At 40.0% G+C, this 72089-nt stretch overlaps 1 protein-coding gene across 3 annotated transcripts; it reads left to right on the top strand.

Moving 5' to 3' along the window:
- Positions 1-11991: 11991 nt before the first annotated feature.
- Positions 11992-67597, top strand: LOC113164920 (storkhead-box protein 2-like). Of its 3 annotated transcripts, none has more exons than XM_026365532.1 (5): positions 11992-12064; positions 12560-12931; positions 39770-39922; positions 60951-63324; positions 64032-67597. In XM_026365532.1, exons 2-5 carry the CDS (start codon positions 12583-12585, stop codon positions 64234-64236), a joined length of 3081 nt encoding a protein of 1026 aa, XP_026221317.1. In that variant the 5' UTR covers positions 11992-12064; positions 12560-12582; the 3' UTR covers positions 64237-67597. The 3 variants fall into 3 exon arrangements, with proteins under 3 accessions (XP_026221317.1, XP_026220488.1, XP_026222147.1); XM_026364703.1 differs by having other exon boundaries at positions 11992-12375; XM_026366362.1 differs by lacking the exons at positions 11992-12064; positions 12560-12931 and adding an exon at positions 35579-35730.
- Positions 67598-72089: the final 4492 nt, after the last annotated feature.

Raw genomic sequence — 72089 nt, 5'->3', positions numbered from 1 at the left:
CACTAAAAAGATAAGGCACAATTCTCTAATGCCATGTGCTGTTTTTTCCTTATAGCAAAGAGAAGAATGTATCAGTGGCTTCTATGGGACACTGTCCTTCACCCCACTAACTGAGGTGGAAAGTAAAACCACAAACACATGGCTGTGTAATAGGTACATCATATCCATTTTATTGACTTCTCAATAAAATTACAAGTTGCAATATGTCCCTGTTATTATTTAGTACTCACAACTCCAGTATACCCTAGCTTACACAAATGAGTAAATAAGTTAAAAAAAAACAATAGTTCAAAGTATTCAAATTGAATTTTCTTTTATTTAATTTTACCATTGGTTTGATTTATTCTGGTTTAGTTGTTTAGACTAGTTTTATTTTCATATTAGTTTATCTTAATTTAGTTGAAGATAAAAGTTGTCAAGGATCATTGTCGTGTAAAACATTTTAGTATTAAACTTTTTTTAAAATTAGTTTCAAACTGACAAAGCCAGATAAAAGACTTAATGCATAGAAGTCTTGTGGATCTTTCCTGGTTGTGGTTCCTTTTCTTTCTGTCTGTGTTGAGAATAATGGCAATAAGGAAAAACAATTTCCCTCTGGGATTAATAAAGTTTTTTGAATCTATATGACAGGGCATCATTAGCCCCTATCCTTTATTAGTAGGTATATACCGTGTTCCAAATTATTATGCAAAGTGTCATTAAATGTTTAGTTTTTAAATTAAACTCATGGATGGTCAAGTCAAGTCAAGTCAAGAAGCTTTATTGTCATTCCAGCCACATATAGCTGAAGCAGTACATAGTGAAATGAGACATAAGACAGTAACAAGACAGAACATGGAGCTGAGAACTGCTAAGCAGTCTTAGCCACATAAAGTGCATCCTGTGCAACCTAGTGCAAACAGTGCAAGAACACAAAGAGAAAGTACAGACAAACATCTGAAGACAAAACAGAACACAAAAACAGCAGCGACCAGTAGCTGAAATGTACAATGTACATCTGATGTACTGTAAAAACTATGGTGGAAATTATGTGGAAGAACAGCAAGATCAAATGATTTGTGCAAAATAAAGACATGTAAACATTATAACAGTTTGTGTGTGTGTTGAGGAGCCTGATGGCTTGGGGGAAGAAACTGTTCAAAAGTCAGGTTGTGAGGGCCCGAATGATCCGGAACCTCTTCCCTGATGGCAGAAGTGTGAAGATTGGGTGTGAGGGGTGCTCTCAATGGTTCCCCTGTAAAATGTAGTCAAAATGGGGGGCGGCAGATGGGCTTTCCTCAGCTTCCTCAGGAAGTAGAGACGCTGCTGGGCCTTTTTGCTGATGGTTCTCCTCCAGATGGACACCAAGAAATTTGGTGCTCTTGACGATCTCCACTGACGCTCCATCGGTGTTTAGTGGAGAGTGGTCACTCTTTGCTCTTCTAAAGTCAACAACCATCTTTTTAGTTTTCCCAACGTTCAGAGACAGGTTGTTGGCCTTGCACCAGGCTGAGAGCTGATGTACCTCCTCTCTGTACGCTGACTCGTCGTTCTTGCTGATGAGACCCACCACAGTCGTGTCATCAGCGAACTTGATGATCAGATTCGAGCTGTGCATCGCTACACAGTCGTGAGTCAGCAGAGTGAACAGCAGTGGACTGAGCACACAGCCCTGTGCTCAGCATGGTGGTGCTGGAGATGCTGTTCCCGATCCGGACTGACTGGGGTCTCCCAGTCTGACTGGGGTCTCCCAGTCAGGAAGTCCAGGATCCAGTTGCAGAGGGAGGTGGTCAGACCCAGTCGGCTCCGCTTCCCAATCAGCTGCTGGGGAATGATGGTGTTGAATGCTGAGCTGAAGTCTATGAACAGCATTCGAACATATGTGTCTTTGTTGTCCAGATGGCTGAGGGCCAGGTGGAGAGCAGTGATGATGGCATCGTCCGTGGAACGGTTTGGACATTATGCAAACTGCAGAGGGACCAGTGAGGGTGGAAGCTGGGACTTGATGTGCCTCATGACCAGCCTCTCGAAGCACTTCATGATGATGGGTGTGAGTGCAACAGGGCGGTAGTCGTTGAGGCAGGAGACAGTAGACGTCTTCGGCACCGACACGATGGTCGTTGACTTGAGGCATGTAGGAACAACGGCGCTGGTCAGGGAGATGTTGAAGATGTCAGTGAAGACATCCACGAGCTGATCTGCGCATTCCCTGAGGACCCTGCCAGGAACGTTGTCAGGACCAGCAGCCTTCCGTGGGTTGATTCTGCGTAGAGTCTTCCTCACGTCGGCTGTGGAGAGACAGAGTACCTGATCATTTGAGGGAAGGGTGGATTTCCTAGCTACCATGTTATTCTTTACCTGTACCTCAAATCGGGCGTAGAAGTCGTTCAGCACATCTGGGAGGGAGGCATTGCTATCACAGACGGGTGGAGTTGTCTTGTAGTTAGTGATCGCCTGGATGCCCTGCCACATGCACCGGTTGTCTCCGCTGTCCTCAAAGTGGCCGTGGATCCTCCTGGCGTGCGTGCGCTTCGCCTCTCTGATGGCTCGGGACAGTTCAGCCCTTGCTGTTCTTAAGGCCGTCATGTCTCCTGCTCTGAAGGCGGAGTCCCTCGACTTCAGCAGCGCACGCACCCTAGCAGTCATCCACGGTTTCTGGTTGGAACGTGATGTGTACTCCTCCAAGTTGACGTAATCACTGGTGTTGCAGCTTCCCTGACATGTCCCAGTCGGTGCACTCAAAGCAGTCCTGAAGAGCAAGATGGCTCCTGCTGGCCAGGTCTTTACCTGCTTCAGAACCGGTTGGGAGCGTCGGACAAGTGGTCTGTATGCTGGAATTAGCATAACAGAGATGTGGTCTGAGTATCCGAGGTGGGGGCGGGGCTCCGCTCGGTACGTGCCGGTGATGTTGGTGTAAACACGATCCAGCGTGTTCTCCCCCCTCGTTGCAAAGTCCACATGCTGATGGAGTTTAGGGAGCACTAACTTGAGATTTACATGGTTGAAATCTCCGGCAATGATGACCAGTCCGTCAGGTTGGACGTTCTGCACGTCGCTGATAGCCCCATGTAGTTCACCCAACGCCTCTTTGGCATTAACGCCAGGAGGGATGTAAACTCCAAAGATGAAAGCAGTGGTGAATTCCCTCAGTAAATAAAAAGGTCTGCACCGAACAGTCACAAACTCCACAAGTGGTGAACAGTAGCTGGAAACCAGTACAGAGTCCTTATACCAGTCCGTGTTAATAAAAACACACACACCACCGCCGCGACTCTTACCGCACAGAGCTGGGTTCCTGTCGGCTCGAAACGCAGTTAGGCCGTGTAGGTTGATGGCGGCGTCCGGGACTCTGTCGCTGAGCCACGTCTCTGTGAAGACATCACCTTGTGTTACATTACCTTATCCTAATCCAGACACACAAACAGTATACCCATTACATCTCCATTGCCATCCGCCTGCACCCACTCCCCGCTGGTAATGAATATGAGAGACAGCACACCAATCACATCCCCCACCCAGCCATCTGTCTGTTTCCAGCAGCCAGGTGAAGAAGCAGCTAGGCTGAACCAAAATTACTATAGGACCTGATGGAGTCAGCCCCAGAGTTCTGTAGGCCTGTGCTGATAAGCTCTATGAGATCCTACAGCACTTCTTCAACCTCAGCTTAGACAGGAGTGTGTGCTGAAGCTTTGGAAGACATGATTTCTCATGCCACCGCCGATATGTTCATCTCCAACTATTCTAAATGATTACAGCCAGTCACCATCCCCTCACGTCATGAAAGTTCTGGAGAGACTGGTACTGCCCATTTGAGGCCTCCGGTTGAAACATCTTTAGATCCACTACAGTTTGCCTGTCTCCCCCTGATTGGAGTTGTTGAAGAAATTTAACATTGTGACTGTTTAATGTTTTCTGCTGACTCAGCTGAACTCTAAAACATGTGTTTCTTTATCTATGCAGCTTGAGTGTTCAGAAAACTCATGATGCTCAGTGAACCCGGATAAGTGTTGACAGCATCACTTAAGAACAATACCCCATTGTCTTGTTAAGATCATATGATGATCTTTTCCTGATGAGGACAAACAGAATTTTCTCTCATCATTTCTTTTTTGGATGAGGATCAGCACGAATTTCTAAATTTCCTCCACAAACTTGGTGTCAGAAGTTGGATGTCGCGAGTGACCGCCTGGACAGAGTGACAAGAGGTGAATACCCTGAAGACCAGAGTCTTCAGCCTCCAACCGCCTTAGACATAGCGAAGGGGGGACTGTTTCACTCTGCCTGAGGTTGTCTACCGGCGACATCCAACGAACCCTGAAATACTGATCCGGTGAGAGAAAAATCGAAATTAAATTAAGACACAGACGAAGACATATAAAAAAAAAAAAAAGAAAATGAGGAACTGAAGAAGTAGTTTTGCTTAGGGTAAAACTTACTGGTAAAAGTTATGGAATTCAGTCTGCGAACTGAAGTAGTTTTGTAGTGTACAAAACTAGTGAAATCTATTCCAAATGTGGAATTTATTCTGAGAATTATATCTTCAAAGGTATAATTACTTTATTGTCAGCGAGCAATAAAGAGAGGCGGGGATACGTGCCTGAGACGGTCCCTGAGATAGAGACGTCTATTTCAGTAAATAAGTGTATATATACTAGGGGGGCCGCCACCGAAATGAGGTCAAGTTAGACAAAGGAAGATGTTACGCATAGTGAAATTGTGAAATGCATGAGAAGAAAATATGGTGTTGAATGTGTGGAATGTCTGAATGAATGGCATAAAGAATTTGGGTTTCCAAGTGGAGGTTCATTGAGCCTCAAGGAGTTGAACAAACTTAAAGAAGGATTAGAGAAAAGAGAAAAAAAAATTAACAAAGGAAAAGACAGTGAAAGTTAAAGATTTCCAAGTAGTGAAGAAACATGAGAAGTGTTTTGAATCATGGTGGACTGAAGCTCAGAATCGTGATAGAAAGCAACATCAGAGGGAAGTTGCAGGTAGAAAAGATGTCAGCGGGAAAGTAGCAGGCTTTCCTATGTGCAATAAATCTCCTAGGAAGAGACCTCATGTGTTTGTTGGGTGTAAGTATTATCAGCAAACCTGATGGCTTAAATGTAATTAACACTTCTGATTTGGATTAATTTACTGGTATGCACTTGAACTCTGTTCCCCTCATGTATGTATATGAGTGGTTAATCAATAGTGAGATGTTTACCACTGACCTTCTCACCTTTGCCCATCAGAAGTTAACAGACACATGTTCAGATTTCATGACATCAGGAGAGCTGCATTGCACAGCTCATGTGTCCTATGATGCAAATGAACAACATGAGAAACTATGGCTCCGCTTAGCTGATGAATGTATTACCTCTCAAACCCTGTACTGGGATGAGTACAGGTGCGCGCTTGCGATCTCCCTTAGCCCACAACAGCTTTGCTCTTATGATGTCCCTCCCTCCTCCCCACATGTGTCTTTGGCCAAACATAACATGGAGGAGTGGCAGGACCTAGGCTTGTTTGTTAAGCGCTGTCAAGCTGTAAGACAATGGCCACCCACTGCAGATCCCTCTGTGAGTTATTCTCCAACTCTGCAGTGTTTTTGTAAAACGTATCAGGCTAGCTTTAATGTTGTTCGTGTTGTTCATGTTGTTTGTACAGACCAGCTGGTTCCCACCCCTACATCATCCTTGTTGCATTTGTTTCAAGTAACATCAGAAGCGCCCTCCATTTTTGAACCTTTACTAGACTCAGTGCCATCCTCCCTTTGGGCTTCTCATAAATATGATGTTGGTCTAATAAAGGATTGTGAACCTGTAATTATTATTCCTAAATCTGATTATCGTCCATGTAAACCACAATATCCTTTAAAACAGGAAGCCATCAATGGTATCACACCGGTTTTTAACTCATTGCTCACAGCTGGAGTAATTGTCCCCTGTGCGCACTCCCTTGTTTCTTGTAAAGAAGATCAGAGACCATGGTCAACCCACAGAATGGAGGTTTGTCCAAGATCTTCAAGCAGTAAATGCTGCAGTTCAGCCTAGAGCTCCCACGGTACCGAATCCATACACCATCCTCTCACAAGTTCCACCATCAGCTAAGTTTTTCTCTGTTGTTGATTTAGCTAATTCTTATTTCAGTGTTCCTGTACACCCTGATAGCCAGTACTGGTTTTCATTTCAGTTTTATTGCAAGTCCTATACATTTACTAGGTTAGGACAGGGTTATGTTGAAAGTCCAACTATATATAATGCTGCACTGAAAGCTAGTCTTGACAAAGTGATTCTCTCCTCCCACTCTGCACTTCTGCAATATGTGGATGACCTTATGGTTTGCAGCGACACAGAAGAAGCTTGTGCACAAGATACTATTGCTCTTCTAAAACATCTCCAAGAAGAGGGCCACAAGGCTAGTTGTTTCAAATTGCAATTTGTTCGGAGGAAAGTTATCTTCCTGGGTGATGGCAAATCCATCTCACCCAAACGCATTGAGGCCATACAACAGCTCCCCCGTCCATGTACAAAGAAACAATCAGAATCAGAATCAGAAACATTTTATTGCCAGGTGCGATAAAGGGCATTTTACAGCACTAGGAATTTGTCCTGATGTTAGGTGCAGACATAGAATAGAATAGCAGGAAAAACAAACAAACGTAAATATGCATATTCACAGTTGGTTGGGAGCGGGGGATTTGTGCAGAGGTTATTTGGGGGGAATTGGGGAACTGTTCAGCAGGCTGACAGCAGCAGGGAAGAAACTGTTCTTGTGGCGTGAGGTCCTGGTCCTGATGGACTGGAGTCTCTTGCCAGAGGGGAGAGGTTGAAATAGTGCATGGCCAGGTTGAGAGGGATCAGCTGCAATCCTGGATGCACGTCTCTGGGTCCTGGAGACGTACAGGTCCCGGAGTGATGGAAGGCTGCTCACCTTCTCGGCAGAGCGTATGATTCTCTGCAGCCTGGCCTTGACCCTGGCAGTGGCTGCAGCAAACCAGACTGTGATGGAGGAGGTGAGGATGGATTCGATGATGGCAGTGTAGAAGTTGGTCAGCATCTGCTTTGGGAGGTTGTACTTCTTCAGCTGCCGCAAGAAGTACAGCCTCTGTTGAGCCTTCTTGGTGAGGGAGCTGATGTTCTGCTCCCACTTGAGCTCCAACTGATGTCCTTTTTAGGCATGTGTTCTTACTGCAGAAATTTCATTCCTAATTATGCACTATTGGACGTGCCGCTTGGAGCTTTCACTACTTCAGCTCACACACCCTCAACCACATTACAGTGGAACCCTGAAGCTGAACAATCGTTTTTTGACCTTAAAATAGCGCTCCAGTCTGCACCCACCTTAGGACTACCTGACCTGACTAAACCATTCACCCAGACTTTGGATGAAGAATAGAGATGCATGACTTTTGTTCTTTTACAGGCTCATGGAGACAAACTTCACCCCTTAGCACACACTCCTAACCGTGACTTTGTCTCTTTAGGCAACGCAGCTGCTGATGAGGCCGCCAAGGATGCAGCATGTAAACCTCTTCCTCTTTCCTCCCCTATTCTTCTCTCCCTCTCTCCTTCCCCATTCCCCCTACCTAAATGTCATGCAGTCTTGTCTCTGATCTTAGGAATTGGGTGACGTTTAAAAAGAATAGTAAATAGAAAAAGACAAAAAACACTAGATGGTTACAACACTCTGTTTAATCACGTTCTTACCCTAGATGACATAGCATTTGCCTCAAATAACACTGAGGAATCTCAGAGGTATCTTTGACCAGAATATCTCATTTACTTCAAACATAAGAGCTCACAGCAATCAGCTCAACATTGGACTCACCTGTGTTCCCTTCTCCCTACAAAACTCTCCTCAGCCCTTTCCCCTCTGTCAGATCGTCTTCGTGTTTCAACCCAGGCTGTTCCTAGCCTGTTCCTAGCCTGTTCCCAGCCTGTTCCTAGCCTGTTCCTAGCCTGTTCCTAGCCATCGTTCGCCAACCTGTTTCCAGCTTGTGTTGCATGCCTGATATCAACCCTACCTGTTTCTGAATCTGCCTGCTCAACCCTTCCTGCCTCTGCTCCTCCTTCCCAGTCCTGTCTACTTCCCCCTGTATTCTCTGGACGTTGTTCCCCCCTCTGAACTCTGGACATTGTTACCTGTTTCTCAGTGAGTTGTTTTCCTGCCATTGAGCAGCGGCTTTCTTTGACACTTTGGAGTTTTGTTTTGTTACTTTGTTCCCAGTCTCACTGATGGTTTTCTGTTGTTACTTTGTCCTGGTGTTTCTGCCTGTTTTTGTAGTTTTCTCAAATAAATCCTGTTTCAGTTCCAACCTGCCTTGTTCCCCCTCCCTAATTCGTGACAGTACGATCTGACCAACCACAGCCATGGATCCCTATGATCTCCTAAATGGCCAAACCAGACTTCCCCCGTGTCCCTGTTTCAAGTGTTATGGTCCTTTTTCCAAAGCATTGCAGGAGGAGTACCTAGACCTGCTTGACACAGCGGAGTATCTGTTGAAATGCCTGGACACAGTAGATAGCACAGGCGACATACAATCAATCACCGAATTGGCTATCGACACTCTCGCGGACAAACACTTCCTGATGAAATACGCAGAGTTCCGAACTCTCAAGGACGCTCACATTGGAGACTCAGAGCTTCCCCGGTCCCCAGCTCTTAAACCCCCCCTGTTCCTGCTCCAGTCACAGTCACGGCCACTCCAGTCATCACGACCACCGCAGCTGCTCCGGTTCCGGCTCCAGTTCCAGTCACCGCTCCTGTTCCGGTCACCACAGCTCCGGTCACAGTCACGGCTCCTGTTCCGGTCTCCGTCACGGCTCCTGTTCCGGTCTGTCTGCGGCTCTCCTGGCGCCTCCGGGCCGTCCACCCGAGGCTCTCCTGTCTGCGGCTCTCCTGTCCTCCTGTCCTCCTGTCTGCGGCTGTCCTGTCCTCCTGTCTGGCGCCTCCGGGCTGTCCGCCCAGAGCTCTCCTGTCCTGTAAGCCACCTCCCGCCCGAGGCTCTGCTTTCTGGTTCGTCGTCTCTCCAGTCCTGTTTGCCGCCTCCTGCACCCGGCCCCTCCTCCGGGCCTCCCTCTGCTCGCCCGGTCTGGTGTTTCCGGGCCCTCCTCCTGGCCTCCCTCCGCCGGCCTGGTGCTTACGTGGACTACGTGCCACAGGCTTTCAAGGTCACTGTAGTCAAACCTCATGTTACAAACTAACAAACAAGGTGAGAGGTTGACAAACAAAAGGATTTAATTTCAACCCGGTCCAAAAACAGGGGACTCGTAGAACCAACAAGACGAGGGGATCAAACATGCACTACAACACAAACTCAAGGTGAATACAAAGTGACAACAAAAAGAGACCCAAAACGGTAATGAACAAATGGTCTGCACTTATATAGTGCTTTTCTACCTGGCTGGTACTCAAAGCGCTTTACACTGCATCTTATTCACCCATTCGCACACACAAGCACAATAGCAGAGCTGCTATGACTCACCGGGGGCAACTTGTATCTTGTCTAAGGACACTTTGGCATGTGTGGGAATCAAACCACCTATCCTGTGATTGGCAGACAACTGCTCTACCTATTGAGCCACAGCCACCCCGTTAACAAAGCATGACTAAGAATACAAAGTACCAACAGAAACAAGTGTTGTGATGCAGACACAAAAGAACTTAACACACACTGACTGTACATACAAAGTAACAACAAAAATCAAAGTACCAATACAAACAACACCATTACCCAGACATACAAAGTAACAACTGAAAACACTGCAGTAAAGCAGGCAAAAATACAAACTACCATGTAAACTAGACATACAAAATACCAAACAAAAATCAAAGCTCTAATGCAGACAAAAACACAAACCAACAAGCTAACCCAAAATACAAGTGCCGTAACAAAAATCAATGCACAAATGCAAACCGAACACAAACAAACTCACAAATTAGAAATATAAAGTAACAAACACATTTGTGTCAATCCCCTTCACAAATGGGGGGAAAGAAAAGTCCAACGAATGAATTTCAAAACAATCCAAGCAAATAACAAACAGAGATGTAGTGCAATCTAGGATTGCAATTTTCAGACAAGGCAGAAGTTAGTCTATTTGGTCCTAAATAACTCGAGACGTGTGTAATTATAATTTTATTATACTAATTATATTGTTACACTAGATGAGATAGAATTGGCCTCAGGTAATACTGTAAGGAATGCCAGAGTTATCTTAGAACAGGTTATTTCCAATACCTCATACAGTAAAACATCTGCCTTCTTTCACCTGAGAAATAGTGGTAACCCTATAATTACCACTACACTATCCAGTTTATACTTAGACCTGGCTCAGGTGACTCTAAACCATCTATTAGTTATGCTGCTGTAGACTTAGTCTGTTGGGGGACCTCCACTGATACACTGAGCTCCTCTCCTCTCTCAACTTATATGCCACCATTGCTTGTCTGTAACTTTGTGTCCTCTCTCTGTTGTAGTTGTGCCTTCTGCCCTTTCTGTCTCCCTCTCTGTACTTTTCTACAGGTATTCCTGACATTGGAGTTCTGTGTCTCCATTTGTATAGTTACTGTCCCCCCAACCTGCACAGTGTTTTTGCAGCTTCTTGTAGTTGTTCTTTTGTTGCCTGCTGTTCTTTTCTCTCTCCTCTTTCCACTCACACCAAACTGCAAGCCATTAATGATTCACCTTGAGCTGTGATTGATGTCATATAAGATCTAAAACAGCATTAAAAATGTAAACGTTGTCCTAAGTTTGTATCTTGTCCACTCTTAATTTGTACATATATTTAAGATTCAATTCAAGATTCAAAATTAACGGGGGGAATTGGTTTGCCTAGTTAAAGTTCTCAACACAGACGGAAAAAAAGGGAACCACAACCAGAAAGGATCCACACCAATAGAAATACAGAATAACAACAACACAGAAAACTCTGTATATATGCAGAATATGTAAGATGGATAAAAATAGGTAAATGAAAATGGGTCAATAATTATAGTCCAGAGTAAAATGACAACAAATAAAAGGCAAATAATCGTTGAAAGACCTGAGTCTCCTCAGAAACTACATCTGGCTCTAAGCCTTTTTGTACAGTGCGGATGAGTTCTTTGTCCAGTCCAGTTTGTTAAAAAGATATATATATATATATATATATATATATATATATATAAATTTATATAATTAATATGTATTAAAATATAAAACAAACTTGTATTAAATAGCATTGTATTCAGTTATTTATATTCTAGTTATTTTTTATTATTTTTCAGATTTCAAGACCAGTACAATTCATTTCATTTTCAAATTGTTTGCTTTTCATTTACATTTTTGTTTTGTTACAAATTGATAAAACATATGGCCCCAGATTTAGCTCCATAATTACAGAGCTTATTTAAATTGTAGTGAAGTAAAATACTTGAAAAAAAAAAAGTAAAAGAAAATGTAGTGTTAGTGTTTTTTAAATACTCCAAATAGTACAAATTCACAAAAATCTACCTTTGGTACAGTGTGAGTAAACATATTTATTACTTCCATACTGGTATGTCATGTTGGATGACATGTCAATTTAAACCATTATGATGGGGTTTTGTATAAAAGCAGCTTGAGGGTGAATACTGACTTTACAGGTGGGTAAAATATAAACAAAGGGCAGAACTGTGACACTCTCCTTTGCCATGCTAAACCAGTTCTTCACTGCCAGTAAGCCTTTTTTCATTACAGTTGTTTCAGAGCCAGTGTTTCTTTTTCTGTATTTTAACCATTATTTATTCAGGGTCGTTTTAAAAAGAGCAACCAGTCTTTTGTAGGACAATTCTGATCACATTCACACAATAACACACTTTAACGCCTGGAAACTGCCCTGTACAACCACAGCCTGGAGCAGTTTGGATTAAGTGCAAAGAAAGCACAGTATGAAATGTTTATCTGAAAATGATTAAATAATAGCCTGTCAATTTAGATAGAGCTGCATGTTTTAATTTGAAAGTTTGCCCGGATGCAAGTTTTGTCCTTGCGGATACCGCAGTTATCACTGTACCTGAATGAGCACATCTTGCATCGTACCGCAACGTATGAGGCTAAAGTCTTCCACGGCTGCAGGTAGTTTGCCCCCTCAATAATAGCGAAGGGCGGCAAGAACATCATTTTCCCACGAGACTAGGCTGCTGCCATGCGACGAATAGGGCTGACCGCATCAGTTGCCTTGATGAATGTATTATGACGTTAGCATCCAGCTAGCTGGCTAGGTTTTATTCCCAGAAATCTAACGTAACATGTTACCATCGAAAATCGCGAATGTAAGCTCTTACTTGAGGTGAACAACGCTCCACATGATGCTGTAGCAAATATCCGGTGCGGTAACCGGGTGATACATCACGTTGGACCTTAAAAGGTTTAGGAATGTGTTTCAGGTAAGGCTCAGGAGGTAACAGAACTAGCGGACTAGCTTCATGGAAACACAGTAGTAACCTGTGCAGCTACTGCAACGCGTAGCTTGTAGCTACACATCTTGCTAGCTAACATGTACAGTTGATTTCAAATAACCCTAACGGTGTCACAGATCGGTAAATACAATGCCAACACTGCATTTCACAGACAGCTAGAGGCCCAACGCGACAATGGAGTCTTTTCTACAAATAGCTCCTCATTCCTTGGCTATAGTGCTAAGCAGGCATGGAGAGTCGGGGGCTGTCGCTGAGTCGGGGGCTGTCGCTGTGTCAGAGAGTGACGAGTTGCCGAGACATCACACCGGCTATGAGATTTTTGCAGATTTCAAAGCAGAAAATACACAACAACATGTGTGGAACCAACGGGTTACGGAGGCTGTGTCCGAGACATTCTTTCTGGGCTGGATAGACGAGCATGTTCTGCTGATACAGGGAAAGGAGGACCACCTGGAGGTACTGAGAGAAGGCTGGATGCGGAGGTCTCTCAATCCGCCTCGGGGATTCACCATCAAATATCTAGGTAAGCACTCTACACCCACCCGTCTGGATAGGCCTAGGCCCACTCGCTTTCCAGAGCTTACAAGTGCGTTTCCGTTGATAGTTTGAGATATTACTAGACTATCTCCATTCAGTACTGACACATACCTGACCATCATCATCATTGCAGATCTTGCAAATGTGTATTTGTTACATCTGTCATTTTTATGCCCATACATTTTCAGAGCTAGACTTTTAATATTAACTAATGCAAAACTTCAAATGAATTTCTCTTGTAAATCGCACTGAATACGAAGAATTCTATCTGAACACTTGGTGATCAAGGAGGTGAAAAAGACATAACAGAGGCTGCATTTTCATTTTAAGTACGTGTAATAGTATTACTAAGATTTAGATTTTACAAGGCTAAAAATCCAGCAAATGACCCAAACGGAGAAGAACAAAAGAACAACTGATGATAATGGGAATGGCTGCAAAAAGGAAAGTAAGAAAGTGTTCATGGTGGTGTAGTGGTTAGCAGTGTTGCCCTGCAGCAAGAGGAACAGGTGTTCAAATCCATGCGTCAGCCAGCTACCTTTCTGTGTGGAATTTCTTTCTCTGTGGGTTTTCTGGGTTTTCTCTGGGTCATCTTCTGACGTCCTCCCACCGTCTAAAGACGTAAAGTTAAGTTCACTAGCAACTCTAAATTGTCTATAGGTGTGAATTTGAATGTTTGTCTGTCTCTGTATGCCATGGTGTGCCCTGCCTCTTGCCCAGTAACACCTGAGGCTCCAGCACACCCATGACCCTTAACAGTCAAAGTGATTAGGATAATGGATGGATAGTGAACATATCTGCATGATCATGATTATTTCACATTTTTGTTAGGCCTACATTACACATTACGTCCTAAATGATAAAATTGTTTTATTTTATATACTTACTACTTTATTAATTAAAGATTTGACCGGAAGACATGATATGGCACATCCCGAATGGATGTCAATTAAACAAACTTCCACTGTGCTGTTAAAATGTGAAATTACATTGTCAAATTATTCAGCTTGGGAGCCAAAATGAGTGTGTGTGTGTGTGAATTGGCTACTTCTCAAGTATGCCTCTGTTTTCAAACTTGAGGTTAATTTTAAAGTTTATATCCACTACATAAAAAAAAATATTCATATGCCTTTTGACATTCTATGTTCATTAATACTTTTTTGATCAACCAATCAAACATTTTAAAAGAGCTTAGAGTTGCTCCTCTAAACGCCGGCATACAACAACTAATCATCATCAACATCAACAAATGATTATGAATGTGTTTTGGTTATGATGACTCGCCCGCCTTAGATGGGTCAGTGACAGTCTGGCTCAGTCAGGACAAGTTTTTGAAATAAAGATATTTTAAACAGGTTTAATATTTATGACTGGCCTTGGTGACTGATGATGTACGATTTAGCATAATATGGGCACTTTAAGTACTGTACTACAGTAAATGTACTTACAGTGGCAAGAAAAACTTTGTGCCCCTTTTGGAATTTCATGGTTTTCTGCATTCATTTGTCATAAAATGTGCTCTGATCTTCAACTAAGTCACAACAATAAAAAAAAACACAGTCTGCTTAAAATAATACTCTTACACTTCAGGTTCAGATACTTTTTCCACCCTGCACTGTGAATGTTTACATGTTATGTTCAAGAAAACATATAATGTTTGTGTAGTATTATTTTAAGCAGACTGTGTTTTGTTGTGACTTAGATGAAGATCAGAGCACATTTTATGACAAATTAATGCAGAAAACCATGAAATTCCAAAAGGGTCACAAAGTTTTTCTTGCCACTGTATATTATTATCATGGTATTTATAACCTCTGCATTTAAGTAAATCTAGTTCAATATTGTACGTCTGGTAAAAAGTGTATTTATTATACCAGATATGTTCAAGATTTAACAGAAAATAATGTTGATGGCCTTAACTACAATGTTGAAATCATTATTTTGAGAATGTAGCTAATACATCAGTCTGTTATGATGGGTTAAGAATTCAGCATTAGGTCGTCGTTAAAGCATCAAGAAAGCATTATGTGGTCATCAATAATTTTAATCAAATTATATTCTGAAATGGACAATTGTATAATATTAACTTACTAGAATGTGCATTTCCTAAAGAAAATGTGATTGCTGAAAGCAAGTTGTCACAGCTCCTTGCAGCTGAAAAATGTGTGTGTGAAAAGTTTAAAAATTCTTCCAAACTCTCCAGCAGGTGGCAGTATGGTCATACTTCAGTGTGGTTGGCACATACTCATTGTCAGTGAGTTGTTTCTATTACTTAAGCTTAACCATAAGTTTAATATTTACAGTTCCATAACTGCTGGCTACTGTAATATTTTAGTATGTTAAGCATATCTGCAGATGGTAGAAGTGTAGGAGATTTCACGCCTATGAAAATTACTGTAGCTCCCCCTATTGGCCAATCCGCATGAAACTCTACAGGTGTACATAGAGTAGTATTTTACAGTAGCGTGCAAAATTTGGTTTGCCTGGTAAATTGCATTTAGGAGCTACGCCATTGAATTTTTCAAGACCCCACCCAAACATTTTTAAGAGTTACAGGCCAACGGTAAGAACTGTTGCAGAATTGGTGGTCCAAATAAGGTGTTTACCAGATTTATACCCCTTTTGATAAAGTATGAGGAAAAGGATTCAAGACAGTGTTTTACAGATGATACAAAATGGTGAGGATTTTTGTCAGAAGGAAGTGGGCAGTCCTAATTAAAAAGATTTTCAGAAACATCTAAGGAACAAGAGGAAAAAAGATTTTACTTTTACTACTTATGGTTTAGGAGTTGAAGGAGTTAAAAACGTCAGATGCAAAAACTCTAATAACTGTCCACATGGTGGTGCTATAGATGCATGTTTACAGTATGTGAATCATTTCAGCATGGAGCAGCTCTCCAGAAAGTTTCATCACTGCTTTTGAGCACTCCCATAGACCTACCTCCCTTTCAAAATAAAAAATCTAAATAATATTAATATAAACTCAACAATATATATCAGCACTAAAAGTAATAGCACCTCTTTCCTCAGTAAGCTTGACATTTGAGCATTGGATAATAATCATAATAATAAATAGGTCTAGGTTTGTGTTATTTATGTTGCTAAGTGTATTTGGAAGAGTATGCTTTTGTAATTCATTTTTAAATTTAAATGCAGGACTCTGACTTGTTGCGGAGTATCTCTACAATTTGGTAATGACACTTTTACTGAAGTAGAGGATCTGGTACTTCTCTCACCACTGGTGTTTTGACAATTGAAACGTATTTTCTTAAAGCAGTAAAAACAAATAGACAAAACATGTAGTCTACTCTTTTCAATCGTAGCCTGTAGTGTTGAGATGGATTTTCATTGACAATGTGCAGATTTATTATTGTGAAACAGTATCTCAGTTCCAGAGTCATTGTCAGACACATCCTTGTAAATGAAATAGCAGCTTATAGTTTCAGTTATTGTCTTTGTTCAATACCACATTACCACTGTATGTGAGTAGTGAAATTCTAACTTATGCACCTCATGCTGGTGCTACATGTTTTCTACACTGCTGTTTGGGAGAATTTAATATACTTTCAGACTTTGGAGTTAGCTATTGTAAGCTGGTATGTTTACCCCAACCGCTGACTACTATAAGTTATTATGAATGTACAGACTGGACACTGGAATACAGAGAAGTAACACTTAACAAGTAACACAAGAAAACGTTTTTTACATAAATTCATGGCTAAGGCACTTCATATGGTACAGAAAACCAAATGACTGATCTGAAGCAGTGCTCTAAGTAAGAATAAAATAAAGTACTACTAAATGTTGTGTAGTTCTAATCCTGCACAAACCCCGGGCACCTATGGATTCGGAGGTACAGTGGTTCTACTGCCCTCAGTTTGTTCGGCATAGCTGCTCCACCATTATTCATGGCAAAGATATGCAGAAAACCTTTTTAATCAGAGTACACTACTTCTGAAATATTCATCTGGTCAGTCAAGTAACACAGTGGGGTTAATCACTTTCAGCTGCTTTGGTGTTAATGAAATTAACAACAGGTATACTAGAGGGACAACAATGAGACTATCCCAAAAACAGACATAGTTTTATAGGTGGACACCATTGACTTTTTTCCTCCTCATCTTTTCTGACTTTTCTGATCTTTTCTTTTGGCTTGGGTCAGTGCCACTACTGGTAGCATTAGGCAATACCTGGACCCTAAGGAGGTTGCACAGACACTCTAACTTCTCCAAGAAGGCACATTAATACATATGTACATACAGGTTTGCTGTGTCTCCCAGCAAAGTCTCATGAGTATAGACGATTTCAGGAGTTAGACAATTACTAGAGCTGGACAGGGGCCTTAGAAGGTCCCTAACCCATCAGCAGGACCGGTATTTGCTCCTTTGTGCAGGGAGGAACTGGTTGAGTTCTGCAAGAACCCTACAAAAAGAACTGCAGCATGCCATTGGTTTGAATGTATTATTATTATATAGAAAATATAGAATTATATTATTATTTGGCAGATGCTTTTATCCAAAGTGACTTACAAATGAGGTTCAAGGCAAGCAAAATATCTAAGCCAAGGAGAAAAACATTAAAGTGTTATAGGAAGAAATATTTCTATTTCATGAGGTGCACATGCAAGATTTATTTCATTCAAGATTTAAGTGCAAAGAATGTTGAGGAAGAGTTCTGTCTAGAAAATTGGGACTGGTGCTGCAGAAATTGGCCACATCCGGCCCGTCGTGTAACTATATCCGGCCCGCGAGATCACTTCTATATTATTGTTATTAATGTCCCGGCGATATGAAGCGCTGGTAACACAATAAACTACAGATCCCATAATGCAGCGCTTCAGCTGCCTTGCCGAACACATTCCGCGTTAATCAAGTTTAGCTTATGATGCTGCAAGTTATTGCGAAGCCAGCCCTCAGGATGCCAAGTAATGTTGAACCATATCGGCACAACGGTGCTCGCAAATACGCACTTTGCTGATAAACTGAGTTCTCACGGAGCTTTGGTGACTTTGACGAACAAGAAAAGAATTTTGAGTTGCTTCGCAACCCATTTGCCGTCTATGTGGAAACTGCACCTGTGCAGATTCAGATGGAGCTGATTGAGCTGCAGTTTAATGACAGGTTTTGTTGTGCAGCATGTTCATATTTTGAATTTGTATAATTTGACAGGATATATTTTTATGGGGAGCAAAATTTTATAAGTTATTTAAGGTTTATGTTAAAAAAAGTTACGTTTTAAAAGTTTTAGTGTGTGTAAATGTGTATCCCGTTCGGCCCACGGCCTAAAGTGTGTTTACGATTTTGGCAATTGAGTTTGACACCCCTGATGTAGAGGGTCCAGCTCCACCCCCAGAACAGAGCTAACCCTCTTAATCAGTTTGTTTAGCCTGTTAGTGTCTGCCACCTTCATGTTGCCGCCCCAGCCGACCACAGCATAAAAGATGAAAATACAGGGAATGAACAACTGCATCTGGACCCATAGATCAAACAGTGTGGATGATATTTTTCCTCTGTGACAGAGAGAACCCAATGTCTGCTTTTTTTCTGAAAACAAGCTGAAATGTGGAGTCCACTAACTATAGGAGATTTATCCTTTAATCGTCTGAAATAAGCTTGGAGAGCTACAACATTTCTTAACAGAACTGATGTACTGTTGGCCTTGCATAATAGAGTTTCAGGTTGCATTTTAGGATGCAGCTGCAGACTGTGAAACAGTTTTTCAAAGTACCCTTCCCAAGCCCATGTGGCCAAATTCATCACAGTAGCAGGATGGTTTGTCATGCCTTGTAGCTAAGGAAGCAGCACTGCTAGGTCATGCAAATAATCATACACATTTACTGCTTTTCCTCACCTGAGTCAGATGCTGCTGTCACTCATTGAGAAACTTTTCTCTGCTTGGATTAAGCCCGACCGATGTCCCATCCCCGAGACCCATATATCCCACAGTGATTGGTTGGTTCGATCAGCTCCGCACCCACACTGTAAAGTGTCAAATATATAAAACAGCGGGGGGCAACAGCAGGCAACAAAAAACAACAAGTAGCAAAATCATCGGGCAGGCCGGTAAGGCCAGTAACTAGAATCTGGAAATATACAACTTCAAGGCAGAGAATACCTGCAGAAAGTACAGATAGAGGGAGACAGAGAGAAGGAAGCACAACTTCCGGAGCGAGAAAAGACAAAGGGTGCTTTCACACTTCACAATTCGTTTGCTTTGGTCCGAATCAGTTGATGAGTTTGTAAACTTGTAGCAATTTCTCCTTGGTTCAGTTTCGTTTCACACACAGAAAAACCCAAGTCTGCAAAAACATGTTACTTCAAACCACGCGAGAACATTCTCTCTGCTTATTGGTCAGATTGTCTGCCGCAGGAACAGAAAAAGTAAATACAAGATGAATGTAAAGTGTTGTGGACTACTGTATGTTTGTGTGACAGAAGAGAGATGATTTCACTATGAATGTTAACGTGGATTGGTCATCCCGTTGATTATTGTTTCTTACGTTACATTGCAGGTCTGATGCTCTGCAGGTGTCTGACCTAGTGTCTGATGCGAGGCACTTCACCTCATCACACCTCCACGTTTGTCCTCGATTAATCAGACAGCATGTTTTGGTCAACAACCAAAAAGAGGAAAATCTACACACTACCCAAAGCCCTCAAATCATGTGATTCATAGCGTTTGGTCCCATTTTGGTTCGCTACGCGTTCTCACCAGGAGGACCGCACCAGAGTTTGCTAAGTGATTCAGATCGACAACACCTCATTTTGGGGGTCTTGGTGCAGTTGTTTTGGTTCGCACTTAAGTGCAATTACTGTGTTCACACCAGACAAAACGAACCGCACCAAGAGGGAAAACTAACTTAAGTCCGATTTAATCAAACTAAATCCTGTAGGTGTGAAAGCACCCAAAGTTAATGACATATAATGGTAGTATTTAATGAATATTACAATTTACAGTTTCACATTTTTATATATCATTAAAACAGTGGTCAATTACTGTACTTTGAAAAGGTAGATAAAATGGAGCAGATGCATGATGGCATTCAAGTTGGGGTTGATGGGCAAACTTGAGGGGGTCAAGTAAAGGTTTTAACATTGTAACAAACTTTATTTGTGTATAGCACACACAATAAATCAAACAACATTCGCACTTTTTATTGTGTTTTGGTGTGTCTGTTTTTCCTGCCTCCTCATGCTGAGTTGAGACAGTTGAAGTTGTGTTTGACATGGTGCTGTAAGGTGTTCTTTAAGATGTCCCTGAGATGGAATTCCAAAGTTATATTGTGCGGTAAGAGACTATTTGGGCATGCAGTTGGCAATGACAGATGCCATTCACCTAATTAAAAGTCAGTTCACGATCAAAATGATTTTAAAGCTGTTCTTTTCATGTAAAAATGTTTTTTCCTGAGAGCCGTAAGAGCTCATCTGTCCATTATAGTAAATCCATATAAAAATGCTCAGATAAAACAGTTTTTCAGTGCCACGTGTCAGAAAAAGATAAAGGGTCTGATTAAAACAGTGAGTGGGCCTGTTCATTTATTTAGATTTTTTTTTTTTTTGTAGTCATTTTTATTAGGGCCTCTTAAAGGTCAGGAAGCACGGTCTATGGCGTTTTAACAGGTTTGGGAGGGTGATAGCTGAAAGAAAACTGCAAAGGGTTGACAGAGACATTTATCTATGTTTCTTTGTCTCAACTCTGGATTGTCATACTTTAGGTTGTCTAATAAAGCTTGCCATATTACTAGATATGACACTACCAGCCAGTAGTTAAATCATGACATGTGGCTATCATGACTTCACTCTACAGGTATGTTACAGGATCCAGAGTAAGGTGAGACGCACTAACTCAAAATTTATTTTCTTTGATTTGCATAATTTAACCCCAGCATAAATAATAATCACAGTTCATTTACATATACAGTATCTCTGGAAGAGTTTTAAATCAGATTCAACATAGCCAGCTCTGACCTCAGGAATACATTTGACCACAAGGGGTGTGTTATTCATTAGGGAAAATTGATTTGAAATGAGAAACAGAAAAGGTGGTGAACCTTGGACAATTATGCCTCCTACAACCATCTGGCACAGCTTCCCAGCTGCTTTGAAACTGTTGGAAATTGCAGAAGTGCTGTACTAGCTAAAATCTCCCAACAATAATAGGGGATTGCTTTCATCAGTGTTGCTAAGTATGTGTGTGCGTATGAAAGAAGATAAGATGTGTGTGTTGTAGCATTTCGTCAGTGCGCTCCTATAACGAGTCAACTCAAGAAGTTCTCTGAGCTGTGCATGTTGTCACACACACAGACACACAGTGACTTTTTTACCCTCAGTGCTAAGTCCTTTGTTTTGTGAAGGGACTCCTGAAGGAATGACCATGGATGGACGGACAAAAATGAATGACTGTGTTTGCCTTTCTTAGGGGGATTATGTTCTCTTTCATCTCACTGTCAGCTCAGCAGCCCCTTTCCTTGTACCTTTTTGTATTTGTGCCCTGTCCCTTGATCAATTTTTGCTGTCACAGGCTTTTTTTCTGTCTGATAGGGATCCAGGCTTATCTTTTTACACTTCTACCTCCCCATCGATCCCTTTTGACTCACTTGAAACAGCACTCTACCCTTATCTGTCATATTTCTGCTAAAGCTAAGACTAGTTGAATGAACTACAGAGGGGAAATGCACTAGACTAGGCTCACAGCTGGTCTCTGGAGTGGTGTAGACACTTTATTTTGTCACTGTTAAAGGGGTGTGTGAGAAAATATATAAATCTAGACATCACAGTAGGAGCATTAGCTGCAACTCCCAATTACGTTAACAGTAACATGACCATAGGTGAGGCTGGCAAGCCTGGCCATTTCATCAGTTCATTGTCCAGAATGGAATTACGTGAGGCATTGGCAACTTGCACTCTTGACTCAACCAATTCACCAAAGCTTCAGAAGTTTGAAAGTGGAAAACCCATTTTGACTCTTAATGCTAGTCACACAGTTTGCAATGTACTTCTTTTCACAGTCTGACTTAAATTACATCCCCATACTATTGAATTTCTTGGACCCTTCTTTTCAACATTATTCTTGTCTTTTGAATCTTGGACTGTGTTCTTCTGGATGTTTTCTTCTGTGACGCTGTTGCTTGATATTTTAAAAACATAACATTTTCAATCATCATTTTCTCTTATGTATGCATATATCTATATGTAGCATTTGTACCTGTTGTACAGAATTTTTGAAGGTAACCTGCCAGGTATCCAACCCTGTGGAGGACAGTTTTATCAAATTTTTCTTATGGACGTGACACATGCACATGCTTTATATTACTTCATTTGGAACAACATATTTTTTAGGAAGTTTGTGATGCAAATACTGAAGGTCTTTTAAGAAATACTAATGTTATTGGCTAAAATTTTTTTCAGTGAAATAAATTAAGTGGGAGAATGCGATTGCTCAAACTGTCATCATGAGCGCTTGATTTTGTGGAGCTAGGTTTGTACTTATTTCTATTACAGTTGAATGATGGAGTTTACCCCAGCTATTATTTTCTTCTTCTCTGAGTATGACTTCTCATCTTATGCTAGCTCAGTGAAACTTATTTTGTAGTTAATAGTAACCTCAATTCAGCCTCTGTGGTTATTACTACAAACCCTTCTCTGTCAAAATTGTAGGAAACACCTGCTAAAGTAGTCACCTGTTGAAGAGGTCCGCTCACCTTATCTTTTAATTAAACGTCACACATTGCCTCCAAGGCAAAAACAGATACAGATTCCAGCTTATATTAAAAAAATAAAATTAGGCAGTATTGTTATCCTCAAGGGAAATGTCTTTACTTAGAAATTAGCTAAAGAGCAAAAGAACTTTAGTTTCTGTTCCCAGGCGAGTAACCAAAACATGATTGCAAGAAGAATGGTTGGAACAATATTACTTGTACAGAATTTTTGACATGGCAGCTAAGATTTTGAAGTGGAGGGTCTTCACTGAGATAATGTTATTAACATACACACTGTAGTGCTGTTGAGTTCAGAGTCTTCAGATTTTTTTTTTTTTCAGACAGTTGCTTGAAACGATATCAAACCTTAACATGTTTTGTAATTCACTCTCTCTCCTCTCTCTATTTATTAATTTACTTATGTTGACTACTTGGCCACACCATCCAGTGGTCTGCCTCATGGACCACCTCAATTTATTCCTCCTTCTGCGGATGAGGACGCTGTTTCAGATAAATGATCTGTGTTTTCATGTAGAAGAAACTGAATAACAACAAAAACATCCAGAGAAAAACGCATTTCAAAAAAATGAGTAACTGATATGCATTTTAATGAGTGAAATAAGTATTTGATCCCCTATCAATCAGCAAGATTTCTGGCTCCTAGAAAGAGATTAGGAACACTCCCTTTAGAAGAGTGGGTGAAGATCAGGTTCCAGGAGGTACAGGCTTTCACAGACTACGTTAACTCAGTGGACACTAACATCAGATTCACAAGGGAGGACACCAGGGAGAACCGGTTGGCTTTCCTGGACTGTACGGTCATCATTTGGACAGGTGGCAAACTGGAAATAGAGGTTTACAGGAAACCCACCCATGGTGACCAGTACCTTTTTGTTTGACTCACATCACCCACTACAACACAAACTAGGCATCATCAGGACCCTGAAGCATAGAGCGAAAAACATCCCCACCGCCACAGAAGACCAACTGAAAGAAGACAAGCATCTCAAGACAGCTCTCAAGGCCTGTGGATACCCCAAGTGGGCCTTCAACAAGGCAGCACCCTGCTCCATAAAAAAGAACAATGGAATAGCTGGAGTCCCAGGTCCAACACAAAAACCTTGTCATCCCTTACATGGCTGGGGTTTCAGAGAAGCTTAAAAGGATTTTTAGAAAACACAGCATACCTGTCTGTTTCAAACCCACCAACACACTTAGGCAGAGACTCGTCCATCCCAAAGACCAGACTCCGTAACAAAAGATGAGCAATATAGTGTATGTGGTCCAGTGCAGTGAAGAAGCAGCTGCTACACTCTTGTGTAGGATGGCACATCACAGGAGGAGTAACATTGTACCTTGTACTTGTAAGTCGCTTTGGATAAAAGCGTCTGCTAAATGTAAAAGTGAATCAGCTGTGTACCTTCATCTTAAGGACAAAGGACACTCATTGGAGGAACTTCACATATTAGACAGAGAAGGCAAGTTGTTTGGGAGAGGTCTCCTTGCATGTGCAAATCAACACCTGCTCACTCAACAGAGGTTGAAGCCTTAGACACAACCTATCTTCTATTTATCATGTTACCCTTTCATCCATCCCCAGAAAGATCAGGCCCAATTCACACCTGCACCAGGTTGGACACACCATTCATTTTAGGTGTTAAGAGGGGTAGGCAGAGGTGTGACTATTACATCATTTACATCTTCCCCTTTCATTGCTTCACCTAACAAGTCTATTCACGCCAAGGGGTGGAGTGAAACCAAGATGCTACTTGGATGAGTAGCGAAATGTTTGAACCTGACAAGAAGGAAGTAAAATTGCCATGACTCAACTTTTAGATAACTTGGACGACTGAGCATCTTTACTGACACCATCCCCACTGTCAAACATGGAGGTGGAAACATTATGCTTTGGTTTCCACTAAGGGGACAGGACAACTGCACCTGACGATGGTTGGGGCCCTGTACTGTCAAATCTTGATAGACAAACTCCTTTGCTCATCCAGGGCATTTAAAATGGGTCGTGGATGTGTATTCCAGCATGACAATGGCAGTGATCCAAAATACACGACCAAGGAAACAAAGGAGTGGGTCAAGAAGAAGCACATTAAGGTGCTGGAGTGAACTAGCCAGTCTCCAGACCTTAATGTGTCCCTAATCCCATAGACAATTTGCAGAGGGAGCTGAAAGTTCGAGTTGCTAAACGTCAGCCTCGAAACTGAGTTGAAGAGGATCTGCAAAGAGGAGTGGGACAAAATCCCATGCAAACCTGGTGGCCAACTACAAAAACGTCTGACCTCAAGGGTTTTACCACCAAGTACTAAGTCATATTTTGTGAAGAGGTCAAATACTCAAATAAAGAGGTTTCTTTTTCTGGACTTTTTTTGTTGTTGTTATTCTGTCTCTCACTCTTAAGATAAACCTGCCATTAAAATTATAGTAATAAGTATAATACTTTTTCCCTCAGTGAATAGTGAGTTGGGCTAAAAATAACCTATTGTTGTTGGTTCTTGTTATTTGCCTCTAAACATTATGCTACTCTACATTAGCTTAATTAACTTCTTCATTCATTGCAAGTTACAAACTCATTAAACCTCACTGAGCTGCAGTCAATGGCAGCAGGATCACACACATAAACACACACACAACACACAAGCTGATGTAATGTGAGATCTTCTCTTGTAATGTGATTGTAGCTGCTGTTCTCTACTGACTTACACTGTCTGTCAAACACACAACACAGTCTTGTGTTTCTTTCTTTTGTTTGACTCTCTCAGCTCATGATATATGGTAAGTGAAGCCACTGCAAGTCAATCGTCTCCTGGTGGCTGAGTACAAATCCTAAACCTTATTAATGAATGGGACATGAGACAAACTAAAAATCTAAGTACAAAATCAAATGTACTTTCCTCAAAGTTGGTTTCAATTATTTTTGGTAGGTATTATGATGCTGACTTGTGTTTAAGGGGACATTTTTGTGATAAACATGTTTTCAGTAAGATTGATTATATGAAAAAGGCTTTTCTCACATGACTGACAGTCACAATTGACTGTTGTAGCCAGTCAGTCAATGCAGTCTTACGACGTTGGGGAGTGAATGAAGGAACAGAACAGTGTGTTTGAAGGGAGAGAGCCAATGTTGTTACTTAACAACATAACATTTCTCTTTTTACTTTTTTTTGTCTGTACTCTTTTAAATTTATATGAGTCATTGTCAACTGTCCTAAGTGAAACTGGGAAGTTGCTGCTTCTTCATGTTGTTTTTAGTAAGTTTTTCCTTTTTCATTTAACACTTGTTAGCTTAGTAAGCTTAGTTTAGCCCAGAGGTGTCAAACTCAGTAATTATACTTGACCTGAGAGATCATATCAAATGTGTATTAGAGCTTGCCCGCCAGTATACAGCGCATACACCGCTAATACTACAAATCCCAGAATGTTTTGTAAGTGCATTGGCAAGTCAGGCGAGACCACCAGGCGCCCCCTCCTTTTCTGTTGACAATCATTAGCATCCATGCAACCAGTCACATCGGACAAACTTAATCCAACCCCTCCCCAAAAATGGTCAAATGAAAGAGGCCAAGTGCACAGTTTGCTAAAAGAAAGACTTAGCATACTCTGCGCCAAGTTTACCCTGCGATTTGACTTTGAAGCCCAGACATGCAGATTTGAACTGCTCAGTAATCCGTTTGCGGTTGGCGTGGAAAGCGCAACAACCAACCTCCACATGGAGCAGATCGAACTCCAGTGTAGTAACATGCGCAAGTCAAAGTAGGACTTTGGATCTTGGCATGATGTCCAGTTTCCATGTTTCCTTCCAAAAACGCTGCCCCAACTCCATGCCCAAGCTTTCAGGATTTCCTCAGCTCAGAGCCTAACCCCAGACGTTGATGCACTTGCATCTAAGAAGAGATGCCAGGTATCTAGCTAGAACCAATGTGCATCAGATTAAATCAGTGTAGCAAACTGAGCTCCTACTCCAAGGCATGGACTGTTAATAGTTGAAAGTAAAGTAAATTATTATTATATATATAGTTTTTGGTTGTTTTGTTGGCCTGTGAGAAAAGATTTTTATTTAAAAGGAACTTGAAAGACTACAGATGGAGACATAATAATTTATTTATATGTTTTATTTCAAATTTAATTTCTCATTTGTTTATAATATTTAGCATTGCTTGCTCCAGATTCAATGTTTACGCAAAACTAAAGTTTGTTTCCACATGAAAAGGTTCAACATTACATATCTGGAGAGATGGGAAAATATGCACAATTGCAGTTAATTTTTCAATAATGATTTAGTTTGGCCTGCGACTTCGTCACAGTTTTTTATTGTGGCCCACTGCAAATTTGAGTTTGACACCCCTGGTGTAGCCCATAGACAAACATAGCTTATTAACACTACATGAGTTGTTATTGAATTTAGTTTTGAGCTGGCCAGACATGATTCAACCTACAAATACATATTTTCAAATTAAAATACTCTTACGAAATGTGCATTTGAATTAACGTGTATTAACATTAGAATAGCACAATGACATATAGCATAGGTGTCAAACGCATACCAAATGACCACTAGAGCTAGCCCGCCGGTATTTTACAGCGCATTCATTCACCGCTAATACTACAAATCCCATAATTCAGCTGCCTTGCCGAACACATTCCGCATTAACCAAGTTTAGCTTATGATGCTGCAAGTTATTGCGAAGCTAGTCCTCAGAATGCCAAGTAATGTTGAACCATATCGTTACAACGGTGTTCGCAAATACGCACTTTGCTGATAAACTGAGTTCTCACGGAGCTTTGGTGACTTTGACGAACAATAAAAGAATTTTGAGTTGCTTCGCAACCCATTTGCCGTCTATGTGGAAACTGCACCTGTGCAGATTCAGATGGAGCTGATTGAGCTGCAGTGTAATGCAGGACCCTCACAGTTTATTCACTCCATTCCCGCAGAAATGTCCCAGCTCCGTCCACATGCGGCTCCAACCTTGTTTATGTTTGGTAGCACAAATCTATGTGAGAAGCTGTTCTCAGTGATGAAGACTAACAAAACAGCACACAGGAGTCGTCTCACTGGTGAGACCTACAGTCCATCCTGAGAATCTCCACAACACAGAACCTCAAACTAAATATAAACGAACTTGTTGACAAAAAAAGATGCAGCTCTGATAAAATGACATAAGAGCAAAGACTGAATGATTTGATTTGTTATTGCTGAAAAGCACAAATTTTATTTACATTTCCAGGTTTTGTTATGCAGCACGTTCACATTTTGAATTTGTATAATTTTGACAGGATATATTTTTATGGAGAGCAAAATCTTTTGGGATATTTAAAATTTAAGTTTATTTTTTATATAAAATGACATAAGATTAAAGAAATGTGAATGTTTGTTCTTTTAATATTTACTTTATTTCTAACTTAATATATAATATACAATTTAGAGAGGATATATTTCTGTAGAGAGCAAAATATTATAAGTTATTTAAGGTTTATGTTAAAAAAAGTTAAGTTTGAAAAGTTTTAGTGTGCTCAATAAATGTTTACCCTGTTCGGCCCGCGACCTAAAGTGGGTTTTGGATTTTGGCCCCCTGTGCAATTGAGTTTGACATATAGTAACTACACAGGTGCTGTATCAAGCCCTTTAGAATCCGGTATTTGCCATTAAGACGTTCAGAAGCTAATAGGGTAATAGTTTAATCCAAATGGTTTAGTTGCTCTATTTAGTTCATTTTAATGAGAACCTGACCACTGATCGGTCATTGTATTACAGCAGACTCATTTCAGCTCAGTTTGGATGTAAGAAGTAAGGGCTCAGCAATTATCCAGCTGTAGGACACCAGCACGTTGAAGAATTATTAGAACAGGAGTGATTTATTAATAAAATTTAAACTAATCCAAGTCAAACTTCATTCAAAATGGTTTCCTTTTGTAACTAACATTAGTTTTATGTTAAAGTTAAAATAATAACACTGAGTGAATCTAGTGTTAGTATATAGTGTAGTAGTATATAAAATAGTATACTTAAATTTTTCTGTGCAATTACAAGAATTTGTAATCACAAGAAAAAACAAATGTCAAATCGTGCTCACTGATGTTTGTGTTGTGATTACAGAAGCAGCCTATCCCACAGTCACAGTACAAGGCAGAAGACGAGGATGTTTTCAGCACTGACAGTGGACTCTATACATTTTCAGTTGCAATGGCAACTATATAGACATACGTTTTAACAAAAAATCATACATGCTTAGAATCAAACCACCTACTAACCGTATAAATGGTAGATGAATAAAGTTTATGTCATGATTTAGGATCTCGGCCTGTTGATGGACAAATAAACATTTCAAAATCTTAATTAAGTCTTAATTCAAATTTTACATATTTCATGTAAATAATGCAGTAATTGTTTATTAATAAATGTCATGCTGTACGTTACGACATAAAACATTAAAATTGTTTTTACATATCAAATATCATTAACACTGTTATTTTCTGACAGTTACAGTCATTTTAAATTATTAAATATAAATGCACAGCAATGTGCTCAAAATGACTAATTTAAAAAAATAATACCTGTGCTTTTTCTATTCTCAACATAAATCAGTTTAATTAGTTAAATCTGGCCATAGCAGCCTGGTAAGTAGTTTTACAAACAAAACATTGAAAGACAAAAGGCAGAAACAGTTAAATGAAGTATAATGAATGACTAAAACTTTTAAATTTAACTGTAAGCAAATTTGTCTTTAAATTCTTGACACTGTCCTAGCATCTAACTAACTGTACAGTAACTGTTCTTAGATGTTAGATAGGTATTTGTACAGCTAACAAGTACTATTGTTAGATAGTTACTGAAACTGAAACACACCAGCTCCACTATATGGCTAAAATATTGAAATTATATGGCCTGACCTCAAACTGGCCTTTCATGCTCAAAAGTCCTCCAGTGTGGCTGAAATAAAACAATTCTGCAAAGAGGAATGGGCCAAAATTCCTCCCCAGCAATGAGAAAGATTGACTCTTATTTACTTATTCTACACATTAGTGTTGGCTAGCAGGGCCAAATTATATGTGGAATGTCATGGATAGTATCCATGTTTTAGTGCCATGGATACTATCACTTAACATTTATTCAAACAATAATTGTATGTAAACTTCTGCACGTTGGCAAAATTATTGTCAAGTAATATTTTGTCTGTCGAGCCTAGTAGAGAGAGTGTCTGCCTCCTGCTTGATAGCTGAAGGCTCTGCCTCCCATTCTACATTTCGAAACTCTAGGAACTACAAGTAGACCTGCACTTTGAGTGTTAAGTGTTCTACTGGGAAAGTGTGAAACTATGGTGTCCTTGAGATATGATGGAGCTTGATTATTAAGTGCCTTATATGTGAGGAGAGGGATTTTAAATTCTATTCTGGATTTTACAGGAAGCCAATGGAGAGAAGCTAATATACAGTGGTGTGAAAAAGAGTTTGCCCCCTTACTGATTTCTAATTTTTTTGCATGTTTGTTGCACTTTAAAGTTTCTGATCATCAAACGAATGATGATCTGAAGTTTTGCAGAAGTGTTTGCTGTGTTTAATATATTAAATTAGACGCTTTTTGATTTTGTAGTGAATACTGGTGGTTACATAAATTAATAAAATGATTATATAATGGAAAAAGTACACTGGGGTTTCTTAATTGTTAACAAATTGTTAATTGTTTCAGCTTTTTTGTTTCCCCTAATGTTAAATTTTATCTGAGATTCTGGATGATATGAAGTGGGCCCTTCAGCATATGATATCTCGCTCCTCTGACCAAAATTTTCGGTCCTCAAACATAAAATCACTTAAGTCTCCTGGCTCATGAAATCATATGTTTTTTGGAAATAGGATTTCTCACTCTTTGTGAGAGGTCTGATTCTGTTAAAACTGCTATGACTCAACACTTTTAAGTTGGTCTGTTTCTCTTGGCATCTTCTTGCTAACAACACACAACTGAATCAAATCAGGTGATCAAGATCAAAGCTGAGTTAACCTGAGCTCTGTCAAACAACTACACACTACACACACTCAGGATGCTTTCACACCTTAATTTCGTTTGCTTTGGTCTAAACTACGCGAGAACGTCCTCTTCGCTTATTGGTCAGATTGTCTGACGCGGGAACAGTAAAGTAAATACAGATAGAAGGTGAAGTGTTTTGGACTACTGTACGTTTGTTTGACAGTAGGGAGATGAGTTCACTATGAATGTTAACGCAGATTGTTCACCCCGTTGAATATTATCAAATCATGCAATTCATAGCGTTTGGTCCCGTTTTGGTTCTGTACTTGTTCTCACCAGGAGGACCAGAGATCGCTAAATGATTTGGATCGAGACCACCTCATTTTGGGGGTTTCGTGCGGTTGTTTTGGTGCGCATCAAGGGGGAAAACGAACTTGAGTCTGATTTAATCGAAATAAATCCTGTAGGTGTGTAGGCTACCTCAGTCACTGGGGCAGCTGTGATTCAACAGATAGAGGTCCACCACCATACACAGATATACACTCAAGGGACATATACAAATACTGACAGTTTCGCTTATTACTGGCTAATTATGATTAGTAAATAATACTGTGTGACTGTTGAGTAGTTAACAGTTGCTACTTCCTCCAAATTCTTTCAAAATAAAAGCACAAATCAAAAACACTTAAGTTGCTGTATTATATATCAAGAATTTTGATTGTGACTGCTTTGTTGCTATTAGTTTATGAGACTGTTTGACTGTTTTGTAATTATCCACACATAGTTTCTCCAAATCCTTTCAAAATAAAAGCATTAATCAAATCTAAGACACATATGTTTGAATGCTGTTCATAGACTTCAGCTCAGCATTCAACACCATCATTCCCCAGCAGCTGATTGGGAAGCTGAGCCGACTGGGTCTGACCACCTCCCTCTGCAACTGGATCCTGGACTTCCTGACTGGGAGACCCCAGTCAGTCCGGATCGGGAACAGCATCTCCAGCACCACCATCCTGAGCACTGGGGCCCCACAGGGCTGTGTGCTCAGTCCACTGCTGTTCACTTTGCTGACTCACGACTGTGTAGCGATGCACAGCTCGAATCAGATCATCAAGTTCGCTGATGACACGACTGTGGTGGGTCTCATCAGCAAGAACGACGAGTCAGCGTACAGAGAGGAGGTACATCAGCTCTCAGCCTGGTGCAAGGCCAACAACCTGTTTCTGAACGTTGGGAAAACTAAAGAGATGGTTGTTGACTTTAGAAGAGCAAAGAGTGACCACTCTCCACTGAACATCGATGGAGCGTCAGTGGAGATCGTCAAGAGCACCAAATTTCTTGGTGTCCATCTGGAGGAGAACCTCACCTGGTCACTCAACACCCGCTCCATCAGCAAAAAGGCCCAGCAGCGTCTCTACTTCCTGAGGAAGCTGAGGAAAGCCCATCTGCCGCCCCCCATCTTGACTACATTTTACAGGGGAACCATTGAGAGCATCCTGAGCGGCTGCATCACTGCCTGGTTTGGGAACTGCACCGTTTCGGATCGCAAGGCCCTACAACGGATAGTGAGGACAGCTGAAAAGATCATTGGAGTCTCTCTCCCCTCCATCACGGACATTTACACCACACGCTGCATCCGCAAGGCTACCTGCATTGTGGACGACCCCACCCAATCTTCACACTTCTGCCATCAGGGAAGAGGTTCCGGAGCAGTCGGGCCCTCACAACCAGACTTTTGAACAGTTTCTTCCCCCAAGCCATCAGGCTCCTCAACACACGCACAAACAAACTGAACTGAGCACACACACTCGCTAGATTTGACATGTTTCCATCTTTCAGTTGTAAATTGTATTCATTTCCGCTACTGGTCGCTGCTGTTTTGTGTTTTGTGTTCTGTTTTTGCACTGTCTTCTGACGTCTGTCTGCACTTTTTCTTTGTGTTCTTGCACTGTTTGCACTAGGTTGCACAGGATGCACTTTATGTGTTTTGCTAGGACAACTTAGCAGTCCTCAGCCCCATGTTTGTCTTGTTGCCGTTTTATGTAGCACCATGGTTCTGGAGAAACGTTGTCTCATTTCACTATGTACTGCTTCAGCTATATGTGGTTGGAATGACAATAAAGCTTCTTGACTTGACTTGATTTATTTGCTTCTCACTGGTTAATTATAATTACAGTTTACAGTTATGATTACAGTTTAGTATATAGTTCCTACTTTCATCAGATCCCTTCAAAGTAAAAGCATGAAATGATAACTCAGTTGTTAAAATAGCTAAACTGTATTAAATTAATGTCCTCTACACAGACCAGATGTCAGGCAGCCATGAAAGCTACATTTAGTTTATGCCTTATGTCATTGTCATTTTGTCAAGAGATTTTCTAGTCTACATTCACTAACACAAGGTTAGTGCTGGTCTCTGAACGATAATGCATTTGTGCTATTAAGTAATTCATATTATGAGCTCCTTTTAATGACCTTGCGACTTTCAAACTACCTAAACTCTAAAAATCTTTCATCTATCATTTACGGTCTACATATTGTTTTTTTTTTTTTTTTTTTTCAGTATTATTTTTGTCAACTTTTCTTATGGTCAACTTTTAATATTTGTGAACTTATTTTCAGTTCGAAAACTTTTTTCTTTTGTCAACCTTTCCTCTTTATTAACTCTTCTTTGTGATGTTCTTTTACATAAAAACTTGCGATAACTTGTCATCAGTCAGCAGCTTCTAAGCAGTCGGTGTCTTTTCTGCAACAGATCAGCTCTCCCACATAATGTCTTCAGAAATTGCTTTCTTTAGTTTTGTCTTGTTATTATTTGTCATGGTGTGCTGATATTTTATCATAATTTTTTTTTCAACTTCTTGTTACAATTTAGTAATTAAATAAACCTTTTTCAGTAAATACTTAACATTAGATTTTGAGTTGGACGATATGAGAGCTGCAAAAGTGAAGCCACTGCAGGTCAATCAGCCCATGGTCGCTGGTTGCAGTACAAGTCATAAACTCTACTCCATGTTAGTGAATGGGACATCAGGCAAACAAAAGATCTGAAGTAAAAATCAAACATAGTTTCCCCAAAGTTGGTTTCCTGTTAAACTTGTTTTCAATAAGCTATTTGATTATATAAAAAGGTGCTTTTCTTGCAGGATTAACAGTTGTAGCCTGACAATCAAAACAGTCCAACGTCTCTGAGAGAACAAAGGAACAGAGCGAGTGGTCTGTCTGAGTGGAGAGAGCCAAAGCTATTTTAACAGCTATCAATAGCTAACCCTCTATTTATATTTTATTTTATGATTCACTGCCAACTTTGTCCATTGACCTGCTGCTGCAGTTGACTGTGTAAAACTGTGAAGCCGCTGCAACTTAATGTTGTGTTCGGTAAGTTTGTAATGTTTCACTTCTACTCCTGTTAGCTACGTTTAGCCCGTAGACTAACTCGGCTAACATTAGCCTCCCATAGGAATATTATTAACACTAAGTTAGTTGTTGCTGAACTTAGTTTCAAGCTGGCCAGACGGGATTAAGCATACAAATATGTATTTTGATATAAAAATACTCATACATACTTATACATTAACTACTCAACAGCCAGATTCCCATACCTGGATGTCGGAAACAACTGAATGACTGATTCTCCCATAAACAAATCAGGTAACAGGACAAAGCATGGACAACCGTCTGTCAGTCAAGTTGAGGGGGCGGGCTGAGGGGCAGCTCCTACTGGTCCACGGCTCACCCTCTCGACACTACTGCGCAGAATCTGGTTGCAAGTTGCCTCACAAAAGCAAGATGGCAGCTCCCGTAAGCGTGATATAATGGCTACAATTTCACATAGTCGGAGGAGGTGGGGACGCATTGTCCATCTTTATATGTGATTTATTTTTGCATTACCACGGGTCTGAATGCTCTACATCAGCAAAGTGCCAAAACGTCTGCTTTTATATAGGTCAGCAAACCTGTAAATGAATAATAATAATAATAATAATAATAATAATAAGTTTACCCACGTGCTACTAAGGGGTGATAAGCATCATCTGGTGGCAACCCTCTTTAATCCTATGGAAGAAGTAAGGGGTTTACTTTTTTCTTTTTGTCTGTAGTGATGTAGCTCATCTGGGGTTACATTTGTCTAATACCAAGGCTTATGTTTTACACAAAAAACTAAATTAAAAGAGGGTGATATGTAGTTTGGGCACCAGTAAGCTTAGTTGTTAGAGCAGTCGTCTGGGAACCTCATGGTTACTGGTTCAATTCTTTATTCGTTCTGGTTATATGTTGAGGTGTCCTTGGACAAGAGACTGAAAACCCACAGTACCACCGTCATCTACTGCAACTGTTCAAACAACAATTTCCATAAGGGGATAAATAAAGTATGCCATTATTATAATTAGTATTATTAATCATCATCATCATGTAATATAACAGCAGTAGTATCAATATGTAACCGTTCGGTGAATATTATGCTTTATGTTATTATGTTAATAATTAGAATACAACAAATCCAGTGTCCTTGATAATAGTATACAGTAATGGCAGTGTTCGATAGCTGTGTGTGTTTTTGTGTCTGTCCTAAATCAAGCCTCAGTGTACAAACTGGGTCAGAGCAGAGCTGCAGCACTGCAAGACTGGCTAAGAGAGCATGTGCGGATACACACAGAAGAGATATGGGGAGCTGACAGTGGAGAATGTGTACATGTATGTTTGTGATTAGGAATGTGCATGTAATAGCAAGAAAGAGCAACTGGGGATGCATTGTCATGGCAACCCGCCCACCAGCTTGTCCTGGGCATTACACAGTGAGGGAGAAAAAAAAAAACACAGTGGAGAGTTAGGCAGTATGTGATTGGTCACACCCCCTTGTCTTTGTGTGGTGCAATGGATTGTGGGTAGCCTTTGACTGGATGCTAATTTGTGTGTGAGTGGAAAAAGAGTGGGCTGTGTGTATGAGAGAGAAGGGATGAAGGGGAGGAGCAGAATGTGTATGTCTGCGTGAGAGGGAGAAGGACGAGATTCTGTGTGAGAGAGAGCGAGGCGCTGCGACCAGAAGCTACACTGAAAGGCTTTTAAGTGGATTCTTTTTTTTAACTAAGGAAGTCCATTACTATCAGCCAAGGTATGAATAATCTGTGTCTGTGTGTCTCACTATTTTATTAGCTAGCCTCTTAGCAGTAGCCGCTTGTTAGCATTAGCAGGATAGCGTCGTAGCTCTACAGAAAGACGAGTGATAGAAGAATAGATGCAGAGATTCTACAACAGAAATAGATATCAGTTTAGAAAAAAAGATATGTATAGGAATAGGAATAAAGTTAAGAGAAATAGAGGTTGAGAGGACACAAATGAGAGAAGGAGGGATGTAAGGAGAGCATGACAAAAGGAGGGGGTGTGGTTTAGTTCTGTGGACAAAGGAGGCTGGCTGATTGTTTACTACCACTGCAGTGAGAGATACTTGGTGATAAATGTTACATCATTTTGTCTTTTTTCATGGGTCACCACTCTACCTCATGTAGCAGCTCCTCTTTTCCATCTGTCCTCTGCATCACAGTCCTTCATTTTTAGTAACGAACCATTCTGTCTTCCTGTGTATAATTCTTTCCCTCTTTCTTTCCGGACCAGCTCTGTCTGGTGCCCCCAGGCCCATATCACCCCCACCCCCATCCCTCTTTTTCTCTGTGTATAGTTGTAATGGACTGTAAGCTAACTGCTGTTTCTACAAAATGGCTCTCCTTTACCTTCAGCTCAGTAATCTTATTGCCAAGATTGGTTCTAACTGAACCAACAGTCAAACTGAACAGATTCTGTCACTCCACAATAATGCCATGTGTTTGTAATGATGTACTGCTGTTTGGAGCTAACTGGCTACTGTGTAACCTCAGTGTAACAGTGTTCACAAATCAGGCATGATGAAAAGCACGACTAATTCAGTTGTTGAACTACGACATGCAGATACATTTACTAGGACTACTAGTAACAGCAGTTTTGTTTATGATAATTTGTCATAACTTTATTTGAACTTAATTTTATTAATATCAATCAAAAGTCCTATCAACAATCATCACTTTACATAAGGTTAGGACCTTACATCATGGCAACTGAACTTCCTTCATGTTAGGTCTCAACCTAACAAAAAGGAAGTCCAGTTGCTATGACTCAACTTCCAGATAACTTAACATGGACAACTGAGAATCTTCACTGACTTAAGACCTTACACAATTATAGATAAAGCCAACAGATAACCTAATGCAGGAGAAATATGATGACTTATTATTTCTGGTCAGTGCTGTTGTTACTGTATTTTGGATGAAGGGGTGGCTTCATCCATAATGAAGACACCATTCTAGAAGTAACAGATGCATGGAATAGTTTTTCAGCATCACTTTAAGACTAAATACTCTGAATAATGTTTGCAAAATTTCACAGGTGAATTAAGGTTGTTTTAGAGATCTTATTTATATTACGGAGCATATCCTAGTCAAAAAAACCCCACAAGTTTCCTTCTGCAGAACAGAACTATGCTTTTTAGAGTAACTATATGATTATATAGCATATTTCTTAGGGTTCTGGGACTAAATACGATAACATATATTTTATACATACTTAATGTTTGACTATTTACAATTGTCTGGTTTCATATAGTAATATGGCTGGGTGTCAGACGCAAATTAGTGGAAATGGTTTCCTAATAAATAACTTTTGTGTGCATCGTTAACATGAACAAGTGTGAAAGAAAACATGAGAACATAAGAATGCAAACATCCGAGTCCTGAATGTCCCATCTATCGGTGTCTACTGCCTTCATAGAAAGACAATTTGACATGACAATACACTTACTCTCTGTCCCCTCTCTCTAGAAGCCTTCCCTGCTGTTGCAGCATCACTTGCTAAGGCACAGTCTGGTTTCAGTGATATGAACATGAAGACATGCCAAATTTACAGATGGCTATAACATAAACAAACACGTATGATAATGTTACAAAAAAAAGCTCAAAAGACAGAGATTGCTGAAAAGAAGAGTCTGAGAAGTTCTTAGTGTGGAGATATTCTGGCTTTTTAGTGAGACTAAGAAGCAGAGTGGCATGGACTGCTGGTGGTCTCCCAAAACCAACCAGTGTGATTTCATCGCAACAACAGATCTGATAGTCCCCACTTTCTAGCAATATATCTGTATAAGACAGACATATCACATATGTAATAGCCTACTTTAATGCCAGAAAGCACAGTCAAAAATGACTGATTTAAGCAGCTTAATATGTCACTTAGGAGTAAAAAAGGAACGTTTACACTTGACAGAAATAGTGATTTGACGTCTACGGAGATATATATCAGTATTGACAAAAAAGATTAGCATGATCAGATTTTTTTCCCATATCTCCCAGCCATATTAGAATGACAGAAACAACATATTACTGACTTTTTTTTATATGTGTGATTGTGAGAGACAGACAATTTTTTTTGTAAATTTTGATTTATTATTACTTTTATCAGTTTCAAGGTATTTTAGTTACCAATGTGGGTTTTTCTTCCTTTTATGTAAGGGTACCAACAATTTTTTTCACATCTATACTAGGTAGATATCTTCTCTTATTGTAACAGGTGGGCATACCACGTACAGGCGTACACCGTGTAGTACTTGGAACTGGTACTTAGTCTGACAGTGCTACCATGTGTGCGCCATGTACCACGTGTCTACTCCATGGTAAAACACAGTCTTTAACAAGGCAGCTATGCTTTCACAGTGTCACTTCGGGAGGTTCATGATTCAGTCAAGAATCACGATAGGATGCCACACACATTTTGAGACCTGCACAGACCTGCAACCTAAAAATAAAGTGTTCTGTTGGGATAACACTGTACCATAAAGTCTTCAAGATGTGATGTAGCTTGATCATTAAGAGATTTGTATGCGAGTACAAGGATTTTAAATTATATCTAGAATTTACAGAGAACCAATGGACAGAAGACCTCTGGTGAAAGCAGGCTGTTCTAGAGATTTACTTTATATAACAGTTTAAGGAAATATCCTGGTCAAACATAACTCTGAGATTACTCATGGTACTACGTGAGGCCTGTGCTATGCATCTAGAGTAACTGTATTATTATACATTTTATCTCTAAGATCTTTGGGCCTAAAAGAAAGATCTCTGGCTTAGAAAACTACCATCCAGGCCCTGGAATTGGAATGTATGTGATAGATTAGATTTAAACTAACCTAGAGCAATTCATTTAAACCTCATGACATGTTCCACTGTCAATAGTAAATTGTGTAAAATGCTGCACTAAGGTCTAGCAGAAAAAAGTACAAGAGTCCTGCTAAACTATGCAAGAATAATCTTGACATTTAACAATGCTGTTTTTGTACTATGATGTACTTTATACCCTTTTTTGTACAGGTTGAGAATCCGTAGTCAAGAGTAAGTCATATATATATATATATATATATATATATATATATATATATATATACAGTACAGACCAAAAGTTTGGACACACCTTCTCATTCAATATTTTCATGACTATGAAAATTGTAGATTCACACTGAAGGCATCACAACTATGAATTAACACATGTGGAATTGTATACATAACAAAAAAGTGTGAAACAACTGAAAATATGTCATATTCTAGGTTCTTCAAAGTAGCCACCTTTTGCTTTGATTACTGCTTTGCACACTCTTGGCATTTTCTTGATGAGCTTCAAGAGGTAGTCACCTGAAATGGTCTTCCAACATTCTTGAAGGAGTTCCCAGAGATGCTTAGCACTTGTTTTCATAGTCATGAAAATAAAGAAACCTCTTCGAATGAGAAGGTGTGTCCAAACTTTTGGTCTGTACTGTATATATTTATATATTTATATATATTTATATATTTGTTTTGTACACCAAAGTTCAACCCAACCAGCCCCTTCTGTATTCAGAACTAATTAAAATAAGAAGTGTGACAATTCATTTAAAAACTACAAACAATAACAAATGGAGTTTTTCAGTTTTTGAGTTTTCCAGTTTGAGTGTGAGAGGCACTCAAATGAGACGAGACAGATTTGAGATATTTTTGTCATGTGTTAGTTCATTTTCTTATTGAGTTCTTGTCTTGTTTTTTTATTTATTTATATAATTTTAATCCCTTATCACTCAAAGTGCCTGTTCTGTCTTTTCACAGGTGATGTGTCACCCATCAGTATGTCCCCCATCAGCCAATCGCAGTTCATCCCTTTGGGAGAGGTATTGCTATTGGCTATCTCTGCTATGAACTCTGCCCATAAACCTGTCACTCAGGAGGCCCTAATTGAACACCTCCAGACATGTTTTCCAGGTAACATTACCATCAATCAGTGGCTAACAACACTTGCATACATAATTATTAGTGATTAAAAGTAAAATATTTATATTTATTACTGGCTTTTTCATATCTACATATGCATATACACAGGCTTCCTGTAGCCTACATTTAATGAAAAACTATTCACTTCATTGCTGTCTTACTGTATCCTTTCTGTTTGAATTGCTTTAGTCCCTTAGACCTTTATTTCAGTGTTTAAATAAATGGTAAATTAAGTTGGCTGGCCAAAATCTAGTATGTATTATGTCTGTATGGCTTAAGTTTGTACTCAAAGACTTTCTACAAGGTTGGCATGACTAGATTGCCAACTCACACCATCCAAATACTGCTGACCTATCAGTACAACACTAGTATGACTCCTTCTACTACTACTACTGCTCATATATGACCTACTGTTCATATATCTCACTTAAGCATAATTTTGCTGATGTGTTGCAAATATTAGTGAATTTTCATCTGATAGAGAGGACCTTCACCTGGATGCTGTAACATGTGCATGATTTAACAAGCGAGTGATGGAAGAGAGGAGACACATTACAATGCAAAGATCCCTAAGCAAAGCACAACACTGGCCATTCAAGGTGGATTTACTGCACCACCTTGCTGTTCTTTGCTGACCACACGAGTTATAACTAAAGCTATGTTTACATAACTAAATAGAAAACCCCCAAAACATAACCTAAAAATATTATATTTACTCTACTAAGGAATGAAATGACCATTCAATTTTTCAATTCGATTGAATTGTGTTTGGATAGTGCCATATTAAAACAGAGGTCATCTCAAGGCACTTTCCAAGTTTTAAGACCTTACAAAATATAACTATTTAGAATTACCCAACTATTTAGAAAAACCCAACTACCCCACTTAAGCAGCACCCCACTTGGCGGCCACCTGCCGCATCGGTTGGGGTGAGTGGAAAGAGGAGAGAGAAAAGACCGGGAAACAAAAAACAACAACAACAAGAACAAGCAGCAAAAAAGCACTGGGCAGGACGGTAGGGCTTCTTGAGATATATAGCTCCGGAGCCTAGGATACCTGCAGAGTAGTACAGAGAGAGGGAGACAGAGAGGAGGAAGCACAACCACGGGAGTGAGAAAAGGCAAAGTTAATGACATGCTATGGTATCGTTTGAATGGATAGACAAGAGGATAGGAGGAGTGAGAGGAGAGAAGTTGAGCTCGGTGTATCAGTAGACCCCAGCAGACTTACCTATTGCAGCATAACTAAGATATGGTCCAGAGTCACCTGAGCCATCTCTAACTATAAACTTTATAAAAAAGGAATGTTATAAGCCTAGTCCTAAATGTGAACCTGAACTGGGGCCTGCACTCTGAGAACAAAGTGTTCTGCTTGGACAATATGGAACTACGAGGTCTTTAAGATATGATGAAGCTTGATTATAAAGTGCTTTATATGTGAGGAGAAGTGTTTTAAACTCCATTCTGGATTTTACAGGGAGCCAATGATGAGAAGCTTATGTAGGAGAAATATGATCTCTCTTGCTAATTCCTGTCAGATCTCTGGCTGAAGCATTTTGGATTGACTGGAGGCAGAGGAGTTATTGGGACATCCTAATAATAGTAAATTACAATACTCCAGTCTGAAAGAAACAAATGCATGGACTAGTTTTTCAGCGTCACTTTGAGACAGGTTGCTCCTAATTGTAGCAATATTCCTCACGTGGAAAAAGGCAGTTCTAGATATTTATTTTATGTATGATGTAAATGACTCCGAGATTCCTCACAGTATTACTTGAGGCCTATGTTATGTCATCTAAGGTAAGAATATGATTATACATCATGTCGGTTTTTAGGACCAAACAAAATTGACTCTGTCTTGTCTGAATTTAGTAGAAGAAAATTAATGGCCATTCGGGCCTCTGTGTCTTTTAAGCATGCATGAAGTTTGATTGATTAGTTTCTTCTGGTTTCTTTGATAAATATAACTGTGTATCATCTGCATAGCAATGAAGGGGGATATTTATAGTACCATATATGGAGTGGAAAGAATAGGCCTAAGTACAGCAGCCTGTGGAACTCCATAACTAACTTTTGTTTGCATGGAAGACTCATCATTAACATGTACATACTGGAATCTATCTGATAAGTACTTAATAATTAGTACTTAGTAATTTAAACCAGCCTAGTGCTGTTCTTGTAACCCCAATGACATGTTCCAGTCTGTGTAATAGAGTGTTATGAACTATAGTGTCGGGACAACTTAACTTTAATCGGCGCAGCTATTGCGATCTTTACGGTAGTTATTTAGTGGACGCGAGAACGCATTGGACAGTTGAATGCGAGTTTGGCAATCCCACATGACTTCACTTAGCCAATCAATTCTGTGGATCACAGGCGGTAACAAAGCGACTCAACAGTAGATGAGAGAAAGTTTGAGGTTGGAAATTAATTAATAAATAAAGACAGTGATAACAGAGAGACAGAGAGGAGAAGGTTGAGAAAAGTACGCTGAGACTGAAAAAGGAAGAGATAAATATAAAAATGTCCAAAAAGAGAAAAGTGGACAGCAAAGAGTTTTTAATCTGGAATAGACAGACTCCTTTCTGGTCATATTACCCACTGGGAGCACTAAACCAGTGTGTCTCATATGTTCAGAAACTGTCATGTCAAACGGCATTATGAGACAAAACATAAAGGTTTTTAACACACATACCCACTTAAATCTCAAGTGCAATCACAGAAATTTGCTAGTCTCAGAGCACAGTATGACCAGTCCACCAGGATCTTGAGCCACATGCTTAGTTTGATGTTACATAACAATAAATTTGTCAAAAGGTTTTTGAATTGTACTGAATGAATTTGATTTGATAAGTATTGGTTATATCATGTCTACTTGATAATATATCGCAGAAAATAGTTAGACATTATAATCTTCTGGACCTTTGTTTCCAAAAATATTGCGTAAGCTGACCTCTTTACATTTTAGTTGAATACCCTTGGTATAGAGAGAAGTGTGTTGTCTGAGGCTAAGTGAAGATCGACCCCCACACTCCAGCTCCAAGGCTGGAGATACATGCAGAAAGGTACAGAGAGAGGGAGACAAAGAAGAGGAAACATAACTACAGGAGAGAGTAGATACAAAAGTAATGATATGCAATGGTGGCATTTGGATGGATAGAGAAGAGGAAAGGAGCTTAGTATAAAAGGGAGGTCCCCCAGCAGACTAATCTATAGCAGCATACCTAAGAGATGGTTAAGAGTCACCTAAGCCAGCTCTAACTATAAGCTTTATAAAAAAGGAAGGTTTTAGGGCAAGTCTTAAATGTAGAGAGGGTGTCGGCCTGCTAAACCTGAACTGGGAGCTGGTACCACAGAAGAGGAGCTTAATAGCTGAAGACTTTGCCTCTCACTCTACATTTGGAAACTCCAGGAACCACAAGTAGACCTGCACTCTGAGAACAAAGTTTTCTGCTTGGAAAATGTGGAACTATTAGATCTTTAAGATATGATAGAGCTTGATTATTAAGCACTTTATATGTGACTTTAGGATTAAAACCAGCCTATTTTTACCCAATGATATATTCCAGTCTGTGTAATAAAATGTTTTTATCCATAGTGCTGAATGTAGCACTAAGATCTAACAAGACAAATATAGCGAGAAGTCTGACGCTAAAAGAACATTGTTAGTGACCTCTATTAGTGCTGTTTCTGTATTATGATGCACTCTAAATCCTGACTAGAAATCTTCATGTAGGTTATACCTGCACAGGTGGTCACAATATAGCTTTAAAAACTACTTTTTCAAGGATTTTAGAGATAAAGGGCAGATTGGATGTTTGTCTATAATTGGCTAAAACCCGAGTCAATAGTAGGCTTTTTAAATAGAGGTTTAAGTACAGCAACTTTCAAAGCCTGTGGTAGTAAAGATAGATTGATCTGATCTAACATGGACATGCTAATCAAAGGTAAAAGATCTTTGAGCAGTCTAGTCGGAATGGGTTTGATGGTTTAGATTAATTATTTATGGAAATTAGCTCAGCATGATCTACAGGGAAGAAGCAGAAGTATGAGAGAGGTCCTACAAATGAACCTAAAGCAGATGTACATGCGAAACCATCCATGCCATCCATCCATCCATCTATGTTTTTTTAAACCACTGAAGGGTCGCTGGAGTGCTGGAGCCTATCTGAGCTGTCATCAGGTGAGAGGCGGGGTACACCCTGGACAGGTCGCCATTCCATCTTAGCCATCCATGCCAGTTGCTGATCATTTTTTTCTCTAATAGTTCTGATTTTATTAGTAAAGAAATTCATGAAATCATTACTGCTAAGAATTAAGGGGATACTAGGCTCAATAGAGCTATGACTAGTTGTCAGTATGGCTACAGTGCTGAAAAGAAAACTGCCGTTGTTCATATTTGCCTCTATTAATGACGAATAATATGTATTTCCAGCTTTACTGAGGGCTTTTGTTATGTATTATTGAGCTAGCTCTTTTGAAGTGTGAACTTGCTCAACACTGCAGACTGCTGTTCTGATGACAAACATGCTAAAAGTAGGTCAGAGCTGGTATGGATTAAATAAACTGTTACTTCAGTTGCACTTATGCACTTCTCACGTCTTGCTGTGAATTACCATTAATCACTTTGTTTTGCTCACACACATCAGTTTCTAGCATACTAGCAAAGTGTTTCATGGGATATAGACAGATGATAAATAAAATATGATACTGTTCCACAAATAATGGAACAGTATTGAAAAAATTGTGGCATGGAATAATTCAGCAAGGTTCACACACACACACACACACACACACACACACACACACACACACACACACCCCTCCATATTGGGAGTTTATAGACAATGGAATAACATTGCCATAATTACAAATAGAAAGACTGCCTTTAATACTTTGCAGATATCTTTTGCAGTCTGGAACCTATAGACATGACAAAATGCTGATTTTCTTCTATTCATATGCTTTGCCAAGTCTTTGTGGGTCTTAAAGCATGATATTGGGTTAAGACCAGGTGAACAACTTTACCAGTGAAGAAAATCCAATTTCTTTGTCTTGGGCAGCTTTCACTGTACACTTTGAGTTCTCCAGTTTTGCAGCATTTGGCTGAATTGACCATGCCCTTTTGGAACACAGACTGTGAACAGTACCAGCCTTTCAGCTAACCAGCTTAGCTTTTCAGCGAAAAGTAGTACACTACAAGGACAGGTTGTGAAACCACTCCTCCATGAAGCATTGCAAACAGAAAAAAACCTTGCTCTTTATGGTTCCGTCTTTTGGAGTAAGAGTAAACAAAAATAATTCTCCTTCATAGCCGAAAAATACTTAGACGTGATAAGACGTGCACAGGTACTTAAGCTGGTGCTAGCCACTCCCAATGCCAGTGCTGCTGGCCAGTGCTAAATGCTGGAGCTCTTGGTGGTTCAGCATACATCGGGGTGCTTGTCCTGTGCACTCATTAAGAGATAGCAAGAGATAGCTTCATAAGCCAGCACTGCAGTCTTTTGCACCACTAGCATAATGGCTAAGCTACTGCAGGAAAAAGGCAAAAGAAATGTGGTGTTGTAGGATCTGCTAAAGAATTTAAATCTCTACATCCACTGCCAAATTTAGATGAATGGCTCGATGGTTGATAATCCTAACAAAGTTTAAATAAACGTTGATGTTTCACTAACCATGTAGAGACATTCTGCTTTGCTCTTGGCTCATCTTGATTTTGCCCTTGGTATTATTCAGGTGCCTGTCCTGGCTGTTGCTGTCAGCTTGTCTCATTGTTTGTTTTATGCAGGTGGCTAGTTTCAATCCCTGTATCTCACTGACTCTGAACATGGGGTCACTGTGATTTCACAGATATCCATGTCGTCTAGAGAATACTCTGCTGTTACTGTGCTAGTTCATAGGCCTCAGAACACCACTTGGCAAAGCGGAGACATGACACTTGGTAGTTGCTGGTATATATATTAGGTACCAAGTGAACATTTTGTCCTCAAAATTGATGTTAGAAGCAGAAACCATTTGCAAGCTTATGAATTTGAACAAGTTTAAAAAGGGCCAAATTGTGATGGCTAGATGACTAGATCAGAGCATGTCCAAAACTGCAGCTTTGATAGGGTGTTCCAGGTAGCAGTGGTCCAAGGGAGTAACAGTGGTAAACCAGAGATAGGATCGTAGGCAGCCAAGGCTGATTGATGTACATGGGGGGCTCAATTTATTGAAGAAGTTAATGCTGGTTCTGATAGAAAGGTGTCCTATTTTGGCAGGATAATGCGCCCTGCCACAATGCAAAAATGGTACTGCAATGTTTTAAGGATATAACAAGTTTCTGACTGCAGGGGCATAAATAAAAAAAAAAAAATCCCAACAAAACTTCTGGTTAATTTCTTGGCTAGGAGTTTATTTGCCCTTTGCTGAAACATATACGTAGAAAATGCCAGTGTCGTGGTTTTATTGTTCAAATAGTTCCTTGCGTACTTTGTGTATGTCTGGAGAAAAGTTAAAAGTTAGGCCATGAGGGCAGAGATTAGGTATCAAGGCGTCCTTGAATAATACATGGAAACTCAGTAGTGGCATCATCACCTACAATTTCCTAAAGGTGTAAATGTGAATGTTTGTCTATCTTTAAACGTCAGCCCTGTGATAGACTGGTGACCTGTCCAAGGTATAGATCGCCTCCCACCCAATGACATCTGGGACTTTATGTAGCACCCCCTGCGACCCTTGAGAAGAATAAGCGGTTATGATGAATTTATATGCTTTGTACCCATCCTTTCTCTCCACAAAACTACTGATGGTCTTAAGCACATTAAAAAGGCAATAAATCAGGCTCTTTCAAATCATTGACATGTTGCAATATTAAGAAGTTTCTGGTTATCAGTTTTCCACAGTCCCTCATTTTCTTCTGTTTAGCAAGGAAATGTACAAAATGTACAATCAAATTTTAGCCCAGCCCAAGGGAGTTGTGTCCAGCAGCAGGATGTCTTTGTGTCTGTCTCTGTTGTTTCTTGTTTCTTTCTTATAGACCTGGTTTATGATTGTTACATTTTATATCATATTGCATAGCAATGTTAATATGCAGACAGTGTCAATGTCCAGTTTATGTAATATGTGTTCATGCCTGTAAAGAAGACGTTCTTTACAGGATAAGCCAGCAATCCCTTGTCTTGTATGTCTTTATAGAAAACTTTGCCTGAATAAACACTGAGTGTGCCTGCCCAGGTCCAGTCAATGTATCCTTTTAAGTTCTTTAACTTAATTACTCTAGTTGGTATCACTCACCTGGACACCTTTACCATGTCCAAATTTCTGTTCATGGCATGGTCTAAGATGACGGCTAGATGCTAGACACAGGAGACTTTCGCTTGTTCAAGTAGGCTTTGCGTGAAAAAATGCAAGCCTTCTCAGTCATTTGAATAGAGGATTGATAGTGACATAGCTGGCACCAGTGTCAAATAAAGCAGCATTGTGTGGAAAAAGTTGGCTCTGGTTCAACATTTTCTGCAACTCAGCGTGGCTTCATTTAGGAAGGCACTGCACTGGTTAGTCAGGGATTCCTGGTGGATTACTTTGTGATGTGAACGCAATATTTCTACTGTTCAGCTCAAGGTCATATGGTATCTGAATTTGCCCTTACACTTTCTTACGTCTTGATAATACCTAACAGTAATGCAGATTCAGTAGAATGTCCCCTCTTGAGATTAGAATGCTTTGGACTGAGTATTTTTTTTTTCAGAGAGATTAAGTCTGAGATTTTCAAGTATGCTACAAGCAAACTTAGTGCATGTTTTGTTAAGTGGCAGCATATACTTACTAAGCAGCATTAAACTGGAGCAGAGTTACATGCATTTGAATATGATACAGCTCAGGAGCTAATTAACCTGCAAACTGGCATTAACAGGTCAGCTTTCATTGGTGACTGTTTAGTAGTGTTTTCAGTGGGTTCTTTACTATGTGCCTGTAGAGTTGCATGTTGTAAAAAAACATGAATATTACTGCACACCTACTAGTTGCTACTGATGCCAATTTGTTTCCGTAGCATAGATTTGGATGTGTGAAAATGTAAGTTTGTTGTTGTTGATTATGCTTCCACTCCATCTCCTCCATTCTTCTCTGCTGTCTTATCAAAAAGATGGGGACAAATCGTGTTTTTTGTGTGTGTCTGTCTACCTCTGTCTGTCTGCCTGCCTGTCTGCTGTATGTGTTGTCTGTCTGCATGTTGTTGCATCATTCTGACTGGGCTGAAAAGCTGTTCTGATGTAACTGGCAGTAATACCCCTACAATGACAGACAAACTAACTGATTTCCAAAAGATTCAACATTCAAAAAAACTTTAATAATCCCAGACAGAAATTGTTTTGCCTTGATACAGTTGCTTTTAAACGGAAATAAAATGAACCACAACCAGAAAATATCTACACCAACACAAATATAAAATAACATCAATACAAAAAAATACTATACAGAGTATGTGAAGATAGATGAAAATAGTTATACAGTTTGATGGCCACAGACAGAAAGGCTCTCCAGTTGTGCTCTGTAGAGCACTGTTGGTCACTCTCACTAAACATGCTCCTGTGTCCAGCCAGCACTCTTGTGTAGTGGTAGAGAGGGATTATGCATGGTTGAAAGGAGTTTAGACAGCGTCCTCCTCTCAGCTACACCATGTATAGGGTCCAGCTTCCCCAGCACAGAGCCAGCCCATCCTGTTTGTCGACCCTGTTAGTGTCTGCCCCATCATGTTGCTGCCCCAGCAAACCACATCATAGAAGATGACGCTGGCCACCACAGACTAATGGAACGTCCTCAGCATAGTGATGCAGCTGTTGAAGGACCTCTGGGTCTTTATGTACAATTCTGATGATAATAATAATGAAATACTTTATTGATCCCCTTGCGGAGGATCAGTAGATCCGCTACTGCGCTACTATGGGGTGTTGATGTCTTGTCCAAGGACACCTTGACATATAGCCAGGAGGAAGCAGGAATCGAGCCAGTAACCCTGGGTTTTAAAGACGATTGCTCTACCAATTGAGCAAGTACATTCCCAGGTATTTTTACTCAGATACAACCTCTACATCCTCCCACTGTATAGGAGGAGAGAAGTGAGGGAACTCCCAGATTTTCTGTAGTCCATCACCACCTTTGTTTTACCAGTGTTGTGTTTGAGATGATTGTCCAGGTGGGTGTAGGTACGATGAAGCAGATGTATGATGGCATCATCCACTCCAAGAGTGGATTGATAAGCAAACTGGAGGGGGTCAAGTGAAGGTTTGACCAGCCTCTCAAAAGCCTTCATAACATATGTTAAAGACTTTTTCTAGCCAAGACGAACTCTCTCCAGCAGTGTAAAGAGACATTAGAAAATATGTTGGAGAACACCACATAGCTGGGGAGCATTGGCTTTCAGCACCATTGGGTTGACCCTGTGGCCTTTGTGAGGTGAAGCCTATTCAGCTGTCTCCTCAACTGAGATGAGGAGACCTCATGCAATGTCCATCTCTGCTTAGATGGACATTGCATGGGTGGTGGCTGAGTCGTGTTGGGAAGGGACTGAGGAGCCTGTAGTCTGTCAGTCCATCAATGTTCTGACTATGAAGGCCACATAGAGTCTTTCAGTCTGTAACTTCAAAGTATCACTGAAGGGGGGGGGGGGGGGGGTATTTATTTGCACATTCAAAGCTTCCTGCACTCCTCTCTCAAACCACTTGTCTTCTCTTTCCATTGTTCTCAAAGTGTCCTAGCATTTAAATAAAGGTACATATTTAATATTTAATGTGATGACATGAAGTGTTTAATTCAATTCAGTTTTATTTATGTAGTGCCAAATCACAACAAAAATAATCTCAAAGCACTTTACATTGTAAGAAATAATACTTTACAAAATATAACTGTATACAGTATTATATAAAAACATAACAATCTCACTTGAGCAAGCATTAGGCAACACTGAAAAGGAAGAACTCGGCAGGGCCAGTAACTGCACTCTGGAAATATAACATAATAACTGACCGGGGATACATGCAGAAAGGTACAGAGAGAGGGAGAGAAAGAAGAGGAAACATACGATGCCTTGCAAAAGTATTCACCTCCCTTGGCATTTTTCGTGTTTTGGTGCCTCACAACCTGGAATTAACATGGATGGTTTGAGGATGTGCATCATATACAGAACATGTCCACAACTTTGAAGATGTTTTTTTTATTTTTTTATTGTGAAGCAAACAACAGATAGGACAAAATAACAGAAAAGGTCAATATGCATAATAATTCACCTCCCTAAAGTGATTACTTTGTAGAGCCACCTTTTGCTGCAATCACAGCTCCAAATCGCGTGTGACGTGTTGGGCTTGTGCCAGACATAGCATTTTCTTTGATGGCAGAAAAGTTAAATTTTAGTCTCATCAGACCAGAGCACCTTTCTCCATACATCTTGGGAGTCTCCCACATGCCTTTTAGCAAACCCAAAACTTACCATTTTGTTTTTTACTAAAAGTAATGGCCTTCTTCTGGCCACCCTGCCATAAAGCCCATCTCTATGGAGCGTATGGCTTATTGTCATCCTATGTACAGATAATCCAGTCTCTGTATATAGTTTTCTTATTTAACTTCACCAACTTAGACTATTGTGTTCTGATCCATCACATAAAATTCACATTAACAAAACATTGAATATAAGGCTGTAGTGTAACAAAATAGGTAAAAAGTCAAGGGGGTGAATACTTTTGCAAGGCATTGTAACTACGGGAGAGAGTAGATACAAAGGAAATGACATGCAATGGTGGCATTTAGATGGATAGGGGAAAGGACCTCAGTGTATAAAGGAGGTCCCGCAGCAAAATAATCTATAGCAGCATACCTAAGAGATGGTTCAGAGTTACCTGAGCCAGCTCTAACTATAAGGTTTTAAGACTGAGAGCTGGTTCCACAGGAGAGGAGCTTGATAGCTAAAGACCTACCTCTACGTTTGGAACCACCAGTAGACCTGCATTCTAAGAACAAAGTAAATGATAAATGGTCTGCACTTATATAGCACTTTTCTACCTAGCTGGTACTCAAAGCGCTTTACACTGCGTCTCATTCACCCATTCACACACACTCACACACCAATGGCAGAGCTGCTATGCAGCTGACCTGACTCACCAGGGGCAACTTGGGGTTCAGTATCTTGCCCTTTGGCATGGGACGTGGTAGCCGGAAATCAAACCACTAATCCTGTGATTGGCAGTCAACTGCTCTACCTATTGAGCCACAGCCACCCCTCAGCAGCAGTGTTCGGATTGGAAAATGTGAAACTATGAGGTCTTTGAGATATGATAGAGTTTGATCATTAAGTACTTTATATGTAAGGAAAATTATTTTAAGATTAGGATTTAGAATTAAAACCAGCCTATTTTTGCCCAATGACATTTTCCAGTCTGTGTAATGAAATGTGTTGATCTATACTGCCGAATGCAGCACTAAGATCTAACGAGACAAATATAGAGAGAACTCTGTTGTCTGAAGCTAAAAGAAGATTGTTAGTGACCTTTACCTTTGAGAGGACAGCAGAGGTCCTCCAGCAGAGTAAAGCAGCTTTCAAACTTGCACTGGAACCCTGAACTTCTTGAATACAGCAGATCTAAAGTTTCATTTCAGCTGATCCGCTCAGAACAGCACCAGAAATTATAGGAGATATTTTTCATTCTTTTATTTGTTGGATCATGCGTCTCTACTTTTCTAAACGTGAGCGATATACATAATGTGTAATTTCATTACATCATGAAGTAATGTGTAATTTCAAGTCATCATTTGACTTGCTCTACTGATGTGCTTTTTGTGTGCGATACACTTTTTGTGTGCAGTACACTTGGTGTCACATTGTGTACTTTTCATCCTATACACAGCAACAACCCCTAATGCCGAAACCAGACTATTTTCTCAAGTGAAAATGCTGCATGCTGTGTACTGCATGTGTGAATGCACAACAACAACAAGGTCTGGGCCTGATTCTCAAGAGATAGTCTGAAGTGCATATGTAAAAATGGCATAAGCCTATTGCTGTGTCACTAAAAGATGGTTCAGATTTAGTGGGTCAGCTCTAACTATAAGCTTTATCAAAAAGGAATGTTTTAAGCCAGGTCTTAAAAGTAGAGAGGGTATCTGACTCCCGAACCTTAACTAGGAGCTAGTTCCACAGGAGAGGAACTTAATAGCTGAAGGCTCATGCTATGGTTTTTGCACTTTTGGCTTCATAATTATGCAAAGTGAGAAGAAAAATAGAGCGATGAGAAAATGCAAATACAAACGCAATGTGATTTATCAAGCCTGAAAGCTCTTTGCAGTGGCTGGGATTGCATCAGAATTTATTACCTTTGCAAGGCAGATAAAATGTGCTTGCACATGTAAGGGTGCTGTTAGGATACAAAGAAAAAAAAGTACATGTTTTTCACTTATAGTGTTAATATGTGGAATGATGGCAAAATACAAGAAAAGTATTTTGACTCAAACATACATGGAGTAGTAGTATAGTGCCAAATCACAACAGATGTCATCTCAAGACCTTAGAAAGTAAAATTGTATACAGAATTGTATAGAAAACCCAACTCCCATCTCATTGAGCAAGCATTAGGCAACAGTGGAGAGGAAAAAGTCCCTTTAGAGGAAAAAATGTGTAATGCTCCACAAAATTAAACAGTAATTCAGTATTACAACAGTGAGTCTATATGTTTGATTTACTCAGTGCAAGACAGGATGTCTATATATGTGTGTACATGCACGTCACATATGTACGGGCATATGACTCTGCACTCTACGCACCCAGGACACACTGAAGGCCAAATATGACTTTTTTGGTTTTGCTGGTTTCCCAAGAGTTATCTTACCAAGAAGCAATCTTACCATAAATGTTTATTCCTGCAATACTTAGAGTTCTTGCCAGTTGTCTTACAAACTTCGAGAAGTGACTAAAAGGGGGAAATGCAATTCCATAATCTTCCTTATATTTGGATTGCACTGCAATTCATTTCTCCTGCAAGTTAAACACCACAGCTGTGTGATTTTATTATGTGTACTTAATAATCTTTGCTTGTTGTGAAGATTGTGCAACAAGCCAATTTAAGTCTAAATCTTTCTTGGCTAAAAGTTTGAGGTTTTTAGTAGTGCTTCGAAATGATGCCTTCCATGACCTGTAATTCCCTGAAAGTAATTATTACTTAATGAACCAAATTCTGGAGATCTGCACTTAACATTTCTTGGTGAATAAGATATTTTGTTATGTCTTGCACATCTTGAGGCTCTGATGAAGACTCCCTTAGAGCACAGGTGTCAAACTCTGGCCCGTGGGCCAAATTTGGCCTGCAGTGTAATTATATTTGGCCCGCGAGGCTATACCAAATGACTACTAGAGCTAGCCCGCCGGTATTACACAGCACATTCATTCACCGCTAATACTACAAATCCCATAATGCAGCGCTTCAGCTGCCTTGCCGAACACATTCCGCATTAATCAAGTTTAGCTTATGATGCTGCAAGTTATTGCGAAGCTAGTCCTCAGGATGCCAAGTAATGTTGAACCATATCGTTACAACGGTGTTCGCAAATACGCACTTTGCTGATAAACTGAGTTCTCACGGAGCTTTGGTGACTTTGATGAACAATAAAAGAATTTTGAGTTGCTTCGCAACCCATTTGCCGTCTATGTGTAAACTGCACCTGTGCAGATTCAGATGGAGCTGATTGAGCTGCAGTGTAATGACTGAAGGTAAAGTAGGACACTGCAGGACCCGCACAGTTTATTCACTCCATTCCCGCAGAAATGTCCCAACTCCGTCCACATGGGGCTCGAACCTTGTTTATGTTTGGTAGCACAAATCTATGTGAGAAGCTGTTCTCAGTGATGAAGACTAACAAAACAGCACACAGGAGTCGTCTCACTGGTGAGAATCTACAGTCCATCCTGAGAATCTCCACAACACAGAACCTCACACCAAATATAAACAAACTTGTTGACAAAAAAAAGATGCAGCTCTGATAAGATGACATAAGAGCAAAGACTGAATGATTTGATTTGTTATTGCTGAAAAGCACAAATTTTAATTCTATTTCCAGGTTTTGTTATGCAGCATGTTCAGATTTTGAATTTGTATAATTTTGACAGGATATATTTTGGGATATTTAAAATTTAAGTTTATTTTTTATATAAAATGACATAAGATTAAAGAAATTTGAATGTTTGTTCTTTTAATGTTTACTTTATTTCCAACTTAATATATAATATATAATTTAGAGAGGATATATTTCTGTAGAGAGCAAAATATTATAAGTTATTTAAGCACTGAAAAAAAAAAAAAAAAAACGTTTTAAAAGTTTAAGTGTGCTCAATAAAGGCTTATCCTGTTCGACCCGCGACCTAAAGTGTGTTTTGGATTTTGGCCCCCTGTGCAATTGAGTTTGACACACCTGCCTTAGAGGATACAATGACTCGCCTGGTCATCCTAAGTAGAACATTTTGATTTCTCAACTTCTTTATTAATAGCAGCTCAGCAGCAAAAGTTTTCTGGCTTGCTTGAAGGCCAACGTATTGCTTTACAATGCTGGCATCTTTTTCTGCATAGGTAAGTTGAGCAGCTACTGTCTTCGCACATTGTTTGCTTGATGATTGAGACTGTTTCTGCTTTGCCACTTTCTCATCCTGTTCTTTTGTCTTTTTACTAAACTGTCCCCACAATGAGTTATCCTTGTTTAGTGCGAAAGTTAGCTGACAAGTCCTCCAACAAACACCCCCTTAAATCCTTCAGATAGAGGGGATTTATACATCTACTAGATCGACTAGAAGTCGGTTAAACAAAAAAAAGGTCTAAAATGAGACACTCTGTAACCCCTGTACAACCATTTCTAAAAACAGAAATGGTTGTACAGGTGAAGGCATTTGACATTTTTGACTCTTTTTCACCAGTTTGCATTAGTCTAGGGTCAGTGCACTACTGGTAGTATGAGGCAATACCTGAACCCTTACAGAGGTTTCACCAGCAGTCCAACTTCTCTAGGATGGTACATCAATATGTGCCATTGCCTGAAGGTTTGTTGTGTCTCCCAGCACAATGTCAAGAGCATAGAAGAGATTCCAGAAGGCAAACACTACTCTTAGAGAGCTTGACAGGGCCATAGAAGACCATTAACCCATGAGCAGGACCAGTTTCTGCTCCTTTGTTCAAGAAAGAACAGGATGAGCTTGATTGGCATTTGCGATAGAACTTCAGAAATGGCAGGTCAACCAGATCAAGCTCTGTGCTTTTCACAGTTTCACAATTATGAGCATATGACAGACATGAAAGGGTATGGAGTAGGCATGGAGAATGTTATGCTGGGTGGGTGGATATCTGCCTTTTTCGGTTGGGGTGAGTGGAAAGAGGAGAGAGAACAAAAAACATCAACAAGCAGCAAAACCATTGGGCAGGTCAACTGGAATCTGGAGATATACAATTTCACGGCACAGGATACCTGCAGAAAAGTACAGAGAGAGAGAGAAGGAAGCACAACTACAGGAGATAGAAGACACAAAATTAATTACATGCAGTGGTAGTATTTGAATAAATAGAGAGGAGAAGAGAGGAGGGGAGCTCAGTGTATCAGTGGAGGTCCCCCAGCAAACTAACCCATAGCAGAGGTGATTCAGAGTCACCTGAGCCAGCTATAACTATCAACTATAAAAAAAGGTAAGTTTTAAGTCTAGCCTTAAATGTAGAGAGAGTGTCTGCCTCCCAAACCTGAACTGGGAGCTAGAGAGAAGCTTGATAGCTAAAGGCTCTACTGAAAAAATATGGAACTATGAAGTCTTTAAGATAATATTTATCTTTATTATTAAGAGAATTAGCAGTAGAAAACTGGAGGACATTCCAGCCTCAGTGACAGTTACAGAATTTTTTTGATTGCAGTGATTGCTTCAAAAGGTTGTGCAACAAAATATTGAGTTAAGGGTACCATCATTTTTCTCCATGCCAGTTTCATTAGTTTGTTTTTTAAAATTATTCTGTTGAGCCAAAACTCAAAAGCTATGTCTGATTTTCATGAGTTAATCTTTAGTACATTTTTATTTATTATTACTTTTGTTAGTTATTTCAGTGACCTTTGTGGGTTTTTCTTTCATTAACAGAGGGGTACCAACAATTTTGTCCATGTGTGTATATAGAGTAAAAACTAACTTTTGTGTGCATGGAAAACTCATCATTAACATGCACAAACTGGGAGGCCATTGTCTGCTGCTAATAGAAGATCGTTAGTAACTTGTACCAGTGTTATTTCTGTACTATGATGTATTCTAAATCCTGACTGGAAATCTTCATACAAGTTATTGCTGCGCAGGTGGTCATATAATTGTTTGGAAACTTTCAAGAATTTTAGAGATAAAGGGCAGATTGGTTATTGTTCTATAATTTACTAAACCCCTTGAGTCCAGAGTAGGCTATTTGAGAGAGAGAGAGAGATTTGACCACAGCAACCTTGAGAGCCTGTGGTATGTAGAGTGTTAGTAAAGACAGATTAATCTGATCTAATATGAACATGCTGATCAAAGGTATGACATTTTTTAATCAGTCTATTTGGGATGGGGTCTAAGAGACGGGTGTCAAACACAAATTCGCAGTGGGCCAAAATTAAAAATTGTGACGAAGTCACGGGCCAAACTCAATCTTTATTGAAACATTGAACACAATTGTGCATCTCTCTAGATATATAATGTTGAACCTTTTCATATGTAAACAAACTTTATTTTTGCATAAACATTGAATCTGGCACAAGCAAAGCTTAATATTATAAATGGTCTGCACATAAACAAATGAAAAATTACATTTGAAATATGTTTCTTATTTAAATTAATAAAAAAAATATTATGTCTCTATCTGTAGTCTTTCGAGATCCTTTTCAATGAAAATCTTTTTTCACAGGCCAACACCAAAACAACCAAAAAATAATAATAATTTACTTAAATGAAAATGCAAACTTTTTAATTATTACCAGTCCATGCCTTGGAGCAAAAAAAGTGCATAAAGACAGCATTCATTCAAGCTTGGTTTGCTACACTCTGATTTACTCTGATGCACATTGGTTTATGCCAAATACATGGTATCTCTTCTTAGATGCAAGTGCATCAATGTCTGGGGTTAGGCCCTGAGCTGAGGAAATCCTCAAGATTGAGTGAAGGTTTTCATCAGTGAGACGACTCCAGAGTGATGTTTTGTTCATCTTCATCAAAGAAAATAGTTGCTCACATAGATATGTTGTGTAGAGCGCATTTTAGCAGCCTTGGCATGGAGTAGGGGTAGTGTGTCAGGGAGGAAACATGGAAATTGTGCAGCACCCACAAAGTCATACTTTGAATAAAGCGTATCACTACACTGGAGTTCACTCCATTTGGAGGTTGGTTGGTGCGCTTTTTCACGTCAACCGCAAACGGATTACTGTACTAACAGTTTAAAACTGCATTTCCAGGCTTCAAAGTCGCTAGGTAAAGTCGGCACAGAGTACGCAGAGTTTTTCAGCGAACTGTGCACTTGGCATCTTTAGTTTGGCCATTTTTGGGCAGGGGTGGATTAAGTTAGTTCAAAGTGACTGGTTGCATGGATGCTAATGATTGTCAACAGAAACGGAGGGGCCGCTTGGTGGTCTCAACTGACGCGACAACGCACTAACAAAACAGTCTGGTATTTGTAATATTAGCGGTGTATGCTCTATATACTGGTGGGCCACCTTTAACACAAGTTTGTTATTGTCTACCGTCCTCCTGTCCCTTACTCTGAGTTTTTAACTGAATTCTCAGAGTTTCTATCTGATTTAGTTAGTGCAGATAAAGTCATTATAGTGGGTGACTTCAATACCCATGTAGATGTTGATGATAACTGCCTCAACACTGCATTCAATTCACTATTAGACTCCATTGGTTTTACCCAAAATGTAAATAAACCCACTCACTGTTTTAATCACACCCTTGATCTTATTCTGACATACGGTGTGGAAATTGATCAGTTAATAGTTTTTCCCCAAAACCCTCTTTTATCTGACCATTTCTTAATTACATTTGAATTTACAGTACCAGACTTTACTTAACCTACAGATAAGATTCACTACAGTAGATGTTTATGTGAAAATGCTGTTGACAAAGTTAAGGAACTGATTCCATCTTTTATTTCAGAGCCATGTACCAACACAGAGGAAGGCAGTTATTTCAATGTTACTCCAGCACAAGTGGACTATCTTGTTAATAGTACTGTTGCTTCACTTGGAACAATACTTGATACTGTTGCTCCTCTGAAAAAGAAACTAGTGAGTCAGAGGAAGTTAACTCCATGGTACAATTCACAAATCTGTAGCTTAAAGCAGAAATCACGTAAGTTGGAAAGGAGGTGGCGTTCCACCAATTTAGATGAATATTGCCTAGCCTGGAAAGATAGTTTAATAATATATGAAAATGCCCCTGTAAAGCTAGAACTTCATATTACTCCTCATTAATAGAGGCAAATAAGAACAACCCCAGATTTCTTTTCAGTACTGTAGCCAGGCTGACAAAGAGTCATAGCTCTGTTGAGCCTAGTATTCCCTCAACTCTCAGCAGCAATGACTTCATGAATTTCTTTACAAATAAAACCATAACTATTAGAGAAAATATGGATCAGATCCTCCCTGCATATAGCATGGATTGTACAACAACTCTAGATCCACGCACGTACTTAGACTGCTTCCTCCCCGTAGATCATTCTGAATTAATTTCAGTAATTAATTCCTCTAAACCATCAACATGTCTCTTAGATCCCATCCCGACTAGACTCCTCAAGGATGTCTTACCTTTGATCAGCACGTCCATATTAGATCAGATCAATCTATCTTTACAAATAGGCTACGTACCACAGGCTTTTAAGGTTGCTGTAGTCAAGCCCCTGCTCAAAAAGCCTACTCTGGACCCAGGGGTCTTAGCGAATTATAGACCAATATCCAATCTGCCCTTTATCTCTAAAATCCTTGAAAAGATAGTTTCAAAGCAATTGTACGACCACCTGCGTAGCAATAACTTGTATGAAGATTTCCAGGCAGGATTTAGAGTACATCATAGTACAGAAACAGCACTGGTAAAGGTTACTAATGATATTCTATTTGCATCAGACAATGGACTACTCTCTATACTCGTCATGTTAGATCTTAGTGCTGCATTCGACACTATAGATCACAACATTTTATTACACAGACATGTCATTGGATTCAAAGGAACAGGATTGGATTCAAAGGAACAGCACTAGAGTGGTTTAAATCGTATCTATCGGATAGATTTCACGTTAATAATGAGTCTTCCATGCACAGCAAAGTCAGCTATGGAGTTCCACAGGGATCTGTGCTTGGACCGATTCTTTTCACTTTATATATGTCCCCTTTAGGCAATATTATTAGGAAACACTCTATAAATTTCCATTGTTATGCAGATGATACCCAGCTATATTTATCTATGAAACCAGGAGAAACTAATCAACTAGTAAAACTTCAAGAATGCTTAAAAGACATAAAGACCTGGATGTCCTCCAATTTCCTTCTCCTAAATCCAGACAAGACAGAGGTTATACTGTTTGGGCCTAAAAATCTCTGAAACACTATGTCTAAACACAAGTAAATACTGTAGGAAATCTCGGAGTTATCTTTGATCAGGATATCTCCTTCACTTCATACATAAAAGAAATCTCTAGAACTGCCTTTTTTCACCTAAGAAACATTGCTAAAATTAGGAGCATCCTGTCCCAAAGTGATGCTGAAAAACTAGTCCATGCATTTGTTACTTCCAGACTGGACTATTGTAATTCATTATTAATAGGATGTCCCAATAACTCATTAAAGAGCCTCCAGTTAATCCAAAATGCTGCAGCCAGAGTTCTGACTGGAATTAGCAAGAGAGATCATATTTCTCCAACGTGGATCAGGTGACTCTGAACCATCTCTTAGTTATGCTGATATAGCTTAGTCTGCTGGGGGACCCTATACTGATACACTGAGCTCCTCTCCTCTCTCCTTTCTCCTGTATCAATGCAAATGCCACCATTGCATGTCATTAACTTTGTGTCTTCTCTCTCCTGTAGTTGTGTTTCCTCCTCTCTGTCTCCCTCTCTCTGTACTTTTCTGCAGGTATTCTCGGCCTGGAGCTGTACATCTCCAGAATCCAGTTCATCTGCCCAATGTTCTTGATGCTTGTTGTTGTCTTTATTACCTGCTGTTCTTTTCTCTCTTCTCTTTCCACTCACCCCAACCGGTCGAGGCAGATGGCCGCCCACTATGAGCCTGGTTCTGCTGGAGGTTTCTTCCTCTAAAGGGAGTTAGGGAGTTTCCTCTCCACTGTTGCCTAAAGCTTGCTCAAGTGGGGTTGTTGTATTTCCTATATAATTCTGTATACAAACCTATGTTGAGTGGTTTGTCCTTCAGGCAAATGTACACTGCTGTTTCAGGTCCTGAATTGTTACTCTGGGACAAAGGACGGTGGCCCAATATGTGAGAAGCAACACCTCAGGACCAGAATCAGCAGTGCAACTTCTTCTCTGGGACAAAAGACACTTGTCTGTGGATGACAGTATACACTCTTTGGACAGAGCTAGCTTTTTAGTCTTTCATGACAGGAGTGAAAGAATGTGTTGCATATTTTCAAGTTTTCACTTCTCTCAGTAGTTTTGAAGGCCTCGGCCACAATATGTGTATGTCTCTTATTTTTCATGCTGTCCTTTCATCCATCCCAAGGACGATTAAGACCACTTCACACGTCCACCAAGGAGGCTACACCTAAAGCCCTATTTCGACTCAAACTACTTGGATGAAAAGTTCCAATTAAAAAAACCAGTTGACATTACTCATGTTATGACTGAGAACCTTCACTGATAGTATTTGAATGCTCCTGTGATGTGTGCTAAGAGGTTTCTGCGCCAATGCCGTTAGAAATGGCCTTACGTTTAAATGTTGTACAATGTATTAGGATATAAATAAATGCCCTATCGCTATAGTAATTATTTATTTCCTCTGATTTTGCTCAGGTGTTCCCACACCAACAGAAGAGGTTCTGCACCACACATTAAGCATGCTGGTCCGTGAGCGTAAGATCTACCCAACACCAGACGGATTTTTTATCGTAACTCCCCAGACTTACTTTATAACTCCCAGTTTAATTCGAACCAGCTCCAAGTGGTATCACTTGGACGAGCTGTCTACTGACCGACAACAACAGCAACATCAGAACCAACAGCAGCATCAGCAGACACAGTGCACCTCCCCCCTCTCTGGCACAATCACACCATCCACTTCTGGAGGTGTGCGAGATCGAACACACCCAAAGTTAAACCTAAACCACAGTGGTGGAGGTGGGGATTCTTTTTACAATAACAGTTACCGGGGTGAGGAGCTGCCAATCCATCACAACACCCTGCAGCACCGATCTCCCAAAGACCACAGAGAGGCATACTCGTCCCCACACTCCTCACAGGTACCTCCTCAGCAAGCAGGAGGCAACATTGAAAAAAGCCGGAGTACCCTCGGGTTTCCTTTCAAGACGGACACATTAACCAAGCACCGAGTTGGGGGGAATGGGGGAGGAACTGGAGGAGGCACTGGAGATTTAGAGAAACAAACTGGGGGAAGTGGTACAGGAAGTCGCAAGTTTGGTTTGAAGCTGTTCCGTCTAAGCTTTAAGAAGGACAAGGCCAAGCAGTTGACCACATTCTCGGCACAGTTCCCACCTGAGGAGTGGCCGCTCCGTGATGAGGAGTCACCCAGCCAACTTCCACGCCAGGTAGAGATGGAGATCATCCGCAGAATCAACCCTGACCTCACTGTGGAGAACCTTGCCCGGCATACAGCGGTCATGAAGCGTCTTGAAGAAGAGCGTGCTCAACGGAGCAAAGCATCGTCAGCCAACCAGAGCTCTAGGAGTAGGAGAAGTGGTGGAAGACATAGGAAGCAGTCTCAGACAAAACTTAGCCGCTCACATAGCAAGACAAGGGCTTCCCGTGGTGAACCAAGTGATGGTTCCCATGTGGAACCGACTGAGAGAGACTACAGAGCCTATTCATCGTCCCTGGCTCGTTCAACTAGAGAACATGCCATGGCTATGGAGCGCCAGAGAGCCCGGCTTCACCTGGCACACAGCAACCCCAACATCCTTGACTCCTCCCATCTCCCCATAACACCAGAGTGGGATGTATCTGGAGAGCTTGCCAAGCGACGCACAGAAATGCCTTTCCCTGAGCCAAGCCATGGCCCATCAGCTCACCACTCCAAAGTGCACAGATCACACTCCCACACTCAAGAGAGAAAATCCAGAAATGAACGCAGTGACAAGGCCAAGGAGCGTTCCAGATCGATGGACAATTCTAAAGGACCACTTGGAGCTGGAATAATTGGGCCACCCAATTATTACGATGATCGAAACCGTTACTATACTGATGATGGCACACTACGAGTCAATCAGAACTCGTCTTACTACTGTCGTGCCACACCCCCTACAGCTAAGTCACCTTTGGATCCTCTGGGATTGGATGGTGGCAGGAGCTTAGAGAAAAGTAAGAGCAAGGACAGTCTGCCTGCATACTCACCCAAACCACTGCCCACCTCTGTCCCTCCTGATAATTACTTTCAGTGCTCTGGTTCCTCAGAGGCAGCAAAGCCGCTAGGAGCTCTGGGCATAAGTAACCATGAAGGATTACAATTGGGGAGCACTGATAGACAAACAGATAGACAGACACCCCATCCCATAGAAAATAAAGAGGACTTGTCGACGTTGGGTCCCAAAGGTGGTAGCCTTCCTCCAATTCTTCTCTCTACCCCTGATCCACCCCTTCCTAATGGAAGACCTCCACACAGTGCCTCTTCTGATCAGAAGAAACGTAAGGAGATCTTTAGTAAAGACACACTTTTCAAACCACCTCCTAGCCTACCTTTGCCTGGCTACAGCTCTCTGAGAAAACCTGCGGCCATTGCCTCTTGTACTCTGTCATCATCCTGTGATGCACTTGATTCCCAGGAGGGCTTTGATGCTCCCAAACCTCTGGTGGCCACACAGTCTGCTGCCCCACAAGGAAGTGAACCAACCAACAGTGCAGTAGAGACCTCCTTTGACTACTATAATGTCTCAGATGATGATGAACTCGAGGAGGGTGAGACTAAAAGTAGAGAACAGAAAGCTCTTGGAGCTGTTGTTGGAATGGGAGGAGGTGGGACAGGGACCATGCAGTGGCTGTTGGAGAGAGAGAAGGAGAGGGATATACAGAAGAGGTTTGAAAGAACCCTTACTTTCCCTGGAAGTAAAGAGAACCTTCCAGAGGCCAGTCAAAACCAGCAGTCAGCCCACTCTGCTAGACTAGATAGTATGGACTCCAGCTCTGTCACAGTTGACAGTGGATTCAACTCACCACGGTGAGAATATGTTGAAACATGTTACATACATACACACTATTACACCTAATACAGTAGTCTCTGTAACCAGAGCTATACAGTGACATTTAACGCTGCAATTTCCTGTCTTGTGAAATGAAACAGGGAAAGAGTAGTACATTTTTGTTTAAGCATGACTTCATATGTTTTGTGTTTTGCTTTAATGTAAGCTAAAAGTATTGTAGCTCTATTAAAACACAAGAAAAGGGCCAAGTTATTAACAGTAATAAACAATGTGTGTGACAGTTGAACCAGCATATTTATGTAATGACAAAGTATACTCCGATTTGGTAACAATTTTTCTAAATGTCTGAAATGATTGAATAACAGTGGCTAGGCTACAATTTTATTTATCCTATATATGCATTTTATAGTATGTTAGAGAGGAGCACTCTTTCTGTGACTCACAAATGGGACATGCGTCTTATGTGCATTATGGCCATTCAGCAAGCATGGTTCCATAGATTACAGTGATGACATCAGGACTAATCATGATTCAAGATTGAATCAAATAATCACATTAAAATAGCTTGATTATTTGACCTGAAATTTCTATTGCTAGTCTTTGGAATGGTCCAATATCCAACTCAATTTATAATTTAGTTTGGTTGTGAACATTAATAAAGAACAAAATGCATTAGGATTTGTAATTATGTCTCTTCTCATTGTGTGTCTCTGTCTCTTTGCAGAACAAGGGAGAGCCTAGCATCTAACACCTCTTCCATAGTGGAGAGCAACCGTCGACAGAACCTGGCACTGAGCCCTGGCCACCTTGGTATTACTCCTGGCAATGCAACCCCCTTCTCATTCCGCACCATCCCAGAACCTGCTGGCACCCAACCTGAGAAACTCCAAAAGCCCAGCACTTGCCTTGCATCAATCACCAGCGTCTAAGGACAGAACTAAGGACTAGGCAGAGAGTCAATTGAAAGGGGACAGAAATTAAAGGTCCCACCCAAAAGGACTGTTACACCTTTAAACTAAAATACTGACTGAACCAGTGGAGCTGCCACAGGCGCCACTGTAAAATTATAGCTGTATTAACACACCCACTCAAAGAGATACAGACTGCCCGCTCGCTCTCTCTTTCACACACATACACACACACTCACATATTTACACGAGGCCACTGGGCAAACTCTGACCATGGTATTCTACAGCCTCTAGTTTACAGACAGCTGTTGTGTTTTTCACTTATTTGAGTTCTTGGTGTGTGTGGGTGTGTTTGTGTGTATCTGGATAATGTTTGTATAATCTGTAATCTCAGGTCATGGTCTTTCAACTCCCATTCCCGCTGCTCTAGATCAGTACATCTCCCTCTAGAGGTGTACCCTGCTGTAACATACTGAAGAGGTAGCCCTGTGGTATATATAATGGTTTACTGACAGCACACACAATGTCACTATTCCAACTCTCTATTAACTCTTCTCTGTTCTCTATTAAGTAATGTGCAGTACCACCGGAAATAACACCTAATACCCCTGACATCACTCCAAAATGCCACAATATTGTGGTTCAACAGTGAAGTGAAAACCAGGATGTTTTTTTTTTTTTAAACACAATTCCCTTTTCAGTATGAATGTGAACAGTTCTACCTGTTGTATGTCATTATGCTCATGCTAACTGCGTGAACACTGTTGCCATTATTTATGTTTTTTTAACAAGTTTTTAGATGGTCTTTTAACAATCTTTTTCCAACAATCTGGCGTACAGATCTACGATAAATTGGGATCTTCTTCCACTTGTCTCTTTTTATGTTATCCTCATGTCCACCTTATGAAATATGTTTCAGCCTTGTTGTGCTTTTCAGAAGCAGTACTCTACTAATCTTGCCACTGTGCCATTGTCCACATGACACATGCTCTTTTCATGTGTGATGTGTTTTATTCATAAAACAAATAAGGCTTAATTGATCCCTGAAGGAAAATTCTCATGAAGCACAGTGAGGAAAAAAACAGAGCTATTTGGTAAAGTATTAACTTTTGGTACATTTCAAAGTAATTTGAAAGGGAGAAATTGCAATCTTTTCACATCAAACTACATACAATAACCCATAATAGCAATATTATAGCAATTTTAAATGTTTGCAAATGTATTACAAATCACGAACTGAAATCTCTCATTTGCAAAGGTATTCCCTAATTGAGTGCTGTGTAGCCTCTTTGGCAGCAATACCAGCTTTGAGTCCTTGAATAAGTTGCTACAAGCTTCTCCTCTTAAGCTCCATCAGACTGAATAGAATTGTATGAGACCTGCCATCTTCAGGTCTCTCCGCAGATGTTCTGTGTGGTAAGTCTGGGCAATAACTGGGCCACTTAAGTACATTTAAAGTTATGTCCCAAGGCCAATGTATAGGCTTCAGGTCAGGTTATTATGGTGCTGAAAGGTGAGAAGTCACTCCAGGTTGTATGCACTCTGGAGTACGCCTAGGCCTCTCTGCATTTGGCTGTGTTCATCCATCCTTTACATCTGACCATGTACCACCATAGCATGATGCTGCCACCACCAAAGGGATGGTGTTTGTCAGGTGATAAGCAATGCCATAAAGGCCTGATAGATCAAATGCTGCTAAGATGGTCATCCTTCTACCTAGTTCCTTTTTTGCAGAGGACTTCTGTTAGACCAAGAGTGAGAGGGTTTTTGTCATGTCACTAACCAAAGCCATTTGTCTGTGGACTTGGTTTGGCTAGACAGCAGATATTAGGAATAATCCTACTTTTAAACAGGTCAATTTCACAATTACTGAGGCTGCTGGGTATACTCAGAGCTTTACAAATGTTTTTTTTTTACCCTTGAACCTATATATGCCTCACCACAGAGTTCTTTGGTCTTTGTGTTAATGCTTTTGTCTTGGTATGCAAGGACCATACATTATACACACAGTTTTGTAAGTTTCTAAACTAGTTACATTTGCCACAATAAATGGTGTGAATATATTTGTAAATAAGAGATTTCAGTGTTCAGTGCCTGCCTGCAGTCCTGACCTGTTACCCATTTAAAACATTTTGTGCCTTATGAAACAAAAATACAACAAAGGAGACCCTGACCTGCAGCTGAATTTTTTTTTACAAAGGAAGAATGGGGGGAAAATTTGCCTTAAGAATTGTCACCTCACTTCCCAAACATTTTGTGGATTAAAAAGTTCCCACAAATCTCAACGCCAATCAAAGCAAACAGGGTCTGATCACAATCTGGAGTTCCACAGCAAAAGCTAGTTATAAATGAGAGATTTCAGTTCTCATTTTTGGGCTGAAATCTTTCAGAATTTTTGACTTTGTTCTTATGAGTTATTGTGTGTAGATTAATGTACAATAACTGCAGTTTTTACAAATTCAAATTTTTAATTTAAACTTGTGTTTATACCGCAGCAAAATATCTCTCATCTACACGTATACATGAGTGAAATTTTAAAAGCTCTGTACACTATATACAGTACAATATGCAATATACAGTAAAATACTGTAAATGATGTGAATTTGCTCTGCCAATCAAGGGTCTGGGGAAACTTAGAACTTCCTTGTTGTAGCTTGGTTTATCAATTAAAAAAAACGACTACTTAGAAAGTAGTTGCTGTTATGACAGCTAGCATTGATGTTCTCTTTCAAAACAAGGAAATATCTAACCCCATACTTTTGAAGGGTAGTTTACATATTATGTATTACATATTATAAATGCCTATATTTTTGGGGACATAGCAAATGTTTCTTTTTTTTTCTTGTGTGTTCATTGAGTGTTTAAATATAAACTACTGAGGTCCTTCTGGTCACATTACAGCCTATAACAGCTGTCACAGTTGTAGCCAGAGAACACATTCTTCTCTGTCTTGTTAACGTAAATTTATTCATTCTGACTGCTCAGGTAGTTAATGTCACATGAGATAATAAAATTTCCTCTATGCCAAACACACTACTAAACCCCAAATTCCATCACATTCCTATGAATAACCATCACTGAAATGTATAGATAAAGGCAGCATATTGGTGGGGACACTACATAAGAAGTACTCAGTACTACATAAGAGTTTGTTCTGACAGAAGTCTTGCAGAGTTGGAAGCACTAGGCAAAATGACAACCATCTCAGGAGCATTTTATAGCATTGTTTATCACCTGGCAAATACCATCCCTAAGGTGGTGGCAACATCATCCTATGTTACATTGTTTTAAGTATGACACTTGCAGTGTCACAGTACAGTGAGTCAGGAGTGATTGACTATTCATATGGTGACAAAAGAACTGTACTTAAATGGGGAACAATGTGTGAATTAAACCTTAATCCTTTCTCTGAAGGTTGATCTATATAAGATCATCCTTCATAGAAAGGATTGAGGTTTAATTCACACATTGTTCCCTGTTTAAGTACAGTTTTTTTTACACTTTGTCACCATATACTGTTACAGCATGATGTGTGTCCATTGTAACATTAGCCGAGTTAGTTAATTGAATTCATACCAATATGAGTAATAGGTATAAATATTAATTTTAATAATTTTCATATGTTTTCATTCTTATTAGCTTGTGAATTTAATCTGTAGATGTATGGTCACAGGAACATCTAAGCAGGAACAGTATAGCTACCACATACATTTATTTCTGAAGCTTTTTAAAGTTCAGATTAGTTGTTAGGCAATTCAGTTGATGATTCATTCTGTGGTAATGTCTCAGAAATTCCTCTTTTATGACAGAAAAAGCACACAAAAACCAAAGTAAATTGCTGGTTTTGTTTTTCATGGGTACTTCTCATCAATTATTACACTTATTCATTTCATTTCAAGTTAGAGGAGAGTGTGAAGTGGAAGAAGACAGATTAGGATAAAATGTAAGAAATATTTTCTAAACATTAGAAAGCAGCAGAAAAACCCAAGAACACTAAATGTATGAAGGTCAGACTGCAAGTTTATGGTGACACAACTGCATCCAGTTGACATAAGGGGTTACAAACACCTCCCTGATGAGAATCATTCAATTTTGAAATTAAAAGTAGAGACTCCTGGCATGAGATGGTGTATATTGTGCTGCTGGTTAAATGCCAGCTCAGGGTGTAGCTGTACCTGCATTTGAAGTGTCTTAACATCCAACAGAAAGTATGATGTGATTTTATTTTTTGATTTGACTATTTGTACACAATTTTACCATTAATCTGCACTTCTCTCAAGTCCAGACAGTTTAAAAAGATCCCTGAGCAACTCTCACTCCTGGTGCTATAATGCATTGGTTTTATTGTATTGTCAATGATGGCAGCTGCCATTTAGGCCCTAAAAGCAAGCATCTAGGAAGCATCTAGGACTGAGATACCACAGTGACTGAAGAAAGATACACGGGCAGACAGAGGGGCGACTACTGGCTCTTGCACAGGGATAGATTTTAAATTTATCGCTCTTATTTTAAAACTAGACCTGAGATCAGTTGGATTGACCTGTAAAGGTTTCTTGAGTGTTATACATCATTCACCATTCTCCTATAGGCTCAGGGAGCTATCAGCCGTCCCAGTGTTGTCCTCCTATAGGCTCCTCTACTACTACCTCCAAAGCAGCAAAAACTCAGCCCATTTTTTCAGTTATCTGTCATCAGCCTCTAGCCTGTGAATGTCTACACACATACGCACACATATATACACTAACTCTCTACACATAAAAGTGCTGAACTCCCTGTTTTTTGTCTATATTCATTAACAAGATTTCTTCCAGCGGTACATAACAGCATTGTAGTTCAGCTGCCAACCCTCCCACCTTCAGCCCCTTCCTCCTAATCATTGCATCCTGTAGTGGTACATGACTTCTGCAGTGTAAACATCTGGAAGACCCTTCATTCCAAACAGCGTTGAAGTGACATACAGCAATGCAAGCTAGCCCATTGTGGCAAGACATATGATTTAGTAAAGAAATGCACACTATAAGATACTGGATTTAAATTAGCCTTAAGGGGATCGGCATGTTTGAATCAAGTGATGTAAGTGATGTCTGACCTTGTCTAAAGTCAGTATTTCTACTTGTTCTGAACTTCTACACGCATCTTGAAGTATGTTCACAATGTCCAAGATAGTGTTAACATAATGAGTACACTTTCATGCATTCTGAAAGAATTAACTTAGTCTATCACGCATTAGATCATATCACTGCCATTTTACTGTAGGTACAGAGATATGCCAAATGCTGCAACATGGAACAACATACATCAGGAAATACTTCACTGTTCCTTGAGTTTCCTTAACAAATTGGAATTGGAATGGTTGGACATAAAGGTTTTGTTTTCTGTTTTATTTTAATTCTGCTAACTAGATTTTCACTTGCAAATATACTGAGCCTCGTGCAAGAAGCAATTCTTGTTCTTAAATGGCACATATTATAAAACACAACATTTAATTTGATAAATGGTTCTATAATCAAAAATTTGATTATATTGGCTTTATTAAAAATAATTAGCAGTTTAATTATGATTGTGAAATGTAAAATATTAACTATAAATAATAAAATAATATTAAATATATACATATATAAGAATCTAAATTAATATTCTGTTAACCATGCCATCATTATAATGACTTTACGATTACTGAGAGCTATTTTAAGTTCATATTAGCATATTTAATGGCATGTTGGTCATTATGGTTTCAAGGGATAAGTAGGAAGGAAAGTAGTTCTCCCTCCCATTGCCTCTTTCTTTATTAAGATCTCTGTCTAATGTCATCCTCTGTTAGAATGCCTAAAAGTGCAACATTACCCACTGTAACTGTAGTATTGTCTTCTATAATTGTTGTGATCTTGACAGCCACACAAATTAGCTATGGTCTTTTTCAGATCTCACAAAAATAAACTATATACCAAAGGTTTGTGCAGTTAAGAGTGTTCAACTTGGAAAAAAGTATGGTAATAGTGTCTTTCTTGCACATACAACCAAGCCAAAAGTACTTCTACTAGAACAGAATTTCTGTAATAATAAACTGGAACATTACCCCTTTCACTGCCATGTGCAACACGTAGCTTGGTCCCATTAGGCAGTTGAGTGATTTCCGGACTGGCATAGGTATCGTCTTCCTTACAAGGTGCTGTGTTGGCTTTTAGGCCAGATATTTCTCTTACTAATTTGGCTGCGATTTCTTCAACATTTTATAATTAGAATTTCTCTTTTACCTCTGGAAGACTTTGTTCTAGGCTTTAGTCCCCATCGGGTTTTAGGGACCATATTCCAAGACGCACTAAACAACTATGAGTATTACAAATAATTTAGATTATTGTCTGTGTTCAACTGTAGCCTCTATCAACAATATCAGCAGTAACAATACTAGTTAGGGAGCAGAGTTTTAGACTCTTCAGACAATATGCAAGGATTATATTGTACATACATAGTTAGACCATATCCTCCATTGTGTAGACAGAAAGACGCACAAAAGAAATCCAGTTATATCCGTTTGTACCACTAATCTCGGGTTTTCCACTATACTAGAGTTCTTGCAAGTTTGTATTACTGTTTAGGGGTTTTAGTCCAGTTCCACAGCTACAGTGAATTTCCTATCTCTGTTCCGCCAGTAAAATAGGACTGTAACCCCCTGCTTAGTGGAGGTCATCTCTTCCATTACTCTAATACTCCCTGCTACTACCAACAACCATCCCCTCCAGTCACAATCCTGTAACCTGCCATCCTTTTCTACACTGACAGTCCATGAAATGTCTTCCCTTAACATCAGCAATGTTTTATAAAAGTGGAGGTTTAACAATAACATTGTTTCTAATGGTGACAGTATGTCATACCTGTAAATGATGTTTATCTGTCATGCCTAGTCAAATAATTTAAACAATAAGGAGGGATTTTTTTATGTCTATAATATCTAAAAATCCCTTTGATGTGTAGTACTAGTGTTACTGTTCTTGTAGTGTATGTGCTATCTAATGGGGATTGTGCTACTTTTTAAGACAATAAAGTAATGTTTGATTAGACCACTGTTGTGTTTGATGTGTTACCATTACTACCTTAATATAAAGCTTTGCATGAGAGGAAAAACTCTGGGTCACCTACAGTGCATCAACAAAGTATTCATAGTGGATAACTTTGTCTACATTTTGTATTATTTTATATTTTTAAAATTTTTGCTCACTGTTTGCAAATGTTAGGTCTCTGGAAAATAAATTGGGCAAACTCTGCGCAGGGCTTTCTACACGGAAGGACATACAGGCTGCTCCTGCTGTGGTTTTGTGAAATATGGCTGGGGAAAGTGACACCAGCAACTGCAGCACAGCAACACCAGCTGTCCGCCTTCTTGTGTTTGGACATTGCCCCGACCCGGGCAGGACACATCAACTGCAGGACTGGGGTCTTCCTGGGCTGGGGAACCACATGCTAGGAGTCCTGCCTGAAATCCATCCCAGGAAGATGTAGGCCTCTGTCTCTGCATAGACCACTGCAACTTGAACCATCAAAAAAATTACTACTCACTGCCTTTAATCTCCTCAGCTTTCTGACTGTTAAAATGTGTATCAGGATTCTTGGCAGAAGTGTAAACCCCCTGCAATGATATAGTTTAAGCAGAGCTGTCTTGTTACTCCCCCTTTCGACCTCCAAAGAAACCTGTTACAATGCTGTATAGCTCCACCAGGTGGAGCAGCAACTAGTGTTATGATACTGCAGAGTATAGGATGACCTGAATTTCTGTCAGAGATAGACAAGGCCACATCAATCCATTGTTTTATCTGTGTGTTTGAGGTGTGGTCCTGTTTATGTGTGCTTTAGAACATAAAATGGTAAATGGTCTGCAC

The sequence above is a fragment of the Anabas testudineus genome, chromosome 10 (assembly GCF_900324465.2).
Source record: "Anabas testudineus chromosome 10, fAnaTes1.2, whole genome shotgun sequence".
Classification (NCBI taxonomy): Eukaryota; Metazoa; Chordata; class Actinopteri; order Anabantiformes; family Anabantidae; genus Anabas; species Anabas testudineus.
Note: the sequence above shows the minus strand (reverse complement) of the source record. Positions and strands in the feature narration are given on the sequence as shown.

Excerpts from the sequence above, each read along its gene's own strand:
- LOC113164920 (XM_026365532.1), top strand. The coding sequence starts at position 12,583 with ATGGAGTCTTTTCTACAAATAGCTCCTCATTCCTTGGCTATAGTGCTA. Across the intron at positions 39,923-60,950 it reads CCTCCAGACATGTTTTCCAG|GTGTTCCCACACCAACAGAA; the intron begins GTAACATTACCA and ends GATTTTGCTCAG. Across the intron at positions 63,325-64,031 it reads AGTGGATTCAACTCACCACG|AACAAGGGAGAGCCTAGCAT; the intron begins GTGAGAATATGT and ends GTCTCTTTGCAG.